Source organism: Salvia splendens, chromosome 1 (genome assembly GCF_004379255.2).
Source record: "Salvia splendens isolate huo1 chromosome 1, SspV2, whole genome shotgun sequence".
Lineage (NCBI taxonomy): Eukaryota > Viridiplantae > Streptophyta > Magnoliopsida > Lamiales > Lamiaceae > Salvia > Salvia splendens.
Window position 1 is genome coordinate 13,319,419 of NC_056032.1, and position 72,089 is coordinate 13,391,507.

Below are 72,089 nucleotides of genomic sequence, written 5' to 3' on the forward strand. Positions count from 1 at the left end.
AAACAAATATCAAAACCTGCTAAGATTTCATCGACAAAATCTGCAACTAAAGCATGGTAAACCAGAAAATAATTTCACGCCCAATAATAGGCAGAACCCTAACAAAAAAGGAAAACGAATTTATGATTTCAGCAAATCGAGACCAAGGTGAGTTTGAAAACATAGACTTTTTTGGGGATAAATTATTGAATAGACGAGAAGGTGGGGTGGTAGGCGGCGGATATTGCCGATTCACGGTGAGTATTACAGAAAAATTAACCTTTTTGAAACCCTACCTTTTCGTCGCCTTCAACAAGATGGTCGCGCACTACGGGAATAATGTTTGGACGGCAAACCTTCCGAAAATCGCGGTCTCTCTGTAGATTTCCGGTTGCTTCAGGCGGCGGCTAGGGTTTAGAGATTGGTGGGAATGTGGGGAGACAATTTGCAGTGATGAATTGAGGGAGTAGATGGAAGGTGATAGCAAAATCCCTCTTGAATTTTGCACATTCCGTTTTTGGGCGGTTTTGGTACTGTACATTTACTAATTTACCCATATAATGCACAAAAGGGCCCTAATAAAGCAAGGATGGGATCATTAGTAAGCTTCTCATCCGGATCCTCCATCCCTCAAATCTAACGGTTCCAATTAAGAAGGAACTTAAATCTAAGGGAGGAAAAGGAGATTAACAGCACCCTATATATATATATATATGGTGCTGTTAGGTTGAGATTATTTAGCTAAATTGAGAAATGAGATGCAATCTCAGGCACTAATCCACAAGATTAACGAAATGTCAACAACTATCACATTATGTCAACACGGGGGTATAAGTGTCATTTCATTAATCAAATGGTGGAAAAAAATAAAATTAGATTTGAAATCATTTTCTAAAACCCTCTCTAATAAATATCGCCACCATCAATCGTCTTCGCTGATCATCAATCAAGCCAGAGACGACGATGCCTCCAGACACGCCCTCTCTCTCTCGCGGTTTAACGTCGCCGCTGTTCATCACGCTTCGCTGCTCCTGCTGCACGAAGCTCCGAACAGCCTTCGCTTCTCACGTCGTCGCTTCGCCGGAATGTGAACTGATTTTGCTGCTATTGGAGGTATTAGGCTTTGTATTATCAATTGTGTTGGATGTGAACTGATTTTTAGTGAGAGAAATCACTACCTATGTTTTCGCTGTTGTTGTTCGCGTTTGTCACCGGAGCTCTGTGTAGAATCCAGAAAGTCGAGGAATCAGCTATTTTGAGGTTCAACTTCGCGTCGCTGGTTTTATCAAAATGCTTGAGCATTTGGGGAAAAATCTGAAAATACTGATTTCTGCTCATTTCAATGCTGAATTTTGCTTTTATCTCGCGATTTCAGCAGAGATCTCGCAGCTTTTTATTTAATTTGATTTCTGCTGATTTTTTTGTTGGTTAGCGATGGTAGAATCAGAAGAGATGGAAATGAACAATGCTGCTGGAAACGGAAGAGAACAAGCATCTTCTTCCAGTTAAGGATTTGTTTAAAATTTTAAGATTATTGACATTTCATACAATAGCTATTGACATAGTTATAATAATATACTTGTGTTTTCTATAAACGGCATATACTTGTCATTGAGATGATATTGTATACTGTTGACATAGTGTATGCTTGTTTGGATTGTTGTTGACATTATAAACTTTAACAATTGATATAATAGTAATAAGATAATTGTGTTTGCTTTAAACAAGATATACTCGTTATTGACATAGTGTATACTTATTAGAATCGTTGTTTACATAATCAAATTGACATTCAACCTCTGCTGATAGGGCTGGCGCCGTCTTCCGAGTACACATTTTTGGTGTATGCTTCTCGAGTTGGAAACTATTTCAAGGTTGTGTTTACGTTTTCAATTTTAATTCGATTGAATCAAGGGGATATTAAGGAGTTTGCGGATAAGGTTTAATTGTTGTGATTTGCGGGAAGAGACTGTGCCGATCAGCTTGTACGTTGAGGATGAGTTCCATCGCGCTGGCCGCGGTGGTTCTGGAGGTGTGAAGAGCGTCACGAATTATGCGCCGGTATGTAAGTGTTGCATCTTTCTGCCAACTGTTTGATGAAAGTTCTAAATGAAGTTAGCTACTGAAAGTTCGTCAAAGTGTTTTTATTTTTTTATTTTTATGATTTTGATATCAATTAATTTCGTCCTGCTTGTAAAAACATGTATCTTAGTATGAATTATCGGAATAATGTTTTTGATGCACGACTAAATTTAACAAATTTACAAAGTTCATTTGATATTTAATAGTTGTAAATAAATTATAGGTGATGTCATGAACTGCTAGTAATCATGGAGAGCAAGAACTACCAAGCAAGCCACTATGCCACCCAGGGCGATGAGCAGACGTTGCTCCAGCGCATGCATCAAGAGCTTTACAATCTCAAGTTTCTGATCGTAGATCGCGCACGCTTTGCCGGATAAGGAGAACGACAGTTGGATTCTTCTCACCACTAGGCTTCGGGAGGTCTTTGATAAAATTTCTGAAAAATCTAGTTTACTTCATTAGATGCAGCCGCTCAGGCTGGAGCACAGCTGGCAGTTGCTCTGTTATCTTACCTTCGGTGATATGCTGAAAAATGATAATGATGATGTTACATTGCCCTGCCCTCCTCACTTGAAGGAAATTAGAAGATCGATCGCCGAGAAATGTAAAGGTCTTCCTCTGTCACTGGTTGTGGTTGGTGGTCTTCTCATTCATGAGACAGAAAAGATATTGCTGATGCTGCTGCAATGGGGGAGGGTTCCTACTAGGAGATCTTGACTTCAAGGTTGTTTCCTTTACCTGGGTGCATTCCCGGAAGATTGTGAGATACATGCCTCTAAACTCATCGAACTTTGGGTTGGTGAAGGCTTCTTCCTAAAACCGGCACTACCCACACAAACCATGGACAACTATTGTGGTTTCTGACTTTTGAACTTAGCAGTATGTAATATATATGAAATATCAATCAGTTCAACAACTTGTATTGAAATGTCAACAACGCAAAAACAATTCTTATAATTAAAAAAGAACAACTATTTTCTCTTAATTTTTTTATTTGAAACAGGTTTTGGTACATGATCATGCAATACATGTCAATAGCTTTCCTATCAAATGTCAACAACTTATATGAAAATATCAACAGCTTGTATATCAAATGTCAACAGCTTGTCAACAACTTGTATATAGCGTCAACAACTCAAAAACAATTCTTGTAATTAAAAAATAACAACTATTTTATCTTAATTTTTTTATTTGACCCAATTTCTGGCATCATGATCATACAACACATGTCAATAGCCTGCATATCAAATGTCAATAACTTATAGCAAAATGTCAACAACTTGTCAACAACTTAAAAACAATTCTTGTAATTAAAAAATAACAACTATTTTTTATTAATTTTTTTATTTGACACAAGTTCTGGCATTATGATCATACAACATATGTCAATAGCCTCCACCTCCAACACCGCCGGCACACTGTGCCTCAGATCCTTGGACGATTTTGTCACCTCCACGAGCTCGCGAGATCTGAAGCAGAAGAGTTCCGAATCGGAACCATTGTCACTAAGCTCCATTGTCAAGTCGCTGATCTCCATCCCAGATAATCGAACGGTAGCCATGGTGTCCCGCAGCTCTTCCCTCGTGGCATCCATTAGCTTCTCCGGTGATTCTGCAGCTCTCTTGAAGGCCTTCAATGGAGAAAAACAGAGGATAGTATATCATGTCACCACATCCAATCAAAGAAACAAAATCATTGCATATCAATATCCAGAATACCAAATGTCAACAACTCGTATTAAAATGTCAATAACTAAAAAATAACACTTATAATTCACATATCAATATCGAGAATATCAATGTCAACAACTCGTATTAAAATGTCAACAATTAAAAAATAACACTTATAATTCGCATTTCAATATCGAGAATATCAAATGTCAAGAACTCGTATTTAAATGTCAACAACTAAAAAATAACACTTATAATTCACATATCAATACCGAGAATATCAAATGTCAACAACTCGTATTAAAATGTCAATAACTGAAAAATAACACTTATAATTCACATATCAATACCGAGAATATCAAATGTCAACAGCTCGTATTAAAATGTCAACAACTAAAAAATAACACTTATAATTCACATATCAATACCTAGAATATCAAATGTCAACAACTCGTATTAAAATGTCAACAACTAAAAAAACACTTATAATTCACATATCAATAGCGAGAATATGAAATGTCAACAGCTCGTATTAAAATGTGAACAACTAAAAAACAACACTTGTAATTCACATATGAATAGCGAGAATATCAAATGTCAACAACTCGTATTAAAATGTCAATAACTAAAAAATAACACATCAAACGCATCTATCAAATCCCCATCCCTTCCATCCGCTGCCGCGGTGTCTCCGTCACCGCCACCATCCACATCTGAAATCAATTTCGGTTGGAGATCGACGGAGTTCATGAATTAATCGGTAAAATCGGGGAATGCTAACCTGAAAATTGGAAGAGAAATATTGACGTCAGGCTCCGCGCTCACCACGAATCGCTCCATCTCGTCGCCGACATACACAGGCAGGTGCCCCTTCGGAACGCCGCCGGAGGAGGAGCGCTTCCGCAGCGACTCCGATCTGAGCAGCCACTACTGCGACGAGTCGCCTACTTTGGATAATCTTCTCATGAGCTTCCTCGGTAGACGGTGGCGGAAACGCCTTCCATTGGCTAATTGGTTGAAAATTTGGTGCAGGCGTTGCTTTAATGGATGAAATTTAGGAATGGAATTGGAGTGCTGGAAACCACGCGTGTTTCATTTGTTTCTAACTTAAATTACCATTATACCCTTTCATAATAAATTAATTTAAAAATATTTTTTGTGTGGCAAAATCTGGACCACTCATTTAATAAAAATGAGTGGCTGAGATTGCATCTCATTTCTCAATTAGCTTAAAAAATCTCAATTGATCATGGACCTCTATATATATATATATATATATATATAGGGATATGATCATATCCTTTTCCCATTTTTTTTCTATTGTCCTTCTCAATCTCGACCCTCTATTTTCAAGATCTGATGGCCAAAATTTAAGCTTGTTTTCATTATTTAAATTATTAAATTAATTCGAAAAGGGCATTGTTGGGAGAGTTTTTTTTGCAGCGGTTAATTCAATTCCATAATTCTCTCCATTAAGTTTGGTAAGTATATTTTCTAATTTATTTTCCATATTTAATTCTTCTCTCCTCCATTTTCACGGTTTACATTGTTGCAAATCACAAAACTCAAATTCCATTCGTCTGCCATAATTTTGAGAAGCTACTATTGATTTCCTTCATAAGTTTTGGTGTTTTCAATTAGGGAAGAAGGCATTTTAGTTTGTTTTTATTTCGTATTCCTTCGTAATTTCTTTTTCTTCTCTCACATACTTGACTCGATTTTCTACATTGAACACGTATGGTGGAGTAGTTTCTCGCCTAAACCTGAATTCTGGAAGTATTCCTCGATTAGTTTCATTTTTTTAACAATAAGAAAGTAATTTAGTTAATTCTTCATTGTATTACAGCAAATAATGTACCAAAAGTATCTAATAATGTGCACGGATCATTGAATAATGCACAGATTGAAGAGAATAATGTTGAAAGGAAATTGAATTCATGCCCTTTGGGTTTAGCAATATATGGGGCTAGGTTGTAGTACCCACTCATAAACGGAACCATCACAAAGGGAAGAGAGTTTGAATCATTCCCCTTGGGTTTAGCAACCCATAGGGCTAGGTTATAACACCACAACATGAATTAAATTTCATTTTTTAAAACTACTCATACTATCAGAACAAAAGCGTCTCATACACATATACATTATAGGACACAAATCGTCCATTACTGAGTAAATAAAATCCATTACACTGAAATATTTTCACATTAGGATTTGTTACAGCAAATAATGTACCAAAAGTATCTAATAATGTGCACGGAACATTGAATAATGCACAGATTGAAGAGAATAATGTTGAAATGAAATTGAATTCATGCCCTTTGGGTTTAGCAATCTATGGGGCTAGGTTGTAGTACCCACTCACAAACGGAACCATCACAAAGGGAAGAGAGTTTGAATCATTCCCCTTGGGTTTAGCAACCCATGTGGCTAGGTTATAGCACCACCACAAGAATTCAATTTTATTTTTAATGTGTTTAAGATTTGGTACAACAAATAATGTACCAATAGTATCTAATAATGTGCATGAATCAGTGAATAATGTACAGATTGGAGAGAATAATGTTGAAAGGAAATTGAATTCTTGCCCGTTGGGTTTAGCTATCCATGGGGCTAGGTTGTGGTACCCACTCACAAACGGAATCATCACAAAGGGCAGAGAGTTTGAATTATTCCCCTTAGGTTTAGCAACCCATGTGGCTAGGTTATAGCACCACAACATGAATTAAATTTCATTTTTTAAAACTACTCATACAATCAGAACAAAAGCGTCTCATACACATATACATTATAGGACACAAATCGTCCATTACTGAGTAATAAAATCCATTACACTGAAATATTTTCACATTAAGATTTGTTACAGCAAATAATGTACCAAAAGTATCTAATAATGTGTACGGATCATTGAATAATGCACAGATTGAAGAGAATAATGTTGAAAGGAAATTGAATTCATGCCCTTTGGGTTTAGCAATCTATGGGGCTAGGTTGTAGTACCCACTCACAAACGGAACCATCACAAAGGTAAGAGAGTTTGAATCATTCCCCTTGGGTATAGCAACCCATGGGGTTAGGTTATTGCACCACCACAAGAATTCAATTTTATTTTTTAATGCGTTTAAGATTTGGTACAACAAATAATGTACCAATAGTATCTAATAATGTGACAAATCAGTGAATAATGTACAAATTGAAAAGAATAATGTTGAAATGAAATTGAATTCATGCCCTTTGGGTTTAGCAATCTATGGGGCTAGGTTGCAGTACCCACTCATAAACGGAACCATCACAAAGGGAAGAGAGTTTGAATCATTCCCTTTGGGTTTAGCAACCCATGGGGCTAGGTTATAGCACCACTACAAGAATTTAATTTTATTTTTTAATGCGTTTAAGATTTGGTACAACAAATAATGTACCAATAGTATCTAATAATGCGCACGAATCAGTGAATAATGTACAGATTGGAGAGAATAATGTTGAAAGGAAATTGAATTCTTGCCCTTTGGGTTTAGCAATCCATGGGGCTATGTTGTGGTACCCACTCACAAACGGAACCATCACAAAGGGCAGAGAGTTTGAATAATTCCCCTTGGGTTTAGCAACCCATGGGGCTAGGTTATAGCACCACAACATGAATTAAATTTCATTTTTTAAAACTACTCATTCAATCAGAACAAAAGCGTCTCATACACATATACATTATAGGACACAAATCGTCCATTACTGAGTAAATAAAATCCATTACACTGAAATATTTTCACATTATGTTAATAAGTTAAAACTACTCATAAATTCAGTACAAAAACGTCTCTGAAACATATCCATTACAGGACACATATCGTCCATTACTGGGTCAATAAAATACATTACACGGAAATATTTTTACATAATGTTTATTAGTTAAAACTACTCCCTAACGTTGATGATATCTAAACCCTAGAGGTATGACTGGAACTCGTGGACTGTGCCGACGGTTGTGTTACTTACTCCATAGTACACCATAGCCCACGGGATTGCTAAACCCTTGGGGAGTAAGTTAAACTTGCTCCATACACCGCTTCGTCAATGTCCACCCTCGGCTGCTTCACTGCTGTCCAAAAATCAATAATGTATTGCATGTATATTATATAATGCACAATATTAACTGTATAATGTTTAAAAGGAAACAAATAATGCACCAATGAATATTACATTATCTCAACCATTGACGTTGTATAAAACCGATGCATATACAAAAAACATAATGTACACCACTCCCTACAATAATGTACATATGGCAGGAAATAATGCACAACTGAAAATTAAACAACAAAAATATTTGTACACAACTACCTATAATAATCTAGTAATGACATCAAATAATGCACAAATGAATAATGCACACTATTCCCTACAATAATGTACAATTTTAATCAAATAATGCACGAACTTGAATACAATGTTCAGTCATTTACAGTTTTTTTTCGAAACATGGTCATTTAACTTCCACCAAGAACCATAATGTACACCACTCCGTACAATAATGTATAAATAATCCAAAAAATATACAAGCAAACGCAAGTAATTGCTCACCTGCAGCCTGGGTTGGTTGGCTTTTGATAGGCATGCCTCTCTTCGTCATTGCAGATCTGTGAGACGAACCACAAATCAAAATCGGATACGATTTTCACTACCAAATCGCTCAATAGACAATAGTAAACCAGTCATTAACTACAAACTTTAATAATGTACATAACCCTAACAAAATAAAAAACGATTCTTAGATTTATGAAAATTCTCGAAAAAAATGAGTTTGAAAAATGTGATATTGTTTGGGAGAAAACATTGAATCGTCGATCCGGCGGTGAAAATCGTCGATTAACACTGTGTATTACGAAAAACTGAAGCATTGAAACCCTACCTTGTTGTCGATTTGAACTTGATGGTCGCGGGCGAAGGGAGTGTGGTTTCGTCTGTGATTCGCCGGCGGCTAGGGTTTGGAAAAGGGGGGAATTGAGGGATACGAAATTTTGATTCTGCGTTGAGGATTGTGACGGTTGGAGTGAGAGAAGGAGTGACTAGATGGAACGTCAATGAAAATCCCGCTGAAATCTCGCCCATTCCATTTTAATTCATTGTTGTTTTACAATTATACCCATATAATGCACAGAATGAGCCTAATAATGCAACACGGGATCATTAGTAAGCTTCTCATCCGGATCGTCCATCCCTCAAATCTAACGGTTCCAATTAAGAAGGAACTTAAATCTAAGGGAGGAAAAGGAGATTAACACTACCCAATAACAACAATTTGTTAGTAATGTCTACGTACTATACCCTAGCCCCTAAGCTTATTAAACCCTTAGGGGAAACAAGAAACGTGTGTCAAACATCATAACATGGTACATTTTATTCGTATGCATTGCAGTTCACATATTGTGCATTATATAGTTAATAACATCCATTACTCATGATAATTTGGTGAATTATTCGTATCGTTTTATAATTTGTTATTAATGTGTACGTACTATACCCTAGCCCCTAAGCTTATTAAAGCCTTAGGGGAAACAAGAAACGTGTGTCAAACATCATAACACAGCACATCTTGTTCGTATGCATTGCAGTTCACAAATTGTGCATTATATAGTCAATTATATCCATTACTCGTTACCATGTGAAGATTAAATACATGTCTACGTACTATACCTTAGCCCCTAAGCTTATTAAACCCTTAGGGGAAACAAGAAACGTGTGTCAAACATCATAACACAGCACATCTTGTTCGTATGCATTGCAGTTCACATATTGTGCATTATATAGGCAATTATATGCATTACTCGTGACCATGTGGTGCATTATTCGTAGCGGTTTCCAGCCATTATTAGATTACTATTGTACCCTCATAATGCACAAAATAGGACAAATAATGCAACACGGGATTAATTACCCAATGTTGATCTTGACCGTCCATTTCTCTAATCTAATGGCTGATATTAAGAAGGAAAAATGAGGAAATATAGGAAAAGGAAATGAATACATCCATATATATATATATATATATATATATATATATATATATATATAGGGGTGATAGGGGTGCATTAGGGTGCCACCATAGTTAAAGTGACACCCTACCACTAATTTGATCCGTCAGATCTGATATATGGGCACTTGAGATCAATTTATTGAAATAAAGTCCGAATTGTTGGATAATGCAGGGGATATTGTTGTCTAGGGGTAATTTGGTCAATTAATTAATTTGAAACCTAAGAGCATCCGCAATGGCGGACGTCAACTCGGAATTCCGAGGCGGACGTCTGCCATTGCGCATACCGGAATTCCGAGGAGGACGTCGCATGTCCGCAGAGTTTAGCGGAATTCAGTCCTGACGTCGGCCATTGCGTGGACTGTCACGGAATTCCCGTGTGTTGCATTAAATGTTTTTTTATATTTTCTATAAATACATCCCGTTGAACTTCATTTCATTCACACCACGTGTTTTAACGAGTATCTCTCTCTCTAAATACCTTTCTTTCGAATCATCAATGGAGCACCACGATAGCGATTCTTCTCCCGCCTCGAGCGATTCACCGGCGCCGCATTTTCCCATCGGCAGGAGTACGCAATTTTCCCAGTTAATGTCCCAAATTCCGAGGATGCTGCCCCAATCTCAAATGCCATCGGGCATGATGCCGGGGTACTACAACATGTACCCACAGTGGTATGGGATGATGCCCCTGATGCCGGGGGTGATGCCCCAGATGCCGGGGATGATGATGCCCGGGATGCCGGGGATGATGATGCCCGGGATGATGCAAGGATCGTCTGGCGCTTCGGGAGGGAGTAGGTCGGGGGTCCCCCAATCGCCGGTGGACAACGTCTATCGGCCCTTTATGGACTTACTGTCAACGGACAACCTAGTGAATTCTCCTCTCGAGACTCAGTTCACTAGCATCGACACGTTCTCGTTGGAGGAGTTGGGGCTTTCTCCGATCCGGGAGAATCCGCTGGCGACAGAGAGGAGAGGGAGGACAGGGCGAGGGAGGGGCAGGGGACGGGGCGTCCCGGTGTACGCTGCTGACGTGGGGGAGGGATCCAGCGGGTCCAAGAGGACCATCTGGAGCTCTGACGAGTGCGTCGCACTGGCGAAGGTGTAGATCAGTGTGGTTGAGGATCCATATGTCGGGGTGAACCAGCACATCGACCGGATGTGGTGGCGCATTAGCCAGAGCTACCTCCAGTTCAAACCGCCAACGGGGAAGCTCCACAACTCGGAGCAATGCCGGAAACAGTGGGATCGGTTGAAGAAGCCGCTCAGCCGATTTGCTGGCATTTACACAAACAACCTCTGCTCGGCAACCAGCGGCATGTCCGCCGAGGATGTGAAGCTGCTGTCTCACCAGTAGTTCCCTGACTCCGAAAAGGGCTTCGGGGAATTCAATTATTGGGAGGTGTATCTCGCGGTGCAGGATTCACCCAAGTTCACTGCGGGTGTGGAATCCGGCTGGCCGAAGCAGACGAGGATCAGCTCATCCGGAGAGTACAACAGCAGTGCTGGTTCCGCTGAACTCCCCCCCGCCGATGCAGAGTTCCCCACTCCCACATCTTGGAACCGCCGCCGTCGCCCGATTGGGCAAAGGTCCACGGCGCGTTTGTCGAGGGGAAGTCCCAGCGGATCCGCCGAGGCCCAATCGGCAGCACCCACCCAAAACGATCCGGATCCCGAGAACCCCTCCTATGCCCGCATCGCCGCACATGACGCATTGTTACGTGGGATGCAGGAATGGCGCCAAGCGACCGACCTCCACTACAAGCGGAAGATTAGACCCCTCCTCAACAGTATGCACCGCGACTTGGGGTTCTATGCGATGTCGGATAGCGACGGCGAGGGGGGCGGCGGGGACGGCGAGGGAACCGACTGCGGGGATTTCGAGAAGTGAGGAGCCGGTTTTTATTTCAAAAATAATGTACTTTTTTTTAATCAAGTATGTTTTTTTAAAATAAAGTGGTTGAATTTTCTCCGTATTCATGTCGAACTTTTTAATTCCGTACATTGTTTATTTTCGGAAAGTGTTTAATTTGTTAATTTGTGAATTTTGTTTGTTGTGGGAATTCCGTCGGGAATTCCACCACTGTGCATTGGGAATTCCGTATGACGTGGTAGAGCAGTGGGAAGTCCTTATGACGTGGCAGGAGGTGTTTTTAGGAATTCCGCGGGGAATTCTGCCGGGACATCCGCACCACTGCGGATGCCCTAACAAAATATGTTGTTAGAACCACGCTTGTGCTTGTGATTTATGACTAATGTTTAACATTCGTATATCATATGACTAATGTGTAATATTCGTATATCATATGACTAATGTGTAATATTCGTATATCATATGACTTATGAAATTTAATCCACAATATATGAATAATGGGAAAGAAAAGAGTCAACACTACATAGCTTTGTTACAGAAGGAGAATAATTACAATGCATAACAACAAGATTATGATTTTCATCTTTCGAAACAATTTGGTTTTTTTAGCAATTCTGCACGTCAAAGATTCACACTCGTCAGTTTTCACAGTCAATTGTAACTTCAACGCTTCACATTCCTCAGCTTTAGTCCGCAATCTTTCTTCAAGAAAACCTTCAATCGTTGTTTTGGCCCTAACCTGTGCTTCGAATTGGTCTCGTTCAAGCTTCACTCTTTGAAAGTAACTGTCTTGGCTTGGGGAAAGACCCGCATCAACCCAATGAAAAAACTTGCAATCATCTTCCTGTATAAGACATAAGACTATATCATTAAACTTCATACCAACAATTTCAAATGAAAATATAATACAATTTAACATACCTTCCATATTGGACAACGATAGTAACGTCGACCGGGGTTAGCAGCCGTCCTAGATATCACAAGCTCAGCCGCAAGATCATGATTACAATTCAAAATTTCAGGACGAGGCCAATCCCAATTGAAACTTGACCCATAAGAAGAAGAAGAAGAACCTGAATTCAAAATTTCAAAATTAAACCAGAATTGCAATTTGGACGGAACATAACTACCTTCAAAATTAAAACCTGTTTATAAACCAAGAAATCATATGCTAAATAAAATAATAAAATGACTATTTCTCTCTCAAATGAAATCCCCAAAATTTGCACAGCACAGGAACCCTAAAACACCTAAATCGAGTTGCCGAGATGAACCATAAACCCTGCCAATCGAGAAGCCAAAATCGAGAAATCCATACTTTACATGATAGAAAAATCAACAGAAGCACACTCACTCATAGATGGCGATGCGTGGGTTGACGAGACGACGGTGGAAACACTCTTAAAATGAGAGAAATGAAATGAATAGAGAGAGATAAAGATAAATTCACAAAACTCATCACTCAGCATCATTGGAAATATGACCCTTAATCCTATATGAATAGACAAGGGTGTGCAGGTAAATCATAGGTCTGTAAATGAGGGTTTAGGTAAAAGAGAATGAGAAAAAGGTTACCAAAAGTGGATATGGACTATTTGTATCGGACGAACGAAAAAGGAAATATTGTCTATTTCTATGGGACGGAGGGAGTAATAAATTGGGATAACGTTCCAAGAATGGATGCCCATAATTTTATGGGAAAGATGAAAATAAAAGTTTACATATTTCTATGGGACGGAGGGAGTAGTATAATATTGCATAGCATGGTAGTTGAGGATGTGCTAACCTTAGTTTTCCAATTGAAGTTGTTAGAAAAGTGTCACAACAAGAAGGCGAGATGACGACAAATGGAAATATTCGATATCAAGACTATTTAATTTGATGACAAAATATGAAATAAAAATGTTCATCATGAACTTCGAAATGCAGTAGCTGATTTCATGTGGGAACAATAGGGCTGACAATTTTTGGCACGACATGATTACCCGACACGAATCCGCACTAAATTAATGGGTTTTGGTCAAAGCATATTGGGTCTGTGCCTTATCGTGTCGATCCGTTAAGAAGACACAAATTTTGTGTCGTGTTCATGTTGGGTTCGGGTATGAGGGTAGCAAGTCGAGTTCGTGTTCGAATTTGGGGTTTTCTAACATGTCGTTATCATGTTTATCCTTATTTGGTCGTATCGTTAACAGGTTGATAACGACCCAACACACACGATTTGTCACTAGGGAACAATACAGATTTAGAGTTTTGAATATGAGGTATACGTTGTACATCACTAAATGTATTTTAAATATTATTTTACTATTTTAAATTTTTTAATCATATTTAATAGTAATTTATATAAACCCTTAATATATATTTATGTGTAGTACAAATAAGAATGGAGAGTGCGTTTTATTCATATAATGGTGCGTATTGAGCAGTGAGAACAGCATTTTGTGCTATGTTTTTTAGCACAGGAGATCCCACCCCTTAGCTCAAGCCTTAGCCTATTAGAGCGTCCACTATAAGGTGGACGCGGCGGTCGCCGCGAGCGGGTCGATGGCGGGGCGGAAGCGGGGCGGCTTATAGTGGGAAGGGTGTCCGCCGCGGGTGAGGGGAGGGACGGCGGACGCGGAATCGCCGCGTGCGGGGCGAGGACGCGGCGACCGGGCTATAGCCGCGCCTATAGGCGCGGCGCCTATAGTGGCACGAAGATAAAGCCGCGGCTATTGCATGCGAATTTTTTTTTTACATTTCAATTCACCTATAAATACACCCCACTCCATTCATTATTTTCACACCATTCAAACGTTGACATCTATACAAATTTCTCTCACTACAATTTGGGGTCGGAAATGAACAATTTGTGGAGAGACAACTGGAATGCTCTGATTCAACAGGTGCAACACCAGGCCGCCCAGGAGGTAGCGGCCCGTTTGGCGGAGCGTTACCGGTGCTTCACCCTCCGGCGTGATGCGTCAGGCCGGATCGGGCTGTCCACACAACAGAAGTGCACCGCTGCAATCCGACAGCTTGCCTACGCTGGACCAGCGGACATGTTCGATGAATACCTACAGATGGGTGAGACGACTAGCCTCACGGTGCTTAGGCAGTTCTGTAAGGGGATCTTGGAAATTTTCGGTGGGGAGTTTCTACGGAAGCCCAACCCGGATGAGTGACAGCGCCTACTTGATATGCACGGGTCGGTGCACGGCTTCCCCGGAATGTTAGGAAGCATCGATTGCATGCATTGTGAGTGGAGGAACTGCCCCGTGGCATGGAAAGGCCAGTTCACTACTGGATTCAAAAGCAAACATCCAACGATGATACTGGAAGCCGTGGCAGACTACCGTCTGAAGATCTGGCATGCGTATTTCGGCGTGGCAGGTTCGAACAACGACATCAATGTTCTTCAGTCGTCGCCTCTCTTCAACGAGGAGTGCCGGGGGGAGGGGCCAGAAATCAGCTTCGTAGCCAACGGTACGCAGTATAGTAGGGGCTACTATTTGGCAGATGGAATATATCCGCGGTGGCCCGTATTCGTGAAGACTGTCCGCCAACCGGTAGGACTGAAGAAACAATATTTTGCGCGCAAACAAGAGAGTGCTAGGAAGGACGTTGAGCGGGCTTTTGGTGTCCTCCAATCGCGGTGGGCTATTATACGGTGTCCGGCACGAGTTTGGCACGAAGATAATGTCGCGAATATTATGTTAGCCTGTATCATATTGCATAATATGATAATAGAAGATGAAGGATTTGCGGCAGAGCGATGGGCGCCGGAAGAGGGTGCAAGTACAAGTCACGGTGTCGCCTCCGCGCCGATCCAGATGGCCGTACCACGGAGCAATGAATATTTGATCCAACGCTTCGCTGATATGCGCAGGACCACATCACATAACACACTGCAGGCCGATTTGATTGAAGAAGTGTGGGCACGTAGGGGAGGTAGTGGCGTTGTGTAAACTTGGTAGTGATTTGTACCAGATTCAATGTAGTGTGTGATTTTAATTTTAATTTAGTGTGTAATTCTAATTCTAATTTTAATTTTAATTTGTATTTTATTTTTATTTTTATTTTTAATTCGTATAGTCGGCTTCTTCTAATCCACTAAGAGTCCGATAAATTTGTTCTTAATTACTTGAATATTATAAAATGAAAGTTGATTATAAAATTTGGGGCTATTGGAGGTGTCCACCATAGTGGCGGACACAAAATTTTGGGGCTATGGACAAAAAATTGGGGCTATGGACAAAAAACTGGGGCGGGGCTATTGGGCGTATCCACTGGACACCCTTATACTTACCTAAACACTCAACTCAAAGCTGGACACTTGTAAGCAAAAATTCAGTCCGAGCTGCATACTGCCGCCTTTCGAATCCAAGTTGACGGAAATGGGAAAACACGGGAAGAAGCAAACCGCCAATCACCGCCGAGGGAAAAAAATCATCCTACCTTCTCCAAGACAATGAAGAGGGAGAGATTAATGATTACCCGTTAAACCCTCCTTCCCCTCTCTCCGATTCCGACCCAGAATCGCAGGAAGAAGAAGAGGGTAATCAAGAAAACGATGAGGGTTCGGAGATAAGTACAGAAATCGACAGTGGGCTGCCCTCAAAATTCTCTCTTTATCAACAGTCCGTGCAGGTGAGCCATTTTGCAAGCCTTTTCCCTTTAAAGCAGAGCTTGCTTTCTTTAAATGCATTGTTTTAGTGAATCTTGCATTAGATGGAATTATATGTGTTGCTTGGATTGCAGTCGCCAAAAGGGGATATAAGCTATCTTCAGAAGTTCTTTTTGATGTATGTGGGTGGGAGGGCACCCCTCCATTTACAAGAAGACTTTTGTGGCACTGCTCTTTTGAGGTACTCCATATAAATCTTGCTTTTCCTGGTAATTGTTTTGTGTGTGGAAAGATTGTTTTGTTCAGTGTCCCCTGTGGTGTGATAAATACGGAGGGTGTTTGACCAGAAAATGGAATGAATTACTTGATTGTTGCCAAGTTTGTAATAGTACTATGCATTGCATTATATTCGATTTGGCATTGTTCGCGAGTAGATGATCTGATCTGATGTCAATCTAACCATCTGAGATGGTTTCATGTCTACTTGTACTTTCAGTCTCACGATTTCTTGAATTTAGAGGTGGTTAGAAGGTTTTGTTGTAAATTTGGTAATTTTGCTTCCGGTCATGCATATATGATGTTATCATGTTATTGTTGTAGCGACTATAAAAGAGAAGCATTGCTGTATCATATGTATGGAAGTGCTAACTCGTATTACTGCTGTTATTATCTAATAAGCCATTCACTTGTTGTTAATTCATGTGTTTTTTGCCTTCATATTGGCTTTCTATCAACCAGTGTACCAATCTGTCAATTTAGGAAGTTTTTCATGCTTCACATTTAGTAGTATTTAGTTTGGTAGCACTCGTTATTAATATTTTCTTGTAACGTGTGGCTGCAATAAGGATGTAATCCTTCCTATCTTATGCATTTACCAGCATAGAATGGCTTCATGGTGATGCTAGAAGAACTGCTGTAGGCTTAGATTTAGACGTTGAGGCACTGGACTGGTGTCTGGAGAACAATGTCAACAGAATTGGGCCTGATATTCGCTCCAGAATATCCCTGTTTCACGGAAATGTCTTGCAACCTCTCGAATCAAAATTGGTTAACTTTAGCCATGATGAGATTTTGCAGAAAATGACTTTCGAAGATAATGAAGGTGATTCAATGGACGGCACAACTAGTTCTTGTCTAGAGGAGAGCGCTAAGGCCCTCCAAGATGCCAAGTCCTTAAACGATGCTCAATTGCCTCCCAGGGACATAGTGTGTGCTTTTAACTACAGTTGCTGCTGCCTGCACAGTCGTAAAGAGCTGATTTTGTACTTCAAGCATGCACTCAATACCCTCAGCCGGAAAGGTGGTATATTTGTCATGGATTTATACGGAGGCACATCTTCAGAGGGTGTGCTACGGCTTCAGAGGAGATTTCCAAATTTTACTGTAAGTCATTCCTAATCCTAAAAACTCTACTATTATAAGGAGCATGCATTCTTTATATGTCAAGTTTAGCCTCGACATTCGTGGTTATGATTGCATTTTGCAAACCTGAAGTAGTACTTAAGCTACCTCACCATGTGTATTCACACCTTCAGCTCAAATCATGACATATTAGGAAATCCCAGTTAGTCATTTTGCTAGACGAATCACACTTGCGTTGCCTACCAAGTCAAGTTACATTTTCAAAAGCGGGCACTTTGCAGAGGTATATTGAGCTCTGCTTATAGAAAAGACTTAAACAGACTCACATAATTATGAGGCCACCATAAAGAACATAGGATGAAAAATGTTATGTTTGTGATCTGTTTATCATAGTCTCATCGGACTTATTTCACCAATTCAGGTATCCCCAACTCTTGAACTGGTTTATGCTAAAATAGGCCGAACATAAATTTTTTCACCAGAATCATTATTCTTATCACCCCTTATCATGTTATTTACAGTATGTCTGGGAGCAAGCGGAATTCGACATAATTCAAAGGAAAACGAGAATCAGTCTACATTACAACCTCCACAAGCAGAAAAGGAAGATTCGACATGCATTTAGCTACAGCTGGAGACTGTAATCTCGTTTCTATCCAGTTAATGAGGTTAAAAATAGCACATGCTGTCATTGCTGAACTCTATACTTTTTCTAGATGGTCGTTGCCAGAAGTGAAAGATTGCTTGCAAGAGGCCGGATTCCGCTCAGTTCACTTTTGGATGCGTAGTATGCCCGACAGCGGACAAATTAGGAGCACAGATGGGTTCTCAGCCAGACGAGATATAGAGTACGAAGAGGCTACGAGCTTTCAGCAACAGGATTCTTGGAACGCTTATGTCGTCGCTGTTGCATAGCCCATAAGCAAATAAGTACCTTCTTGTTTAAGTCGGGGTAAATACATTATTCATACAAAATGTATCACACTTGTTTCAAATTGATACAAAAAGTTTCAAGTTATCATAACTAATATAAAAAGTTCGGTTGACGTTCATTTTAATACAAATCATAACCACAATCTTAACTCCGCTAATTATATGCTTATGTGGCATTTGATTCATCAACTAAATAAAAAAATTAGAAATTATGGGAAATTTATTATGAACTCTCTGTTCCCTTTAGAGAAGTGACTCGAGCAAGATAAGCAATACCTCCATAAAACATCTCTATCTCTCTCGTTTTCTAATCTGTGCTAAATGAAATGGTGAATATGGTCGCTCGTTGCATTTGGTAGTACTTGGGAGGTACAGAGCCTGGATGTGCCTAGTTCTTGTTGGGAGTTAATATATGGTCTATATGTTTGGGGTTCGTGATAATAATGGTGTTTCGTCACCTCTTGGAATTTAAATAGAGTTTTTTTTCCATTATCATTATTTTCTCTGATTTATTGAACTGTGTAGCGTAGCAGTGTGAGGTTGTTTTTCTTTTTTTTTTTTGTGCAGGGGGTCAGTGGTGTGGATGGCCACAGTGATGGATTTGAAGGGTCGAGGGGGTCGGCCGACTCCCTCCCTTGCCACTAGTACCGCAGGAGTCGGGGTTCGGAGTTGCCTTCGACTCCACGACAGATCCAATTCGATCCCCCGGCACCACTGAGAACGTGGCATATGGAGTTGCACTGTTGCTGGCTGCGAACTGTGAAGAAATAAGTGTTAGTCTGCTATTGAAGAGGACGATGAATAATGAAGTTTCAGGTTGCTTACTGTTAAAGAAGGAGCGATGGTCTGTTAAAGATGACAAAGTCTAATATTTTGGGTTACTAGTTTTGCTCGTCGGTCACTGGATGGAGAGTTTTATCTTTTTGTTGATGGCACGCGAAGATTCTAATATGTACAGTAGATTATTTGAGATTGGAGTACATATTATTATCATCACATAGGAGCATTTGCAGCATTATAATGAAATCAACCGATGAGTATGATGAATTTCTAAACCTTATTGAACCTGTTATACATTGATTTTAAATTTCACTGCACGAACCTGTCATACATTGTTTACACCAAAATTGCTTAAATCTTGGTGTGGTTTGATTACTCAAATGCCACATAAGTACATAATTAACAGAGTTAAAATTGTGGTTATGATTTGTATTAAAATGAACGTCAACCGAACTTTTTGTATTAGTTATGGTAACTTGAAACTTTTTGTATCAATTTAAAACAAGTGTGATACATTTTGTATGAAAAGTGTATTTACCCCTGGGTCACTTGAAGATGGAGAAAGACATGGTCATGATTTTGGTTATTTAATTTCTTCATTTGCTTTTTTCATGCAACAGACTATTGTCGAAATACCATGAATGCAATTGGAAGTATTATAAAATCATGTCAACCCAAAGTCAACTAGTTGACTTTCTGTTGACATAAAATCTTGAAATTATCAGGGTCGGATTTTAGTTATTTGTCATCTCTTAATATCAAATTTTGAATGTTAATACAATATTAAATTTTGTTTACTTTAATAATAATAATCATGTAAAACGTCAAATAAAACATTTAATCGCATTCTAACTGAGATTTGTCATTACTTCTTATTATATATTTTTGAAATATATATTATTAAAATAAAGTGTTTTTAGTTGAATAATATTGTTTTTTTAAATCACTAAAATGCGCTCAAGTTTAGTTATTGTGTGGTAGTTAATTGCTAACTAATTATCATTTCCAAACTAAGACTAATTTTTAACCATTAGATTAAGAGATCTTAGTAGTTGAAATAATGTATTATATTATAAATTTAAAAAATTATTATTAAATAATCTTAAAATGTATTAATGTTAATTCTTATATATATTATAGTTAAAATTAACATTTTTTTCTCATCAAAATCATTTTTAAAACTTTAAATTTACGTAACTCTCTTGATTTAAATTATTTTTTCATAAAATATATATCATATTAAAGGTAATTTTATAAGGATTCTAACGAGATCTCAATCGCATATGTTCCTCGGCTTCTTCGGCATCTCCTTCGTCCAGTCCCTCATCTTCCCCCGCTCCCCCCATGACGAGATCTCCAACGAAGACGACGAGATCCTCATCGACGACCTCATGCTCAAGGAAGACTCCCTCACCGTCCCCTGTCCCGCCGCCGCACCAACTAAGATCGTCGCCGCTCCAATTGAACCCCTCCCCGAGGAGGATGAAGAGATCGTCAAATCCGTCGTCTTGATGGAAAAATCCCCTCCTACGCCCTAGAATCTAAATTAGGAGACTGCCGTCGCGCCGCCTCCATCCGCCACGAGGCGCTACAACGCACCACCGGAAAATCCCTAGTCGGTCTCCCCTTGGAAGGATTCTATTGATGTGATTAATTATTATTATTATTTGAATTAATTAAAATTGATTAATCGGGTCAAAATCGAGTAAACACCCGTGGACTGTTAATATTTAACGGTTCCGTCCATTTTGGACAGATTGTGGCCCGAGTTGAAATGTATAGGATGCAATAATTCAAAACGTAATGTCTAGGACCAAAATCGTAAAATGACCACATGTTTAGGACCACTTTTGACCTTTACTCTGTTTTTAATTAACTATGTTGATATCAGAAAAACCAAAAAAGTTATCATATTTATGACAGATTGACGATTTTACACTTTATTGATATTTTATCTACTATTTATTGAAATTCGTGAGTTCTAATCTCATTCACTCATTTTAACATCTAATGGTGTAGGATTGATCTTAGTTGTGTACCAGAGTACCACATGCATTTTAACATGACCTATCTTCATTGAATTTCTAGTGAAACTTTATTTTAGGTTTTAGGTACTCTTTTGCCTATTCAGTTTCTCATTACATACATTTCTATACAAATAATTTAATATTGCAATAATACAATTTATGAGGTTTATGATTTTGTATGTTGGTCATGCAATAATATAATAAATGAGATTTTATTAGTATTATTATTATATTTTCATTGTATTGCATTGTGATAGGTTATTGTTTTATAGTAGTAGTTAGTTTTCTGGAATATTACAAGGATAATTGCAATTAATAATATCAGACATATTAGCTATTATAGAAATTCCAAATCTAAACCAACAAGATAAATGATTCAACATGCCAAAAATTGCCATAGATAAATTGTTCAACATTACATAGCAAGAGGTTGTCTTTAATATTGGTTGGTCTTCTCAAAACAAAGATCCTCATGACAATAAATTATAGTTCATGTTAAAATTTTCAATCAAATATTTTAAACATATTGCTAAAAGATTAGAAAAGATCCTCATGACAATAAATTATAGTTCATGTTAAAATTTTCAATCAAATATTTTAAACATATTGCTAAAAGATTAGAAAGTGCATGCCGCATGCATATATTACTGAAAGATTAATGGACTAGATTAGATTAATAGGAAATAATTCTATTGGGCTTATTCCAATGTTACAATTATTTTATTATATATATGCTCTATTGTAGATAATAGAAGATACATGAAACCTAATTTTTTAAGAGAGAAAAGCGGCGCTACTCACAAGAGATTTCCTAGCTTTCTCTATAGAACGATTGTACCGAGGAATTGTTCCTGCATCGGATCAGAATACACGTGGATCTCGATAGTAGTGATTCAACTTGCAGGACACAATCGTAGAAGAAAACAACACAACAAGTAAGATTTAGTTCCGTTTTGTATTTCGTGCTCAACTTAGAATATAATTATGAATCTAGATCTGTTATTCTTGTCTGCAATTTCCGCTGCGCTCATTAAATGAATACAAGAATTCCTTACAGTGGTATCAGAGCTCGGGGCTCGATTCATAATTATTTTGTTCCGTTTGCTGATTACGTGTGGATTAATCATGTTATTGTAATTGGGATTAATTTATGAAAACAAACGGTTTTAAGAAACTGCTTTAGATTCAAAATTTCGAATCTTGAATCAGAACAAAATTTTCGAAAAATCTTTCACTGTTGACACAAACGCAAACAATGCGGAAGATTTATAATGGCACATTCATATTGCTCAAGCGAATACCATTAATAACCGAGTAAATTAAAAGAAAGCAGCAAAGCGGAATCCCTTCATCTGAGTGTAAAACAGAGATACTTACAAGAAACAAGGAAATGTACAGAGGTGCCATTGAATTATGGTTACAGACAGAGAAAAGATAAAAATTCATCGATGGTTTGCAATTGGATTTGCAAATTGTAAAGCAACCGGTCGGTGTCGCACCACGTGTTAATTATTTGTGGATTAGCTTTGATACTAAATCTATGTAATTGGGTTTCGCATAGAAATTGGATTTCAACATATCTGTAGAACTAAAATTAGATTTCACTTTTAATTATCAGAATCAGTTAGACGGTGAAGGTTTTGGGAACCAACAATGATTTTTTAAATTGGTATTCTAAATATCTTTGGAAGACTTGTTTTTTAAAACAAATTTCTGCAAAGTAAAATCCGATTTCATGTAAATTCTCAATTGGAAGAAGCGGCGTGGCAGATGATTTATTCTTTTGAGTTTGACTCAATTTTAAGATTGGGTCTTTCATTCCTGCAGTAAGATTACAAAATTTTATAAATTATTATTAGTTGTGAATTAGTAATAGAATATCAATTACTGATTTATTAGTTTGATTAGTAACTCATGGTTTCTATCACCACATTTGATATTGATTTGGAATTGATATTAAATATGTATAATTATATTATTTAGAATTAATACAATTAGTTAAATCCACATTTAATTATAGAATAAAATTTGATTTTATTTGTTGAGAGTTATTTGATATTCTATGTGATAAGAATGTTATTTGATTTATGCTTATTTATTTAACTATAGTAGTTAGACACCGTTTTATTGTCTGGGTTGGCAGTGCCCAGTATTTATAGTCCGTGTTATACTATGCCTGGGTAGGCGGCTCCCAGTAATTGTTTGAAATTTAATATCAGATATTATATTCACAGAACTAGTATCACACTTTTCCCCATAAAATATAAGTCTTGCTTTGAAACAAACGCATCGTCCATCATAATTGTTTGATGTTCCTAGCCTTTTCGACCACGACTTTTACGCCAAAGTGTTTACTCTAAATCTACAAGGCATAGGCTCATTCATAGATGCATGGTTGGCATCGTGTGATGGGGTTGACTTGCTTAAATTGTTTAGTGACGCCAAAGCGACCTAAATAGTTTATGGATGCATATTAATTGGATTAATAAACCAAGAATTGCAAAATAGTTGTTACAATTGGCTTGGAGCCTACCTTGTGATATTATTGTAGTGATCAGCCAAAGCAGGGGCTGCAATAATATAGACTTGGATCTTGGACCACTAAAATTTATATTTGATATAAATTCGTATTTTATGTTTGGGGACATAATATATGTTAAAATTAGTGGGAGCTAATCAATACAATAAACATTTGTTTGATTAGTGATACAAATGTGATCTTTATATGCTTTTCTAATTTGCTTTTCGTTTTATTTTCTGTTCAGATAATATGTCAAACTTATCTTATGAGTGTATGATGGAAACAGACAAATTGACTAGATCAAATTTCACGGAGTGGCAGAGAGACTGCCCAAAACTCAAGGCACAAGGTGCAATGAGTGGGAGCTCAGCTATGTCTGTCATTGAGATAAATATGTCTATGAATAACTCACAATCCTGGGTATTGGATACCGCTTGTGGTTTACACATTAGTAATAATGTCCAAGGTTTAATTGACAGCAGGAAAGTGAGGCCTGAGGAAGTAGACCTACGTGTTGGAAATGAAGCAAAAGTTGCTGCTGAACGCGTGGGAACTTATAGATTAGATCTTCCCTCAGGACATAGACTAGATTTACATAATTATTATTTTGTTCCAGTTATTTCAAAGAATATTATTTCCATTCCAATGTTGGACATGGAAGGTTTTTCCTTCCATTTTGCAAACAGCAGATGCTCGTTTTCTAATAATGGATTGTTTTATGGAAATGTCTCTTTAGAGAATGGATTATATATGCTTAAATGCAAACGAAATATTCTCAATGTGCAAAATAAAAGACTTAAGCTATGTAATACGGATAATGCTACTTATCTTTGGCATTGTAGACTTGGTCATATCAATGAGAAAAGGATAGCGAGATTGCAAAAGTTGGACTATCTAAATTCATTTGATTTTGAATCATATGGTGCTTGTGAATTCTGTCTCAAAGGAAAGATGACTAATAAGCCACTTTCTGAGAAAGGGGTGCGTGCTAATGATGTGCTAGAGTTGATCCACACAGATGTGTGCGGACCTTTTCCAACTCAAACAAAATGTGGTTATTCGTACTTCATTACTTTCGCTGATGATTTGACAAGGTATGGATATATGTATCTTATGAAACACAAATCTGAGGCCTTTGAGAAATTTATAGAGTTTAAGTGTGAAGTTGAGAAACAACTTAGGAAAAGTATCAAAACTCTTCGATCAGATCGATGGGGGGAATACTTGAGCCGAGAATTTCTTGATTACTTGAAATCGCATGGAATTCAGTCAGACTGGACACCTCCTGGTACACCACAAATGAATGGAGTATCTGAAAGGAGAAACCGAACATTATTAGATATGGTTCGATCCATGATGAGTTTAGCTAGTCTTCCTTTATTTCTCTGGGGTCATGCTTTACTAACGGCTATTTACATTCTAAATAGGGTTCATTCTAAATCAGTCGAGAAAACACCATATGAGTTATGGTGTGGCAAGAAAGCAAGTCTTAACCATATCCGGACCTGGGATTGTCCAGCTTTTGTTAAGAAAATGATGACTTATAAATTGGAAACTAAAAGTGAGAAATGTTATTTTGTGGGATATCCTAAAGAAACTAAAGGGTACGATTTCTACTGTCCTGAAAATCACAAGGTGATAACATCAAGGAATGTGACGTTCCTTGAAGACAGTTATGTCTGCAAGGAACACGGTCAAAATACAATAGATCTTGAAGAAATTCAAGAACCACAAGTTAACAATGAGGATGAGGTATTATCCACTGGATTGGACAATAACTCAGTAGGAGTTTTTGATGATCTATTGGGAGGGGAAATTACTCTTAGAGAGGACCTTAGAGAGACTCTCGAAGGACCACCTCAAGACAATGAGATGCATCAAAGACAAGATGATGCAATAGTTGCATCACCTCTACCTCAAGAAGATCATAGTAATATTCCCGAACCTTCTCACATACAGAATGAACAGCCTGAACCAGAGCAAAACCAACTCAATAGGCCTAGAAGGATTCGTCGTGCACCTGAGAGACTGAATCTAATGGTTGAGAACCAAGATGATGAAGTTGATTTAGATGATGATGAGCCTAAGACCTATACCGAGGCGGTGTCAGACACCGATCGAGAGAAGTGGCTTGAAGCCTTGATATCTGAAATGGACTCGATGTACTTCAACTTAGTCTGGGAACTAGTTGACTTTCCAGATGGGGTTTACCCCATAGGTTGCAAATGGATCTTCAAAAAGAAGAGAGATGCAGATGGCAAAGTACAAATCTACAAGGCTAGGTTAGTGGCAAAGGGTTATAGTTAGCGCGAAGGCATTGACTATGATGAAACCTTTTCGCCAGTTGTAAGATCAAGTCCATTAGCATATTACTTGCAATAGCTGCATACTACAACTTTGATATTTGGCAAATGGATGTCAAAACCGCATTTCTCAATGGAGAATTAGAAGGCGATGTCTATATGACACAGCCAGAAGGTTTTGTATCGAAAGAAAGGCCGAATGCAGTGTGCAAACTAAAGAAGTCCATCTATGGACTTAAGCAAGCTTCGAGGAGTTGGAATATTTGTTTTGACAGAACAATCAAATCGTTTGGTTTTGTCAGAAGCAAAGATGACCCATGTGTTTATAGTAAACGCGAGAATGGTAACGTTGTCTTCCTTATCATATATGTTGATGACATCTTGATTATGGGAAGCGATCGTTCCATGATGCAATCTGTGAAAGAGTGGTTGTCTAGTTCCTTTATGATGAAGGATCTAAGTGATGCTTCCTATATCCTTGGAATTAAGATCTATCGAGATAGACCAAACATGATGTTATGATTATCACAATCCACTTACATAGACAAGTTGCTAAGACGCTTCTCAATGGAGAATTCTAAGAAAGGTTTTCTTCCTATGGGACATAGCATTGTATTATCAAAGAAGGATTGTCCTTCTAATGGCAAAGAAAGAGACACCATGAAAAGGATCCCGTATGCTTCGACTATAGGATCTATTATGTATGCCATGATCTCTACTAGGCCAGATGTGGCCTATGCGCTTAGCATGACAGACAGATTTTAGCAAAATCCCGGTGAGGAACATTGGAAAATAGTTAAGACTATTCTCAAGTACCTTAGAAGGACGAAAGAATATTTCTTAGTCTATGGTGGACAACCAGAGTTATCAGTCACTGGGTACACTGATGCTTGTTTCCAAACAGACCATGACGACTATAAGTCTCAGTCTGGATATGTTTTTGTCCTCAATGGTGGAGCAGTGAGTTGGAATAGTTCCAAACAAAGTACAACTACCGATTCCACCACTGAAGCCGAGTATATTGCTGCATCTGAAGCTGCCAAAGAAGCTGTTGCTTTGTTAGAGTTCGTTAAAGAACTGGGTGGCATTACGAGTGCCAATAGTGCAATACATTTGTATTGTGACAACATTGGTGTTGTTGCGCAAACAAAAGAACCCAGAGCTACGAACAAGAACAAGCATGTTCCAAGAAGATATCATCTGATCAGAGAATTAATTGAAAGAGGCGACATAAAATTAGAAAGAGTACCCACTGATGATAATTTGGCTGATCCTTTCACCAAACCGTTATGCATAGCAAAACACAACAAGCACGTTGAGAGCTTAGGTGTTAGGCATGTTGGTAGATGGCTTTGAATCAGTGGGAGTTACAGTTTTATATGTCTTAGAAACATTTTGTGTTGAGACAATATTACTTGATCACATTATATGAAAATTTAATTTCCTATGGGTTTTGTGCACTTATTGGAATAATTGTTTAAAATGTTTGTATTTAGCCTAAATATTTGTTCCCTTGAATTATGACTGTCGTTAATGGTGTGAGACATTAATGATATAGTATAATTCTAAAATAGCCCTAACCAATGATCATCAAGAATGAGATATTGATGATATGTTATAGGTTAGCATGAGGTTTGCATCACATTCTTCGAGAATGTAGTTGTTCTCACAACTATGAGATATTAGATACTCGTGATGGACACATGGTATACTTTGGAGAGTATTGGTATACCATACTATTAAATTGTTTTGTTAAGTGTCTATAGTTTATCAGTACATGAAGTATGTAATAGTCCTTGGATCTGAGGTCATTACACATTTTGTTTGTTGAGTGGTGTGCTTTGATCTTGTCCAACGCTTTGCCTCCCAAAGGAGGATTGAGACACGGACTTGTGTTGGGTATATCATAAGATAAATGGAAATGGTAGTTGAGCCAAGAATGAGATTCATTCCTCGATTAGAATTTCGAGAGAACACTCAAATTCTCTATATTACTTGACCATTAAGTCATTGGCCAATGCAAATATATATTCAATTAAAGTAATTGAATATGATAGAATGAGTCATTTAATAAAGATGAGATAAAGTGATTGAGCTATTTGGATGACACATGACAAATCTTAGGCTCAATCGGGTGGTTCGTGAATGAAAGGATATTACTATAAACTTTGTGTAAAAGCTTTTTACCGAATTCACGTAAACGTCCTTCATATATCGAGCTACGCTGCCAACGCAGTCTAGGAGTTTTGTGCAGACTTCGATTAGATCGTCGTCGATAATGAGGGCCTAAAGAGTCACACTATATGTGTATTTTGATCTGCTCAAGGGTAAAATGTTAGAGCTGTGTATTATATCTAATGCTAGTCCAAGTGGGAGATTGAAAGATTAATGGGCCAGATTAGATTAATAGGAAATAATTCTATTGGGCTTGGTCCAATGTTACAATTATTATATTATATATATGCTCTATTGTAGAGAATAGAAGATACAGAAAACCTAATTTTCTAAGAGAGAAAAGCGGCGCTACGTTCACAAGAGATTTTCTAGCTTTCTCTATAGAACGATTGTACTGAGGAATTATTCCTGCATCGGATCAGAATACACGTGGACCTCGATAGTAGTGGATTCAACTTGCAGGACACAATCGTAGAAGAAAACAACACAACAAGTAAGATTTAGTTCCGTGTTGTGTTTCGTGCTCGACTTACAATATAATTATGAATCTAGATCTGTTATTCTTGTCTGCAATTTCCGCTGCGCTCATTAGATGAATACAAGAATTCCTTACAATTACAACGTCTATTCTATTATTAATTTACATCTGTATAATTTTATAGTGATAATATTGTAATTGTAAAAATCTTTAAAATATGAAATTATCAATAGTATAATGAGTTATTTATCTTGTACATATTAAATATTCGACACCATACATCGAAGCGGAATTCATTATTAATAATACTATTAGCAAGGTCAGTTTGAATGGCATATAAGAGCATCCGCAGTGGTGACACCGTCCGTCCGTACCAGAGCCGGGCGCACCGCTGTGCTCTTGCCGCTGGCGCGGTGCTGCTCGATGCATCGAGCACGTCCGTGCCTGCGAGCAGCACACGTGTCAACGCCTGATTGGCCAACGGAAATGCCGTTGAATTTCCTTTTTTTAAAAAAAATCGGATTTTAATTAAAAAATCTGATTAAAAATAAAAAAAATATTTTCCCACTTCCTAAAAAATTATATCCGTTTTCACCCCACTTTTAATTTATTTTTCATATTTTTTTCCCAAAAGATTCACATTTTCATCTATAAATACCCCCATTTCCACACAAAAAATTTCACACCACACTACACAATTCTCATCTAAATTCTCTCATTTCCATTCTTACAATTCTCAATATTTCTTTCACTCTTACAACAAAAAAATATCCGGCTCCGGCGATCACCCCTCCGACTGCCGGGGTTGGAACCACGAATGGTTCGGCTCACAACCATTTCCTAATCCGGACACGGAATTTTCGGCCCCTCCTCAAACCCAAAGTTCGCAAGCTCCGGGTGGCTATCGGCCTTACTCGGTGGACGACCAAGATGCCCCCGATGGGCAATACGGGTGGGCACCCGAACCACCCGTACCTAGAGCGGGAGGGAGCGGCAACTCTCAAACTCCTCATCTTCCTACTCATGGTGTCCGCACCCCGTACACTCCGGGGGAGATGGATCAATTATTCAAAGCGTTTTTGTCTATCTCCGAAGATCCGGAGATTGGTACGAACCAATCCGGGGACCATTTTTGGTGGCGCATCTGTCGTCGGTACAATCAAAACCGGCCGGTTGGAACAATCGAGCGCAACAAGAGTATGGTGCGCAATGCCATATATAGAGCCAACGAAGAAATCCAAAAGTTCCAAGGGTATTACCTCCAGGAAGAGCGGTCGGCGGGGAGCGGCAGAAGCGAGGTCGACATCATCAGTGCCGCGTTGGCAACCTACCAATCCCAACACTACAAACCGTTCAAGTACCTCAATGTTTGGCAGGAGGTGCGTGTGCATCCGAAGTATAAGGGAGGCGTATCATCCTCCTCTAGCTCCTCCAGCAAACGGTCGAGGTCGGTATCCCTATCCGATGCCAGCTCCGATGAGGTGTCCACCCAACTCGCCGGAGCTAACTTGGGTAGCCCCGACGTCGGCCCGAGTAGTTCCTAACGCCGGCCGCAAGGAAAGAAGAAGTCGACGGCCAACCGCCGTCGTGCCGCGACTCCATCCGCCCCCGATCCCGCTCCCTTTGTGCCACCTCAACCCCCCCCCCCACCAATTCGTTGTGGGGGGTTTTGGCCCAACTCAATTTGGCCGATAGGTCAACTATGACCCCAAAGCAACTTTGATCGCATGTGGCAATGATACGGGGTCTCCAAAGAACATTGGGGGTAGAGCCGGATGAATAGTCTTCCACATGGGTATTTTTAGCCTTTAATTATGTAATTTTTAATTTTTAGGAGTTTAATTATGTAATTTTTAATTTTTAGAATTTTAATTATGTACTTTTTATTATTTTTATAATTTGTAATAGTATTCCGGGTAATTTTAATGCATTTTAATATTGTGGAAATGTTTTATTTAAATTGAATAATAGAATGGTGTGACCCTTGAGTTTGTCCTTGCGGAAGAGCATAGATGTGGGTGTTGTGCTCTTGCCTAAGAGCAGGGAGTAAAAGTGGGTCCAGGCCCATAGCCGTGCTCGTTGGCAAGAACACGGATGGGAATGCTATAAGGTGTTAAGAGCATCCACTACGTTGTCCCCCCACCGTCTCTTAACCGTCCCTTAAACTACTATTTGAGGGCCCCACTGTACTTTATTCCTCCATCCCTTAACTAAGGGACGGAACCTGCACCGCTCTGTCCCTTAACCGTCCCTTATTCCGTCCCTTAAATTACTATTCATTCAATTTCATTTTTTATTTTTTTTCCAACCCAATTCAATTAAAACAAATACACTTTATTAAAAACCACACTTTATTAAAAAAACACACAACATAATTTAAAATACAAATCTGGAGGACTACTCCGCAGGCGAATCATCCTCCGGAGGCGGTCGAGGTGGAGGGGGAGTCGGAAGGCCAAGTCGTGCTGCCATATGCACAACTCCGTTCCACCAGGCCGCGTATTGGGAGGGCGAGTAGCGGGAAACGTCCGCCATTGTGGCAGTCATGTACACCGCCATAAGTGTGTCCGAGCCTCCCTGTGAGCCCGATCCCGAGGCCGCCTAGCTTGATTCGCCTCGCCCCTTCCTCGTTCTAGCCGCTTTCGCCGCCTTCGTCCCTTGCGGCCGACGGCGCCCACCTCCAGATCCTCCAGCATCGCCGACCGTACCCGCAAACTCCTGCGATTCAGCCTCATGTGGGCTGATGCTCTCAGCGGTGTCACCACCAGACGAGTATTGGCCACTCTCCGTATGCTTGGTGCGCTTCAAGTTTGAGCCCGAGCTGGAGCGGAAACCGCCGGCCCACCGTTCCTCGTCCTTCACGGCCTGCCAAACATCAACAAATATGAATTGTTGACGGGTGTCCTGGTAGTAGGCGCCCAAAGCGGACGTCAAAATGTCGGTTGCCGTGGAGCCACTTTGGTAGCGCGCCGCTTCGGCCGAGTAGATGCCGCATAATTTTTTGACCTGTCGGTCGACTCGGTCAAAGTGAGAGCGGAGCATTTTATATTTGCGCTTGCGGGAGCCTTTCGGCTTTATCTGGTGGTAGACCTCGCAGACCTTTTCCCAGAAACACTTCCGGGGTTGTTGATTCCATACGATGGGATCGTACGAGACGGTGATCCAGGTGTTGTACACCGCCAGCGTTTCGAGGTTGCTGTAAGGATGCCGGCCTAGATCCTCTTCCTCCTCCTCGTCCTCGCCCGCCTGGGGTTGTACACGGCCTCGGCCACCTCCACCGCCACGCCCACCTCTCGGCGTGGGATCAACGGGAAAATCCTCCCGGATCTGGGATAATCCCTGCGAATACCGCGGGGCGGAGGGACGGACATATGCATCAACGTCAAAATTGGGTAGTTGGTACCCACCCGGCGTCGCCGAACCCTGGGTCCCCGGCGTTGACGAACTGGAACCTCCAAGTGTGTTGATCATGGTCTCCCAATCGCCGAAGGCGTTGAGATCCCACCTGCCGGAGCCGGAACCGCCGTAGTTGCCGTCGCCGGACATCTTGAGCTGTTATATAAAAAATTGAGAGGAAATTGAGATGATAGAAAGAATAGATGTGTAGTTGTGTGTGAAATGATGATGAGTTTAGGAGTATTTATAGAGTAAAAATTAATTAAAAAATAAAAAAAAAAACAAAAAAACGGTATTATTACCGTTAGAATTTTTTTCCATTTATTTTTATTTTTATTTTTTAAAAAATTCGAATTTTGTAAAAAATGATATTTATTGCGTCAGCACGTAACGACGCCCACTCGCGGGCCGGCGAGTGGGCGTCACGCACGACGCCGGGTCGCGCCATGTCGCCTAGGCGCGTGGCGAGACCGCCCGTCGCTTGTCTCGGCGACACAGGAAGCGGGACGGGATGGGATGGGACGGGACGGGACGGCGAGCTGCAACGCGTCAAGCGACGGACCCGTCGCTCCGGGACGGGTCGCGGGACATAGTGGATGCTCAAGTAGGAGTAGTATAACTAAAAACTTTTTGAAGTAAAAAGATATTTAATGAAATGACCATACTAACCAGAATTCATGATTACGAGGCTGAGTATCAGTTCTATAAAGTTTGACGGCGGCGGTGCCGTGAGCCTGTGATGTCTTCAGAGATATGTTTAAGTTTCCCCTGTAGAATGGAAGGCACTCCCATAAGAGTGTCCACAATGGTGGCCCTTGAAGGCCACCAAATGTGGCCCGGCCACCATTCGTGGCTCTCTTGTGGCCTTTACAATGGTAAAGGCCACGAAATGTATAAAAACAATAGGGCCACGAAATGTGGCCCTCTCCAAAAAATAAAATTAATTTGTTTGCTTTTGTAATAATATTGTGCAATATGATACATGCAGTCATGATGTCTGCGACATCATTTTCGTGCCATTGTCGAGCCGGGCACCGTATAATTGCCCATCGCGCTTGGAGTACACCAAAAGCTCGCTCCACATCCTTCCTAGCACCCTCTTGTTTTTTCGCGAAGTAGGTTTGCTTCGGTCCAACGGGTTGTCGGATCGTCTTCACAAACACGGGCCAGCGAGGGTATATACCATCGGCCAAATAGTACCCCATGTTGTACTGAGTGCCATTGGCCATGAATCTAACCTGCGGACCCTCACCCCGGCTCTCGTCATTGAACAGGTGGGACGATCGTAGAACGTTTATGTCGTTGTTCGATCCAGCGACCCCAAAATACGCGTGCCAGATTCGCAAGCGGTAATCAGCAATTGCTTCAAGAATCATCGTGGGATGTCGCCCTTTGAAACCAGAAGTGAATTGCCCCTTCCAAGCCACCGGGCAGTTCCTCCACTCCCAGTGCATGCAATCGATGCTCCCCAACATCCCTGGAAAATGATGTACAGTCCCGTGCATGTCCATCAGACGTTGGCAATCATCAGCCGATGGCTTCCGTAGATACTCTCCCTTGAAGATATCCTTAATGCCCCTGCAAAACTGCCTCAACGTCTGTAGGGCAGTCGTTTCGCCCATCTGTAGGTATTCGTCGAACATGTCAGCGGTCCGGCATATGCAAGCTGTCTAATTGCCATCGTACACTTCTGGTATGTCGACAAGCCGGGTCGGCCGGAGGCATCATATCGCAAGTTGAAGCACCTGAACCGCTGCGCCAAACACGTCGCTATATGGACGAAGAGACGTTGCGACATTCTGAACCGCCGACGGAAAATTTCTGCCGGATAACGGGCGTTCTCGTTGAAGTAGTCTTCCATCAACCGGCAGTCAGCCCCGGTATGATCACGGTCGAAAAATCGCCGATGATAGAATGGCCGAGGGACTGCCACCGCCGCCGCCGCCTCAGCCGCCGCCTCCGCCGCATCTTCCGCCTCGTCGGCTTCACGTTGCACCGCTGCAACAAGGTTTTGGAACTCCAGATCTACCGCTTGTTGGAATTGTTCATCGTCGGAATCCATAGTTCCAAGGTTGTATTGAAATTGGAAGGAAAGATTGGAGGAAAATGGAAGTAAAATTGAGTTGGAAAAATGGAAATGGAGGAAAATGGAAGTAAAATGGAGTTGGAAAAATGGAAATGGGAGTGTATATTTATAAAATAATTTTCGAAACTTAAAAAAAAAAAAAAAATTATTCCGCGGCCCAGCCGCGAAACGTGGCTCGCTGCAGTGGAGGGCCGCGGCTCCCACGGCTCAGCCGCGTGAAGGCCGCTGCCGCGGCTCACCCTCGGCTCCCGGCCCTGCGCCCCGGCTCTCGGCTCTCTGCAATGGGGGGCCGCGCGAAGGCCGCCGGCCGCGGCTCCCCCATTGTGGACACTCTAAAGCCATTCTTTTTTTTATTTTTCCCACGTTATCAATTTTTAAAATTTATCTTGCCACCATGAAAGGATCCTCCCACATAGCCCTCCCATTTCTATTTAATTTCTATATTATCATTTATTTTGTTTTAAATTTCTAGGACTTGTATTTTTAATATGTTATCAAATTAAATAAATTTAAATGCAAAAAAATATTGATACGCAAATCGTCGTTGTATTGCAAGATTGAAAAACAGAATACAACGAGATACAAATTTAAAAAAACCTACATTTAAAAAAAAACAGAAAATAACAAATCAACAAAAACACAAATAAGACTCAAGCGTCATCATCGTCAAAATGCAGACCCAGCTGTTTCTTTATCTTGTTGATAGCTTTCTAGATGTCCGCTTTGACACGATCATCCGGTTCATCTCGATACCGCTTGTACAACTTATACCGCTTGTAGAACTTATACATCCTCCACAATGCAGGGCCTATCAAAAGCCCTTACTCATCGGCCAATTTGGAGAGAGAAGCAATGGCCTATCATAGGCAATGGTTGGCTGATGGTGACAGATCAGGAGGGCCTCTCCATCTACCAACCATTGCTAATGCTCTAATGTTGGAGTATCTCCATCTGCCGACCATTGCTAATGCCAACCATTGCTAATGCTCTAATGTTGGAGTATCTCCATCTGCCAACCATTGCTAATGGTCTAATGTTGGAGTATCTCCATCGGCCGACCATTGCTAGCTAATGGTGTAAGAGCATCCACAATAGTTCGTGGACAAGCAATAGTCCAGCCATAGCACAGCCACAAACTCCTCTGCCACATCAGCAGCACTAAATTCCTCCTGCCACATCAGCAGGACAAGCAACTGGACAAGTAATAGCCCAGCCACATCATCAGCACTAAAAACAAATAATTAAACAATCACACAAAATACGGAATTAAATTTACGACACATATACGGGATAATTCAATAATAATATTAAAAATTTAAAAAGTACATTAATTAAAAAAAAGTCAAATAAAAAAAAATTACATTACTTAAAAAAAACTCCTAATCCACGCACGAGCCCCCCGCCTCCGCCGCCGCCTCACTCCTCGCCGTCGTCGCCGCTATCCGGGACCCCCAAATCTGCGTTATCTGAGCCCGCGTCAGAGCCCCGCGTCAGAGCCCATGTGTGCGAAGCAGCAGTAGCAAAATCAAGACTGAGGCGATAGACGTTGTCTTCCCCGGCGTCTCCCGCCATCCCCGGCGTCCCCGCCATCCCCGGCGTCCCCTGCATCCCCGCCATCCCCGGCGTCCCCTGCATCCCCGCTGCCCACCCCGGCATCATCGGTCCCCCCTGACCCCCCGGCATCCCCTGCCATCCCGGCATACCACCACCAGATGCCATCCCGGGCATCATCTGCTGCCAAGGGTACATGTTGTTGTAGTACCCGGGCATCTGATTCCATCCACCTCCCACGGGGACTGCGGGAGTTTGAGATCCGCTCGACCCTGAAGTTGGCTCGTTGTTGAGATCCATTTCGCGTTGTTGATCTTGTACAGAAATTAAGATAGAGAGAGTACTCGTTAAAACAAGTGGTGCGAATGAAAATGTCGTGCAAATCGCGTATATATTGTGTTTCGAAAATTTAATAAAAAAAAATTTGCTTGCCGGTTCCTCGCCGATCGGGAGGCTGCAATAGCGGCAAGCCGATTGGCGAGCGTCCGAGAATCGGCGTACCCTCGCCGAAATTCTCGCCGATTTGGCGTTCGGCGAGCGCCAAAAATCGGCGAGCGAGCGGCTCGCCGACCACTGGAGATGCTCTAATGTTGGAGTACTATAGCATTGCTGCTTGATTGAGAAGTATAGCTTTTTTGTAATTTTATGATAAAATTTGCACACCGCTCAGGAATACTCTTCTCAACAAACAAATCAAGCCTTAAATTTATGATTAACCGAACACGCCATTTAATAATATATGTGGACAGATGCAGTTTACTCTGGACCACCATCCCAATTCGAGCCTTAAATCCATGTTTTTGTATAATCAGCAGCTTTTCATTTTCCAATACTGTACTTGTTTCTTCTTTTCCACGATTATTCAGGTATTCAAATTAGAATCTTGTTGCATAGACAGACACAGAAAGAATCTCAACTGTAAAGTGAAATTAAAGAGTTCAAAGAGTTTTTGCACATTTACAGCGGGTTCTTGCATATAACACAGAGCATTGATTATTGATTGATTGTTATGTCAGCTTCTTTATAAAGAGAGAAGAAACTTCTGAACAATTATAAATGACCTGAACAAACAGCCATCCTTTTTCAGGTGATGCCATCTATAAACAAGCAAAGACATTTCATCACCTCAACCTTAAACACTATGCACCCAAAATTTACCCACTTCTCTCCATCTAACAAGGAGACAACAGAAACAAAAAAGCATGTACTTATTTTTAGCCAAGGATAGTAGAGCCCTACTTCGAGTTCCGGAGCTCAGGGCGAAGCAGCATCATACTGGACTTCCTGCTCCTCGAACTTCACTGCCACCAAGAACCTTATACTCACCTGAACAACAAACAACACCACATGCAAATACATTAGAATATACTCTCAGTTCACTATCAGCCCAAGGTCCAACTGCTGGGGCATCACCTGTTGTGGGTTGTAGACAGCATACTCGTTGTACTCGAGGGGGCTGTCCTTGTGCTCCGATCGGACTAGCTTACCACAGGGCACCTTCACATCATTCCACGCACAATGCTCCGACTCATCTGTCTTCTTCCTCCCTCGCCCAATCACCCCGTGTTTCTTCTCTTCTAGTTCTGCCGCATCCTTTGCGGCCACATTTCATTTGACAATACCATGAGAAAAATGACTCAAAATTAAGCAGATGAGAAATACTAACAGTAATACCTCCGGAGCACCTTCTAGCTCAGTAATTTGATTGCCTAAAGATGCAACTGCCAACACAAGAAATCCCTCTGGCCTATCGACTGCCGTGAAACCATACCTGGCCGCTTCTGCTGCGGCATCTGAGCAGACTATCGCCCTCCCAAACTAACCATAGATACAAGTATCAGGGTCAACAACTTACAACCATGAACATGCTTTCACTACTTCTAGCAACCTTACCATGTAACCAGCAACAGGCAGAAAGCACACCGAAGGTAAGAAACTCTTCTCCAAATGCCGCAACAGATTGGAACTTCGGGTACCTAACAAGAAATAAGCTTAGGACTCGAGGATCCTACACCGCAGCACTGTGCAATCAAACAATGTGTATACTTCTCTAGTACTCACCACACCATAGCAAGATATTATTCGGTAGCTTCTTGATTTCATCGAAGGAGGGGCCAGCGCTCACTTCAACTGCAAAGACATCCTCGATTGATACTCCATAACTCTGGAAAAGATGCAACTTGTGATCACATGATTCATGTACTGCTGATACTAGCTCTTAAGAGGGTCATGAACTTACAATTTCCCCAACTTCAATAGGCTCGTAGGTTTTCTCCAAATAATTAGCTACCATCTTGTAGTCATCACTGTCCTTTTCAACTGGAGAAATAGAGCATCCCAACTTTTTATAACGTTCAAACAGAGGATCATCGAGAGTAGAACCAGACATATCGCCTATGAGTCGTGAAGCCACATTTATATCTCTGATTGTTTCCACTGCAGCTGCTCCCTGCAATGTTCTTTTTCAATGAGAATCAGAAAGTCAGAGATAATATAGTTGTAGTTTGACCACTGTTGAAAGTGCTAACATGGTCAGCTATGTCGGTGAAATCCCGGAAAACATAGGGTCTGGTGCTAGGCAGAAGAGTGAACATTCGCTGGCTAAAATCAGACCATAAGGAATCCCTTTTCGGCCCCGTCTCTGTGTTCGTCCTTAAAGTCTCTGCAAATTCTTGTAGAGTATCCTCACCTGGGCATCATTACACAGTAAAAAATGTGACCAATAATCAAGAGATTAAAGCAAGAGTTTGAGAAGCTCTTACATCTTTTCAAGTGCATCTCAGTAACCATACCCAGAGGCAACTCCGGAAAATCCAACCCCATTTCCATCATAGCATACCTGCATCAAGAATTACACCTTAGCACCCTCATTCTAAGATTGTGACAAGTTGATATCCATGTTGGCTAATCATGAAACATACCTGTATATCTCTTGACTACACAGGACCTTCATGAACTTTGCAACCTTTGGCTCAAGTTTGCAGTGCAGTGCCGCCGTGCCAAGTTGTCTCAATCCCAGACCCCCATGTCTCACCTCAACTCCATCGTCCTAAACCACATTACCTTACATTATATTCTTAAAATACAATCAATTTTACAGTATCTTGGTATAAGCACGCACCATGTCAATGGGGAATAACTTCCTAAGTCTCTTCTGTATCTTCTTCTCTCTCTCCCATGGTTCGAACTTGTTACCAGTCACCCCTTCAAATAGTTTGGCAAACTCTTGGATTGCACCATCAACGTTATCCCGTTCCTCCAACTTCTCATCCACTCCATCTAGATTACCTATCATGCCCTTCTTGTAGTACATGTAAAGCTGGCCCTCAGGTATCGTAATCAGTTGCATAATGCAATACCTATGTCAGGTCAGTTCATCAGCACACAATAGAGTAGAAATCGACAATGGTAAGTCAGACATAAGATCCATACTCATTTAAGCCTGCCCCTTTATCCGAAAGGGTCAAGGCGCAATTGTACAAGATTCCATCCTTCTCTAAAATTTGCCCGACATCTTGCAACTTTGTGTCCTTATGCACGCCTCTCTTTCCATATACCTTAAGCTGAAGTTCCAAACAATTTACGAGCCAAGCTATGCTGTCGAAACCATATAAGCAAGAACAGGCCAACAAATACCTCAGATGTAATGGTTTCAAGAGCCTCCTCAGAAGGATCTTGCTGATACAAGGGTATGCCTTTTCCACCTACAGAAATATCGCTAGCGATGTCATAGGCTCCAAGAGGTTGTGGCTCCTCCTTTTCGATACTGTCTCTTAACCAAGCTTCGCGTACTACTGGTATTCCCTTTTCCCTGGAATCATATGTATAAATACTTGAATTCAAAGTAAAATCACAAGCATCAAATCCTTTGAACTCCCAATACCTATCAACAGACAAATATATGAAATGCTCAAGAACTCTTACATTGCTTCAGTCAACTTGGAAGAGCCACCACATTCCCGCTCAGCTGGAGACACGACCAGGCAAGACACCCCTGCAAAGTAGCACACACCCTACTTAGTATCCAAATACAGCGCCACAGTATCATAAACTAGCAAGCTCTCTATATAAGTACCCATCACTGAGTTGGCAACTTTCCCTCCAGCCTTCTCAATCTTTGACTTCCAATATTGCTGTAACGGACAAAGAGAATATACATACAAAACATCAGTAGACAAGCGGCAAGACACCAACAGTTGGGTCAGAGAATTAAAGCACATACATGTGTACGTGTCAAACGGCCTGCCAGACAAATCATCCTTCCCTTCAAAGGTTTTTCAGACTGTAAAACTGCGCGAGGGCGAGATTTAGGATCTTGATGTTTTTTCAGCAACTACAAAAAAAAACAATTTAGAGATTTAGGATCTTGGTGCTTTTTCAGCAAGTACATCAAAAAGAATCAATTTTCACAGACAGTCCACTATAAATCAGATTCAAACAAGGCAATGAAGAAGAAATTTACTTCAGCAACATGGGAATCCTTGACAGAATCCGGCAGTTTAGTCGGCTCATTCCTTCTGGGAAGATCTTTAGTGGTAAAAGTGCAGGTAGACCACTCAGTATATACACCTGAGCATCTAAAGTTCCTGTCGGAGATCTTCAAAGTGCCACCACAAACAGGACAGTCGTCTACTAACGGCCCGTAAAATAGGACATCTTGACTGCATTTGAATATAAAGCACCATATTTGTAAAATAACTAGAATTCCATGAAAGAAAGATCTCGTCCATATTTTTCACCCAAGAAAAGAGAGGAAAAAAAACTACAATCACTTACCATTTAGGAACTACAGCATCATCCGATTCCCCCGCATCTTGGCCATTTGCCTCAAGAATCTCCCGCATCTGCTTGATTGATAGATGCTCGCTCGTTTCCTTACAGAACTTCTCAAACTCTGCTATGATCTCCTCAGTCGACCTCTCACTCCCATTTTCCTCGCCCTTGTCGGTCTTGGTTTTTTCCTTCTTCACTTCCTTGGCGCTTCCCTCATTCCCATTTTTTTCCTTCTTCACGTCCTTGGTTCTCTCCTCGGTGTCTGTTTTTGCCTTCTTTGGTGAATGCTCAGATTCTCCTTCACTTGCTTTGGCCTCGGCCTTTTGCTTCCTTGTGGCCACCTTTTCCTCATTTCCAGAGGAATAAGCGTGTGATCTAGTCTCATGAACCTTAAATTCGCAATAACACACTCTTGAGCAAATTAAGACAATTAACCTACTACGTAACATCAATTTACTTGCAATCATCATCTGCTGCAAGGCATAATCACATATTTATCCTCCAAATCTAGCTACACTCAACTAATTGCTTATAATGCATGCTCCTTCCCGAGAGTTCAATTGACAAATCCAGACTAATGGATACCAAGAAAAATCATCAGCTACTAAAATTAAATGGTGAGCATATAAAAGCACTCATTTGCATAATATAAATTTCCAAGAAAAATAATTTGTCTAAACCAACTACTCCTATTAACCAAATAATATTGCTCCAAATGAAATCATACTAAATCCCAACGGTCGAATTAATCATACATACACATAAACCCTAAAAATATTTCACATTTCTTCATCAGATGACAATCATGATTATAGATAACACAACATGCAGCAGAAACAGAACAAAACCTTCATTTTCCAACAACTTCAGTTAGTCTCTCCTCCTAACCACAAATTTTAAACCCAAACAGCAGAAAAAAAAAAGGAACAAATTGAAATTGTGGTATCAAAATACAAATTCCGAGTTATGCCAATTTCTTTATAGACAGGGATGTCGGTGGCGGGAGCTGACCTGGGAAAGCCGAGCGACTGCGTGTCTTTATCACAATACAACAGGTGTACAGCGGTTTGCCACGACTACAAGATGCTCAGCTGCAGTAGACATGCTTCGTGACAAGTGCTGCGTGTTGTTCCCCGCGCTTTGAGGAGTTGTACCTTAGCAATCTGCAGCATAATGTAGTAGGTATTGCACAATTGCACTTAAACATCAGGAACAAAATTTCCTATTTTGGGGGATGAATGAGATCACTGGTTCAATTTTCTGCGGTTGGGCGGCACGTGTGGATTATTCTTCGATTTATTGGAACTCCAAAATTGTTGCGTGAGTGAAAGTGACCTTTAGCTATTGAATATAGACATCATTTGATAACTTGCACTAGCTATAGTCCACCACTCCGAAGATGACTACGTGATAATTACAATTTTATTCTGTGGGTTAAAATGCAAAGAATTAAATAGAGATTTTATTCTGTGGGTTAAAATGCAAAGAATTAAATAGTGAGAAAAATTGATGTGGTAATTGGTAAAGAAATTAAAAAGAGATCAAATCATAACAGAATAATTTAAGGAGATATGAAATTGATGTGGTAATTTAACAGAATAATTTAAGGAGATATGAAATTGATGTGGTAATTGGTAATTAGAATTAGGGTAAATCTTTACCTTATTTTGTATAGTCCACACCCTATATAAAGGGATGTATACAATGAAATAAATTAAGTTGAATAAGAATTAAACCTTTCAACATGGAATAAGAGCATGGCTCAGAAAAAAAATCATCATAGCCCAAACATATACCTTTCGACCTAAGGCCATAATCAAGACATGGCAGAAGAAGAAACCGAAACCAAACTCAAAGTCTCAGACAACCATAAACTGAAAGTAAGCAAGAATGTTACCATCGCCGTAAAGCTCAACTAAACAAATTATTCGTTATGGGCACGGCTGATGAAGATTCAGATTGGAAATAGAAGGGTACTCCGACACATCAACGGCAATCCACCACCACCAGAACCAGGGCGACCGATTACACGGAGTGGGAGGAGACAGACTTAATCGTCTTCTCATGGATTCTGGACAATATCGAGACTGATATTGTTATCGATTTTGTCCACCATCAAACGGCACAAGCACTATGGAAGAGCTTAGCCGTAACGTTCGAGAGCACGTCCGACCCCTTCCTGCTCTTTGATCTGGAAGAAAAAGCAAAGAACGTTAAACAAGGGGAACAAAGCCTTGAGGCATATTGGCGTCACTTACATGGAACATGGATTGATGTAGATCGAAGCCAAGAACAACCAGTCACATGTTGTGACAAAGGAGTAGGACAATTCAGGCGATACATTGAAATACGGCGATTGTTCAAATTTCTGACCGGTCTCAACCCAAGATACGACTAGATTAAGCGAGAAGTCCTCAAAGATCGACCATGGCCCTCAGCGGAGGTCACGTACGGCTGGATAAAGAGGGAAGCCGCACGGCTGAAAATCATGCCGGCAACCACCGTCGAACCAGCCGGCGCAACCAACGAAACAGTATCATCATCGGGCAGTATCAGGCTCGGATTTGCAGCCCGAAATCAACAGCGGAGTGGACCGCCACCTCATCGGATCGGAACACCAACCGTCCCAAATCGCCGGCCATTCAAGCAAGATAAATCAAAACTTTGGTGCTCTCATTGTGGAAAACACAAACACACCAAGGAATCGTGTTTCCTTCTCGTCGGATTCCTGGAATGGTGGGACGAAAATCAAAAAGCCAAGGCGAAATTGGTGATTGGTATGACCGAAGGTGGAGGAGGCTTATTTCCGGCGACCGGAGCGGCAACCAGGAGGTCGCCCGCTCACGGACGGCAGGAGAACAGGGGCGGAGCGATTGGGGAGACGGCAGTCGCCGAATTCAGGAGAGGCGGCGGGACTTTTGGAGGTAAAGGGTTAGGGTTTTTTAATCCTAACCCTACTTTGTTTTTGCAAATAAGTCCTCCAAGTCTGTGAATTCCCGAATTTTACCCCATGACATGCCTACAAGTTTTGGTTTATCACACAATGCACCCCATGATGAAACTAATATGCAATTGAGGTCTTTAAAAGTTAAAATTGTGAAAAATGACCCCACAATTTCAGAAAAATCCTTTGTTAGCCCTAATTACTTTGCACCCCTTGAAAACACCCATATTGTGCGCATGGCCCAAAAATTACAGGGTAATACTGAAAGTGGGTGGATCTTTGATTGTGGGGCCAAAGATACCATGACTTATGGTAGGGGAGATTTCTCTACTTTTAATGAAGTAACTAAGAGCCAAATTCAAACTGTTGATGGGGAATTGACGTCTGTAAATGGACGTGGAACTATTGAAATATCTCCGAATCTGAAACTCATGAATTGTCTTTATGTGCTCAAATTGTCTCACAAACTAATGTCTATTAGTCACGTGACTAAGGAGTTGAATTGTACTTTGCTGATGCATCCGAACTTCTGTGTTTTACAGGATATCAGGACGAGGAGGATAATTGGACGTGGCACTGAGCGTCAAGACCTCTATTATTGGGCGAGATAGCTCACCAAGGTGGCGCCTCGATGCTTGCTCACGGATCTTCTGATAAAGAAGCTTGGTTGTGGCACCGAAGAATAGGTCATCCTTCTGCGGGTTATTTTAAATTGCTTTTTCCAAAATTTTCCCATCTTAAAGACATTTCTTGTGAGTCATGTGTTTTGGCTAAGAATCATAGATAGTCTTTTAAATCCAGTAATACACGTGTTAAAAATGTTTTTTCCTTCGTTCATGCTAATGTGTGGGGCCCTGCGCCTATTACTGGTGATCATGGTTTTAAATATTTTCTCCTCTTTGTTGATGATTGCACTAGAATGACTTGGGTATATTTTTTGCGAAATAAATCTGAAGTTCTTGAAAAATTTGTCTTTTTTTAAAAATGATTCAGACACAATTTCACAAAACTATCTCAGTTCTTAGGTCGGATAATGGTAGGGAATTTGTCAATAAGGACATGGAAGACTTTTAAGACACAAGGGTTAATTTACCAAACCACATGCCCTTATACATCAAAGCATAATGGGGTAGCTGAGAGAAAAAATAGAATTCTTCTTGAAATAACTCGAGCTTTGTTTTTTGACTCAAACGTCCCAAAATTTCTTTGGCCCGAAGCTGTTGCTACCTCAGTATATCTTGTTAATCGTCTTCCTACAAAAATACTTGACATGAGAACACCCCTTCAAGTTCTTTCAAAATTGACAAAAAATCCTGAACCTCTCACTCTTCCGCTTAAAATTTTTGGATGCTCTGTCTATGTGCATATTCCGAAACACGAGCGAACAAAATTTTCTGCATGTGCCGTAAAATGTGTCTTTCTTGGATATGGAATTAATCAGAAGGGGTATCGATGCTATGATCCGTCATCTAGGAAAATAATCACCACTATGAAATGTAACTTTCTTGAATGTGAATATTTCTATCAAACCCAACTTAGAGGTCAGGGGGAGAGTAGGAATAGCCTAAGGGATATGAGTATTGTTGGACCTCCAAGTTGGTTGGTGCCTCAACCAAGCAACTAAGAGGCGGAACTAACAGAACAAGCTAGCACCATCGCCGAACAAGTCACATCTACTATAGACCCTCCTCAGCCAACCACGCCTCAGTCCAATTCTCCTCCAATGATATCTGAGGTAAATCCTGAACCTGATCCTGAAAGTACAGTTATTACTTCTGACAATTCTGGTATAGATGAAGTCACCGCAATCGATGGGGATACCGGTCGATACATTCTTCCCCAACGTAGCACTCGAGGGATTCCACCCAAGAGGTACAGTCCGGAGAAGATAGGAGCTAAAAGCAGATACCCAGTGGCTAATCTTGCTAAAGCCAATCTCACAGAAATGGCTAGAGTATTCACAACCTCTCTGTATGAAGAAGAAGAAGAAGAAGAGATCCCTCAAACTGCTGAAGAGGCTATGAAAGTGGCTCATTGGAAAAAGGCAATGATGGTAGAAATGAATGCACTAATGAAAAGCTAGACATGGGAAGTATGTGTGAAACCAGAAGGTGTGCGAGCCGTGGGTTGCAGGTGTAATGTGAATCTTAAGGATTCAATAAACATATGTTGCCCGGATTTGTTCTTGCAATAATATCCAATAACCCAAACAAGAAATATGACAATAAAAAGATGGAAAAGAAGAAGAAGATGATAAGTGTTATGATTTAGATTCAAGCTCAAGAAAGAAAAACCCAATGGCTACTTTCACAAACAAAAACCTAATGGCTCCACCAACTAGCAACACAAGAACTAGCAAGCATACCTTAACAAATAATCTAAGCCCGGTAATAGATTAAATGCAACCACAAGGGATTTTGGATAAATCTTCAATGATGAAGATGGGTGCTCCAATGGAGTCTTTGTTCTTCAATAATATTCAAAAGTCTCCCCACAAAACCCTAGACATTGGTATTTATACAAGGGACTAAAAGTGCTAAATAAAAGAGACAAAAAGAGTCCAAAAACGAAAGTCGCGCAACACGCCCGGTCGGGCGTTTTGGCTCTTGCAAAACGCCCGGTCGAGCGAACTTTCTGGAATTCGCGACCAAAAACTGACAGAACGCCCGGTCGGGTGTTTTCCCCTTGAAAATCGCCCGGTCGGGCGATTTCTATGGAATCCTCCAAAAGCACTATCTTCGTCTTTGAAAGGGCTTCGCGTGAGTATCTTAAACGCCCCAAACGGAGTCCGGATGAGAGAGTTATGACCATTATACGAAAGTCGCGCAGTGAGGGGCAAATGACTCCATAAGAAATGTTTGGACGGGCGTCGCTTCCGTTCCCTCCCCCCACGAGGCCTTGAGCACCTTGACATGTCTCCACCCTCTTTTCGGACCCCAATCAACCCACGGCCCTCGACATCGTTGTATTTTATGATTGTGAATACCCGGATTCACATCATCCTCTCCTTCTTTGTGAAAGGATTTGTCCTCAAATCCGGTTCTTCGATTTTTCTTTGGGACACTAGGGTTCACATCATCCTCTCCTTCTTTTGAAGGATTTGTCCTCAAATCCCGATCAAGTACACCTACAAAATCGAGCGAGTCCAAATCAAATATCATAGTACAATGGGACAAATCAACAAACAATTTGTGTGCACAATTTCACCCAACAACAATAGACCCAACAATTGATTCAATTTTGGTATACAACTTTGGAATAATCAATTTGGCATACCCAACAATATGTATACCGATTTATAGCTAAAGCCCGTGGATATATTTTGAAGTATCACTTTTTTTTTCTTTCTTTCTTTCTTTTTTGATAAATTTCTAACAATTACAAGAACAAGAACCAATGGCTCTGATACCAAATAATGTGAATCTTAAGGATTCAATAAACATATGTTGCCCGGATTTGTTTTTGCAATAATATCCAATAACCCAAACAAGAAATATGACAATAAAAAGATGGAAAAGAAGAAGAAGATGATAAGTGTTATGATTTAGATTCAAGCTCAAGAAAGAAAAATCCAATGGCTACTTTCACAAACAAAAACCTAATGGCTCCACCAACTAGCAACACAAGAACTAGCAAGCATACCTTAACAAATAATCTAAGCCCGGCAATAGATTAAATGCAACCACAAGGGATTTTGGATAAATCTTCAATGATGAAGATGGGTGCTCCAATGGAGTCTTTGTTCTTCAATAATGTTCAAAAGTCTCCCCACAAAACCCTAGACATTGGTATTTATACAAGGGACTAAAAGTGCTAAATAAAAGAGACAAAAAGAGTCCAAAAACGCAAGTCGCGCAACACGCCTGGTCGGGCGTTTTGGCTCATGCAAAACGCCCGGTCGAGCGAACTTTCTGGAATTCGCGACCAAAAACTGACAGAACGCCCGGTCGGGCGTTTTCCCCTTGAAAATCGCCCGGTCGGGCGATTTCTCTGGAATCCTTCAAAAGCACTATCTTCTTCTTCGAAAGGGCTTCGCGTGAGTATCTTAAATGCCCCAAACGGAGTCCGGATGAGAGAGTTATGACCATTATACGAAAGTCGCGCAGTGAGGGGCAAATGACTCCATAAGAAATGTTTGGACGGGCGTCGCTTCCGTTCCCTCCCCCCACGAGGCCTTGAGCACCTTGACATGTCTCCACCCTCTTTTCGGACCCCAATCAACCCACGGCCCTCGACATCGTTGTATTTTATGATTGTGAATACCCGGATTCACATCAAGGTGGGGCTTCACCATAAAAAAGGAGACCAGATGGGTCGATTGAGCGATATAAGGCAAGGTTGGTAGCAAAGGGATACACTCAGACATATGAAGTCGATTATGGCGAGACTTTCTCACCAGTTGCCAAGATGAACACAATCAGGGTTCTCTTCTCTATTGCGGCCAACAAAGAGTGGTCTTTACACCAATTTGATGTTACTAATGTCTTCCTACATGGTGAACTTTCAGAACCAATCTATATGGAGGTTTCACCAGGTTTCTCTAAAGACTTTGAAGGTGGGAAAGTATGCAAGCTCAAGAAGACATTGTATGGGTTGAAGCAGTCGCCTCGAGCTTGGTTTGGGAGATTTACCGAGGTAATGAAGAAGTATGGGTATCGACAGAGTAATTATGACCACACTCTGTTTCTGAAGAAAAGGGAAGCAAAGATCATATGTCTTATCATCTATGTAGATGACATGATTCTTACTGACGACGACGAAGAAGAAATCAAACTGTTAAGACAGAATCTATTTTTAGAGTTTGAGATGAAGGACCTTGGACTACTAAAGTATTTTCTGGGGATAGAAGTATTGAGGTCCCAAAAGGGAATTTTCATTAATTAGAGGAAATACGTTCTTGACTTGTTGGCAGAGACTGGAATGTTGGACTGCAAGCCAGCAGATACTCCTGTGGCTCAAAACCATGGCTTGCAGATAGTAGAAGGAGCAGAACCCACTCATCGTGCAAGATACCAACGTTTAGTTGGGAAGTTGATCTACTTGTCCCATACTAGACCTGACATAGCCTATGCAGTTGGAGTTGTAAGTAAGTTTATGCACAAGCCCCAAGGAGCCCATTGGGAAGCAACACTACGGATCGTTCGATATCTGAAGGGAACACCCGGACATGGAGTAATGTTCAAAAAGCATGGACATATGAACATATACGGATACACAGATGCTGATTGGGCGGGAAATCCGAATGATCGAAAATCAACTGCAGGGTACTTTACATTTGTTGGCGGCAATCTAGTCACCTGGCGAAGTAAAAAACAAAAGGTGGTAGCTTTGTCAAGTGCTGAGGCAGAATTTCGAGGGATCAAAAGTGGATTAACTGAGATCCTGTGGCTAAAAAGGCTAATGACCGAGTTGGAGTTTATGTCCCCCGGACCCTGCAAACTGTTCTGCGACAATAAGGCAGCCATCAGTATATTTGAGAACCCAGTGCAGCATGATCGGACAAAACATGTTGAAGTAGATCGACACTTCATCAAAGATAACATAGAGGCGAAGGTCGTGGAACTACCATTTGTCAGATCCGAAAACCAACTAGCTGATATTCTCACCAAGGCTGTGGACTCAAGAAGTTTCCATAAAGTATTGGGCAAGTTAAGTATGGACGACCCCCTTACTTAACTTGAGGGGGAGTGTTGGAAAGAAATCAAAAAGAGATCAAATCACAAGGGAATAATTCAAGGAGATATGAAATTGATATGATAATTGGTAATTACCGTGTAATAGGCAATTAGAATTATGGTAAATCATTACCTTATTTTGTATAGTCCACACCCTATATAAAGGGATGTATACAATGAAATAAATTAAGTTGAAAAAGAATTAAACCTTTCAACACAGAAAAATAAATTTAATTCGATCTTCTGAAATTTGAGATTAAATTCAATGATCTTTTTATGAAATCGTGACATGCAATTTATTTCTCTATTTTCTTTCTTTTTTCTTACTTACGTACTATATTATTTCTCTCATAACATGTACGAATTGACTAAACTAACCCTAATATTTTTCCACCCTAAGTTTTCACCCAATTCTGCTTATTTTCAACTAAATTCCTTTCTAAACCGGTAATTTTCGATAATCTATGGGATGTAATATTGCATGTTTCCATCACTTCTATTGGCAAACTTATTTCCTCTCTGTGTTCTCTGTTTCGCCACAAATATACAGTCCTCTATGCTAGTAGTATCAATTTTTATGATCTGCTTAGTATGAGTTTTTATTAGATTTGTTCATATTCTGTTCCTGTTCTTTTTATTTGCTAGATTTGCATAAGTATATGATCTGTTATAATAGTCCAACGTGATTGTGCACCCACATTTGGGATTTTTTATAATATATTTATAATATCTTTTATTTTAGAATTGGGATATTATATTCATAATATCTTCAAAAGTATACGTGATTCTTTTGTGAATTTGGATATAAATTTGTGATGGGTAATTGTCCATAGATAAATGTTGGAAGAAAAATAGTAAGAAAAAACATAGTAAAAAGATTTTTTAAAAAAAAGCAAAATCCCTTATATCGAAAGATATACGTGCCATGATCCTATATTCCGAAAAGTCATCGAATTTAATCTCAAATTTCGAAAGGTCTGTGAATTTAGTTCCTTTATTCGAAATCTCTCAATAAAGTAAGAGATGAAAAAATAAAATAAAAATTATAATATTTTTATTTTTAATAATAAGTCACCTTAATTGCAATAAAAAAATCATCTTTGAATAACTACGAGCTATGACAAAGCATCCTTTATATATGTAGTCACTTGTATTTAACGAAAATTCGTAATAACGTATAAAATTAAAATCACTGACTATGAATTCTTTCGATAAAACATTTCTCACCTAAATTGCAGAACATATTTTCACCTACCATTGCATTGAGCCTTAGGTTTATATCATGTGTGTGCTATGCGATTCTTTCAAAAAGTATTCTCTACGTCTCCTTTTAATATTTTATTTTGACGTCTCATATCAATAGATCATTATCTATCATTATCATAATCGTCATCATCATTATATAAAAACGAGGTGAACTGAATTTAAATATTTATAAATTTGAAAAATAAAGTATGAGAGAAAGATAGAGTTTTTTTTTGTTAGAAAAGGAAATGATTCAATTATTCAGGAATAATTCAAAAAAATTACGACTCAACTATTTTGGGACGAAATGAGTATTAATTAGTAGTATGTGGCAAGTACCAAGTCGGATGTCAATTTCATGAGGAATGGTAGTATCCGTCCGTCCCATAAAAATATATGCATTTGAAATGACACATAAATTAATGCATAGCTAGTAAAGTAAAAGAGAGATGGAGAAAGGTAATTAATAAATGAACTTTCGGGAATGGAATAAATAAACTTTCAGGAATAAATTAAAAGTAGTACTACAACTTTATAAAATTCTATTTCTCATATTTTTTAAAGTAAATTTTTTCAATTTTTTAGGATTTTTACATATTTAAGTATTTAATAAAATATAATCTTACACAAATTTATTATTATTATTTATTTATTATTATGATTATTATGAATTGCACTCTCTTTGTCCTAAGGTAGTTGAATCATTCATATTTTGCACGTGACTTTTCTACTCTATTCTCTCTTATTTTAATCTCTCTACATTTTAACTATTATTTTCCTAAAACATATTAAAAAAGAAATGACTCAACTACCTTCAGACGGAGCGAGTATTTAGTTTTAATATAAATAATTTATAATAATAATTATGATTATAATATTAACAATTTACTAATTAATTATATTTAGTTTAGTATTTAAATCAAATATAAATTTTAAAATTTTGATGGTATTGAATATAGAAAAATAAAATTGTTAAAACTTAAAGTATCTTTTTTCTACTAATTTCTCATTGGCATTCTCATTCTACAAATAAAGTGTGCTTTCCCATCAAACAAATAAAGTGTCCTAAGAGCATTGAAAGTTGCACTTTTCACTCTCTGTTCGTCTCATTCTTTTTGTATATCATTGTGGCTTGTTCAAGTTAAATCATTAAACTGATTCAGTCAGCCTATGCGTGCCTTCTATCTGCAAAATGCGGGTGAGTGGATCCAGTGGAAACTCAGGCTGATCAACTCGATTTAGATTCAACTTGAGTGAGATGAATAGAAGAGCTAAAAGTGTGTTTTCAAAACCTTAACCCACAATACTATTAACTAGTATAGAGAAGTAAGGATCGATCCCACATAGATGATGTGTTTGACATTTGTTTGCTAGACAGGATTTGAGAATGGCTGCGGCCACGCTTTCTAGGGGGTGGGTTAAGTTAATTACTTGACTCGAGAAAAATAAACTAACTAAACTGATCAACTTGCTAAGCTTAACTAAATCTACTTGATCAACTCAACTAAACTTTCTATAAATTGACAAACAGCATAAACGGGGGACTGTCAGTCCCCTGCGAAGTGTACGATAAAGTAAAAAATTTTAACAACTTCATCTTCTTCACCGAATCAACATGAAAAACAGTGTAAAAGCAGATCTGAAAAGCTAGGAAAGATGAAACATCTTAACAACTTGTAAACTTGGATCTACTCCTAAGATCTAAGCTACAGCTACGTGCGCAAGAAACTAACCCATAATCATGCAGAAATAAAACATAAACTACTAGATTTAAACATCCTAGACAGATTACTCATGATTTCCTCCACAACAAGACAGAAAACTTAAACAGAAAACCCAGATTCAAACAAATCGAAACATAACAAGACATTTTGAGCTAAGACATGCGACATAAAACGAAAATCAACACAGATCAAAAGTATCATGCATGAAAACAGAACACATCAGCTGGAAATGAAACCATAACTCCAAATCTACTAAATCAAAAACATCAAAAGTCGATAACATCAAAAGTAAACTGAAAACATACAACGAAAACATGAAATTGTTTCATCGCTTCTTCTCGAAGCGGAATAGCAAGAACATAACGATTTATAGGCTAAAAACCAACACCAAACACAAACTAAACTAAACTAAAACAAGACCAAGTGTGCGATTGCTATTATGTTGAATCGTGCGCGACATGAGTCTCATTTGATAATGTCCTCAAGAGGAGCTCGAACAAGGTTTTATTATTCGGAAAACTGGTCAATTGGAATTTAATTATTCCATGAATAATAAATAAGTGTTTCTTGTTAAGTCCACTCTTGGAATTAATAAGATGTTAATTAATTAAGTCCATAGCAGACTTTAATTAATTAATGGACATTTATATCTTAAGCGCGGGAAATAAATAATAAACATATCGGAAACCCGGATTACTTATAATTTCGGATTTGGATGGGGAGGTTAATATTACTTCTGTATTGGCTGCTCGTAATATTCCAATATAAGCTTGTGTTAAATTGTGGGTTCAATTTAATTAGTAAAAATCTAATTGGGGTGATCCCATATCCAAAACCTTCCATAGATCCCTGATTGGACTCAATATGAACTTAATATAAATAGGAGCATAAATGAGACAGAAAATACTTGATTTTTGATGAAAAATTTCGTCCACTCCTAAAAAAGAGTAGGGGATGATTTTTTTATTGTTTTTCTCCTCCGTGAGTTTTTCGGCTCTCTTCCGTGAGAAAGTTTTGTCTTCTTTATTCGAGTCCTAATATTTTGATAAGATCAGTCCACCCTGATATCGAGATACAGTTCGAAAACCAGTCAGAAGATCTGTGGTCTAGTATTGAAGATCATCACGTAGAGAAGGCGCGAGCAATCGTCGATTCTTTGGAGAATCAAATCGGTAACTCTAAACCGTAGTATTCATATTTTAGGATTTATATTTTCTGAGCATGAATTATTTGCATTCTAGCATGCAGTTATCTGTTTAACATGTGAATTGATTAATCGCACAATCGGTCAAATAGATCCTTGTCTGATTTATTTATTTTGTACAAGTCTTCCGCTGTGCAAGGGGCACCAAACCCCATCAATTGGTATCAGAGTCAATTTTTTGCTCTGATTATGTGGATTAATTTCATGTTATGTGAATTGCTTGAACGCATGTTTTTGTTTGTTGCGTAGTTGTTAATTTTCAAATAAATCAACATATAGTAAGTAGGAAGAAGTTGAATGTTGCGTGAACTTGTGACATGCCAAAATTCAATGAATTCGGAGACTTAATTCTCCAGAATCAATTCATAGCATCCATGTTGTGTTTAGATATACAAATCTAATATATTGTCGTGAATTTGGTCGCGTGGAGTAGCACCGCTATGGTGCTGGGTTTTTGTGTTCCGGCAGACCAGGTGCGGCAAAGGGCTGAAAACTCCAGAGCTCCGACACCTTTGTGCGACGGAAACGACAGCCAAATCGAGTGGGAGCGACGTAAGGAGTTACGCACAGCAGCAACGGCGTAAGGAGTTACGCACAGCAGCAATGGCCTAATTCGGTGTCGCGCAGTGGTATCATGTGGTCTAGAACGGTGTTTGCTCGTGGGAAACACCGGTGGCTGCGGAGACGGCGTGAGGAGCCGAGGAACATCAGCCGAGATGGCTGCATCGTGCAGGCAGCAGTTGCCATGGATTCAGTGGGAGTCCAGCCGCTCCTTGCAAGGAGCGATCAAGATTATTTCCAAATTTAGTTTATGGTTTCCTAGCCCTTGGAATTATTTTTAGAAAGTATTCAAGATTAATTTGGAAATAAGATTTGAATATATCTTTTGTGTGGATTTTGTATATTATATGAGATTTAATTTTTGAATTAAATCATGAATTAATTAGATTTTATCCTTATCTTATGGACTTAAATGGATTTAATTCCTAGATAAATCCTAGTTAGATTTGGGTAATGATAATCTAATATTTTTATTCTTATCATATGAATTTATATGGATTTATTCATATATGAATTCTAGATGGATTTGAATGATGAATATTATCTAATTCTATGGATTTATATGGATTTACTCCAAGAATAAATCCTAGATGGATTGGGATTAATATTAATATTAATTTATTTTTATCTTATGGATTTGAATAGATTTAATTCTATTAAGACAAATCCTAGATGGATTAGAATAAACATTAATCCAAGTTATCCTTATCTTTTGGATTTGTATCATAGATAGATTAGGATAAAGATGATATATAAGAAAATCCTTATTTAATTGGATTTAGATAAATTTATTTATCTAAGAAATCCTAAGTAATGTTTGATATATTCTGGATGTCTATTCTGAATAGAATTAAGATTTGTATAAATCTTGGTTGATAGGATTTTATTTTTATCTTATGGATTATGATGGATTTGCTTCTATCTAGTAATATCCTGGTATGATTTAAATAATGATAATCCTAGATCAACGTTATCTTGAATTATAGGATTTGATTTTATTGAAATAAAATCTAGAATAATCCTAAATGGGTTTGGTATGTTAACTCTATCTTGATAATTCCTAAATGAATTTGGATAATTATTATCCAAGATAAAACTTAATTGTTTAATTGTTTCTCATTTGACTAGATTAAATAATTATCTTTAATTATCCTGTGTGTTTAAATGTCATACATTAAATGGATTTATCTATTTATTTGGTGTTTATCTATTTTAAGTGGATTATCTGTTTTATCTGCTTATGTGATAATTATTAAAAAATCATATAAAATATCTAAGTGATAATTACAACAAGTGCGTTGTATACGGTCTCCATCGGTTGGTTTGCAAATTGTATGAAGCCAGTTTCTAATATTATCGTCACCCGTTATGTGGGGACAACAATCCTACGAAATAGCAAGTTCATATGGGCAGACTTCTCAAATATAAATAGTGTGAACTAGAAAGTAGTTTCTAATATTATCGCCGCCCATTATGTGGGGACAATAATCCTAAGAAATTACAAGTTTCAGAAGTTCAAACAGAATGTATGAGATAGCTTGATTTTGTTATCAGCACATGAGCATTGTTATGGGAGTGTATTGTAGAAACAAAATTCTGTAATGCGAAATCTGATGGTCGTGCTTAGGCAACATTAGACGGCCATGCCATTATGTGGTCTCTGGACTATTCGTCGGTGTTGTGACCAGTAAAAATGTTAAAGTTGTGAATGAGTATTGACCTCTTATGGAGGGTACCTGTTTTCAATTTTACAGTTGCAAGATACATAATTGTTTTGTGGTTATTTCTGATTATGTATTGAGCATAAGTATGTGATAATAAGTTTATTTGTCAAATCTTCATGATGTCATTCAATATTTTGTCTGTGATCCTTAAAGAAAATAAACTCGAAGGCCAAAATTATGTAGACTGGAAACATAAATGGATAAGATTCTCATCGCTGAAAACTTAGAGTTTATACTCACCGATTCATGTCTTCCATTTCCTCGACATAATTCCACGAAAAATGTTCGAGAATGCATTATGCATGTACTTGACAAGCTCTTTGAGGAATAAGGTCAAGCTATTTCCCTTTAAGTAGCATGACAAGTCTTGGTTAGTGACGATGAAAGATGGATATCAATAAAATATGTCAAGATGATTCGATTGGAATATCCTAGAGGGACAGAATGTTTTGAGGAATCTTTTGATGACTCAAATAGTTTTCTGACTTAAGTCATCGCCTAAAGTAATATTTATGACTACAAGAAGGTTTAACTGAAAAGTAGAAAACCTTCTGAATATTGGTCGTTACATTACTGTTAGAGGAAAGTAACATGATAGATGACAAATTCATAAAGGCTGCATTTTTCCTAAGTCCTAGTTCATTTGAACAAAAGACTAGATATGGAAATGGGAGAGCCTGAATTGTCATCAAAGTTTTTAAAAGCGAGTAAAGATGCTTTGTAAGTTGGATTGACCTCTTTTAAAGAAGGACAATGACTTACATGACAATGCAACTTCTAAGTAAGAGATCTTGACCCAGTTAGACTTTTGTTGCAGTGGGAGCTAATTTTGCTAAATTATTGTTTTATAGTTGATGTTTAAGGCATCATAGTATTGAAACAATATAAATGCAACAAGATTGAGTATTAAACAACACATCAACTTCTTAAACAATGAATGATAAAGTATTTATTGCTCTTTGTCTTAAGGCCAAGAAAATACTTAGCTATTGTTCAAACTGATCTAGACTATCAAGATTTTAACAATTTGTTTGTTAAATAGCTTGAAAGTCGAGAATGTATGTTTGATGCACTATGAGTTAGAATCATTTGATTCAATACTTATAGAAGTGCGACATAGAAAGACTAGCAAGTCTAAATGGTTTACACCATAAGAAGACGAGCAAAGTGTTATGATCAATAGTGGGAGTCTAATCTTCATTGACGAATCCAAGCATTTTTCTTAAGAATGGGATATGTATGTAAGAAGGAATCGAAGTCTTTCTAAGACAAGTTTGATTAAGTGATGAGTTGTACTCATTAAAATCTTATCATTGATGAGATAATCGTTAAATACAACGAGTTACACCTTAAAGAAACTAGCAACATCAGTACCTTCTACAAAACACGAGTTGTGGACTAGAGCGACTCTAGTCTTGCACGTCTCAAGGTGTAATGTTGTTCCAACACGTGTTGGAAAGGTGTCCAAGGAATTGGAGTTGAGTACTGAGGCATGTTTTAAGTTCAGTAATCTTCAAAGATAAAATTCTTGTATGAAGATCAAGAGAGGAACTACAAGCCTAACAACGTGATAACTCTCAAAATAAAGAGAGAGAGATCGGATTTTTCACATTACCAAGAAGTCATACCATTAGAAACTTTTGCACTAATAAAATCAACTTCAGTACCTAAGATTGTAAGAACCATGTCGTAGTGGGAGCGTTCCAGAGGAACACAACAAGTTCATGGATCTAAGAGTGTCGTAAGATTCAGTCTTAGATTAACTTGAACATAATCCCTTTAACTACAATGTAGCATTGGTTAATTTGGATAATCATCTTTGAAAAGGTGATAGATTCCATATTACAATCTAAGATACACAACATGTTTTACAAGACTTGCAATACTACCTACAGTTGTGTCAGTCAGTGGGAGCAAGTATCTTTGCAAGTGTAAATGTGGATCTCAAATGGCTAGACAATGACAATGGGTTATGCCCAAAGAGAATTATTTTCTCGCTATCGTTGTGCCAGGATTTATTCGATCCCGTTGTCTATTAGAACTTACATAAATTAGAATGTATGTATTATGATTGTCAAGAAAGCCTTCTATAAATAGAAGTCTTGAGGAAATCATCTACTAGAACATCCTAATGGGTATGTAATTAACGGCAAGAAACGCATGATTGGAAGCTTATAAAGACCTTCGTGGTCTTAGGCGAGCATCTAAATCAGAGTATATATGTTTTATCAAAATTGTCAAATGTTTGTAATTTGACTTGTGTCCTTAACATTGTTGTAAGCACAAAGGAGTTGAAAGTGCATTAAATATGGTATTATTGGTACTTTACGATGATGAAATCTACAAAGTTGAAAACAACTAAGATTGGCATCTAGCGTAGGAAACTGGTTGTCTACATAGTTTAAGATAAATGATTTAAGAGAAACTAATTACATTCTGAGCATCTGAGTCTTTAAGATTGCTAGAAAGAATGTTGAGATTTTCTTAGGAATCTTATATCTATACATTACTTGGAACATTTTAGCATTAGAAATTCTATGAAAAGGTTTTTACCTTTCAAGATGGAATTATCTTGTCTCTAGTTAAGTGTCCTTTGACGCTTAGTGAGATCAAGAGTTATGAGACTAGTTTTGGAGATAGATGTCTCATGTATGCTATGATGTGTACTAAGTTTGGTATTAGTTGTACTCTTGCATAACAAGTATATATCATATTAACCATGACAAATGACTTTGATTGAGGTAAAGAATATACATAGTGCTTGAGAAAGACTAATCGATGTATTCAAGTTTACCAGTCATTCATGTAATGTCCTTGGGGTTATACTGACTTAGTCTTATGACTAATCAGTGATCGAGTAAGTCATCTTCTAAGCATGTGTTTAGGAGTATCTTCCTAATAGTTTTAATCGTAAGTCTGAGTATGCCTATGAGTATTATATTTTTTTATGATTACTCTAGTGAAGGCTAACTCAAGGGACACACGAGCTAATAAAGCTAAGCAATCACATAGAGAGATTAAATTAATTATAGATCAAGTATGTAGCAAGACATTATGGTGGAATAGATATGATCAGAGAACAACCAAGCAGATTTTTTCACAGAAAATGTCTTCGTGGCAACATTCTTCAAACATGATGTGAAATGAATGGTAGTTCGATATATCTGCAACCGAGACCTGCTTTGAGTATAAGTGGGAGAGTTTTTTTGCAGTGGGTATACTCGAAAGAATGTTTTGAGTAAAAGTGGGAGATTGTTAGGGTTGGTATACTGAAAAGCATGTTTCGAACAAGTTCACGAGAATAGAATCTTGCTTTTGTATGCAAAAACTCTACAATCCACTTTTTACACGATTCAGTATTATTCGAGTAGTTTCGCACGAATAGAATCAGTATTATTATTACATTGTGTTTGCTAGTGCATTTATAAGATGTTTTATAAACATTTAAATGCATAAGAAGTAAACAAAGCCTAAGTCCTTTGCTTAGTAGACCGGTTGTGAGCGACGTCTACTTTAAGGTAGCACGGTCAGTTATATGCAATGTTTTGCAAAAGAGAAAGAAGAATTTCACAACCTAGATAGGCTTTGGCCACCTATCGTGAAAGGTTGTAATGTCAGTCCGCATATTTCTAAGCCTTACTGAAATAAGATGACGTTGGTATGGTATAGCACTGAACGGATCTAACAGCAAGACATGTCTTTATGCTATCTACTGAAAGACTAGGTCTTGATAAATAACTATATCTTAATCTACATACGTTAGCATTGAGCATACGGTATTAGTTATGCACTACTTTGACTTATCAGATGGTGCGGGTTTTTCGCAACCCAATAATCATGATATATTGGGTAGTGGTGATTAATATCTAATGGTGTCAGGATTGCTATTATGTTGAATCGTGCGCGAGGTGAGTCTCGTTTGATAATGTCCTCAAGAGGAGCTCGAACAAGGTTTTATTATTCGAAAACTGGCCAGTTGGAATTTAATTATTCCATGAATAATAAATAAGTGTTTCGTGCTAAGTCCACTCTTGGAATTAATAAGATGTTAATTAATTAAGTCCATAGCAGACTTTAATTAATTAATGGACATTTATATCTTAAGCTCGGGAAATAAATAATAAACATAACGTAAACCCGGATTACTTATAATTTCGGATTTGGAGGGGGAGGTCAATATTACTTCTGTATTGGCTGCTCGTAATATTCCAATATAAGCTTGTATTAAATTGTGGGTTCAATTTAATTAGTAAAAATCTGATTGGGGTGATCCCATATCCAAAACCTTCCATAGATCCCTGACTGGACCCAATATGAACTTAATATAAATAGGGGAATAAATGAGACAGAAAATACTTGATTTTTGATGAAAATTTTCGTCCACTCCTAAAAAAGAGTAGGGGATGATTTTTTTATTGTTTTTTCCTCCGTGAGTTTTTCAGCTCTCTTCCGTGAGAAAGTTTTGTCTTCTTTATTCGAGTCCTAGTATTTTGATAAGATCAGCCCACCCTGATATCGAGATACAGTTCGGGAACCAGTCAGAAGAACCGTGGTCTAGTATTGAAGATCATCACGTGGAGAAGGCACGAGCAATCGCCGATTATTTGGAGAATCAAATCGGTAACTCTAAACCGTAGTATTCATGTTTTATGATTTATATTTTCTGAGCATGAATTATTTGCGTTCTAGCAAGCAATTATCTGTTTAACATGTGAATTGATTAATCGCATAATCGGTTAAATAGACCCTTGTCTGATTTATTTATTTTGTACAAGTCTTCCGTTGTGCGAGGGGCACCAAACCCCATCAATTTTCCCCTAAGCATCAATGGCAGCCTCTCTATTTTTTATTTTAGTAGAAAGTGTTCTACTTTGTCTTTTAACTCACATTTAGAGGGCTTCACAGAGGGATAAGATTAAAGCTATTTTCATCTTCATTACATCCTCCAAGTAGATTTTGGTTTATTAAAGAAGAGAATCTCACAAATCAGCATGTATCCTTTCTTCAATCACTTTTACTAAGGGAATCTTGCATTTATTTACTTAAACCATTTCTTATCTAGAAAGACAAAAGCAAAAACACCTAACAGAAGATTCCTAGCTAAACAAAACACAACTTTAACACTAACTACACCAACTGTTTCCCCCCTCCCACTTCATTACAGCTTGTCCTCAAGTGACTTGATGAAGTGGAAAACAAGGTGGTTGGTGTCAAAAGTAGAGAAACAAACTTCTCACACTTAGACCAAGAAGTGGGCTAAGTGTAAGAACAGATGGAAAACCCAAACTACACAAACAAATCTTGAACAAAAACTTCTCACACTTAGACCATGCAATGGGCTAAGTGTGGGAAAAACACAGAACATGCACAAATATATTAACAAAGAGAACAGATAAACTTCTCACACTTAGACCAGACTCTGGGCTAAGTGGAAGAAGAACACTAATACTCAAGCAGCAAACAAATAAACATGTGGGTAGAAGCATAGTCAGCATATATATATATAGGCAAAAAGGATCATGCTCAAGCTGAAGAGAAGTAAATATTAACCAGAAATAAAAACAAGAGACAATTAAAAACCTTGTTCCACGTTGTAGACAAATTCTCAGAATTTACTTGATCAAGTATCTTGCTCACACATGTGCATTGAGCTGAGTACTTAAATTTTCAAGAATTGTCTAGTAACTATTTATTCACTTGATCAGGCTGAATATGCGTAGTGGGGATTCTCCTCCCGCATATGCTGTCGATTTATTTACCATTTTATCTTTTGAGTGGAAGAATAAGAAAAGGTTATAGAGCAGGATACTCCCTTCAAACTTTGCGACTCCCAGAATGTGGTGGATCAATTTAGTTGCAAGTTTGCACTTGCTCTTCTGAATCTGGTTTGCTTCGACTTCCACCGAAACTTGAGAAGTAGTACTTTCTGCCCATTTGATCATCGTTGTACCTCCGTACTTATGGGTTAGCAGCTTCTTTTTCACCTCATAATCATCCTTCCTCTGGTTTCCGTTGCCACCTTTGCAAATGACTGGGTCAAGTGTTTTTTATGTCGTTTTCAACTTGATCAACTCAGAAGTAGGGAAACCATATTGGGAATGATCTTCGGCTAGAGCTCCTGAATTAATTCTTCTTCCTTCTATTCACTGATTTTTCTGAGGACATATCACCATCATGGCTGCCCGCTTTTTTTTGTGATTCTTGTACGTCCCCTGAATCTTCTTATTCTCATTGGGACGTAATCCTGGGTCAGGAGGCTTTTCTATCTTGAGTGGTTCAGGCCATGGCTGTATCTGCGCTCAGTAGATGAATCTTGCAGCTCTTCTTTTGAGTTTCCCCTCCTTCAGCTCTGGTTCACTTTCCCCATAGCAATACCCATCAGACTTGTCAATAATTGGAGGTGGTTTCTCTGCCGGTGCATTCTTCCCTTCCACTCCAGTTGTAGAGTTTTTCACTTCCTCACCAAAGACATGCACTTTCCTTGTCTGGAGGGAGAACAACGCAGTGTCCAGTCCCTTATAACGCTTGACGATTTCCCCTTCCGTCTCTTGAGGTTCATCCTTTGGTTTCTCTAGAATGCCCTATGACACTTCGTCCTCAAGAAGTACGGCGGCAGACTCTTTTTCAGTTTGGGACTCCTCTCTTGCTGGTTCTACTCCAACAATATCTATTCCTCTCGTTTCTCAGGTAGTGCCTCTGACTTTTTCTCAGCGTCTGATGGTTCTTTTTTCTCGAGCTCACTTACACCTTCTTCATCCGTCTTGTTCTCACTTTCCCCAGACCTTGCTCTGTCCTCTTGTATCCCATTCATCATCTCAGTCAATAGAGTGGCCTTGTTTTATCATTTCATACATGTTGGATTTCTCCTCATCATGAGTGCGCTGCATTTCCAGAGTCAGCTCATGATTTGATTTCAAAGAGTGCTGCATGTTTTGCTGGGATACGATCAATCCCTCAATCTCCCCTTCTGTAGAGTTTGCATAATGATTTTCGTTTAAGAGTGGTTCGAAACTCTGTTGAGGTTGAGGTTGAGGTTGAGGTTAAGGTTGAGGTGGGGGTGGATATCGATGTTGATCAGGACAAGTTTGGTCTTGGTAGTAATGAGCCTCTTGAGTTTGCCAGTCCGCATTTGACCATGTCGGAAAGTGATCCCCTGCCTCGGGAGGGTAGGTTTGATGAGGATGACTTGGGAATGAAGGGTAATGACTGGAATAGTCAGATTGGTGTGTCGGTGGGCTGCACTCATGGCTTTGAAATTCAGGGTGAGGTTGGTAGTCTGGATATCCCATTTTCCAAGTGGGCATTTGGGTGGAAGTCGGATAGGGCTCTGTATGGTATGGGAAAGGTGGTATTCTCCTGCCCAGCTCCATTGAGTTGAAGCTCATCTGCTCTCCCATTCTCCACCATGTAGGCATTCATATTGACGTTCTTCTCCTTGTCTTCTAGAACTCTAGTTCCTATTCGAACTCCAGATCTCACTCGTATTCTGGCGGTGACTTTCCTGATCAATCTGGATGTGGGTTTGGATTGGAATGAACTGCGGTTGGCTAGACTCAATAACGGACTGGAGTGTTTCTTCTAGCTTGTCAATACGGCTCTTCAGCAGATCGTCATTGTCTTTTGTGGGAGTACTCATCACATTCCCTTGTGATAAGGTGATCGATATATCATCGTACTCTCTTTTCGCGATTAGAAGCATTTCCAAGACAATCTTAGCCTTACTCAGCCTTAGTTTGTAGAAACTTCCTCCGCTCGATGATTTCATGATGCACTTTTTATTAGCACTATAAATACCTGTAAGTATACAGAGTAGGAATAGTATAGCTAAAGGTCAGTACCAGATATCGATCACGGGGAAAACAATCACAAATTGGCTACCTCCTACTAAAACTCAATTACTATTTGAAAAACCGAAAGATTTTAAGAATTTTGAAAACAAAGAACAATTTGAAAGCAATAAACAACTAGATGCAAATAAATCATGGAGATAAAAGTATAGGGATAAGGGAATTCCAGGTATGTGCGTTCACAATTATGATTATTTAAGTTCCAACTACAATACCCTAGCACGGTTCTTACTTTGATAGGACGAGTCACCTAGTTTATGCTCATGCGATACAAACGTTGATTACTAACGTTAGGGTTGTTAATCCTAAATATGTAACTCCAAAAAGCTCCTAAGACCCTTGAAAAGTCTCCACTCTCAATTTACAGTGTCGTTTTAAAGGAAGCTAATTGTAGTGTCTACTAAGTGTATCTAACTCGCCAACCTCCTCTCACGATTATGTAGCAAATTATAGTAAATCATCCAAGATAGTGTCACTCAATCATTAAGCATCATTATTCACTTAGAGAAGAAACAAAGTAAAAACAAAAGGGATATTAAATAGAAAAGGAATTGTATAACCAAAGTCATTACTAACACATCCCTAGAATCCTATGAATTTAGTTACACATGATGTAATAATCTAAAGACATATATTAAAGGGAAAACAATTGGAACATAAAACTAAAGAAAATAAAACCCAAAGGTTGAATCCTTGTAGCTTTGATGCTCTTGAATCCTTCTTCAACTCCTTACACAATGAAACACTCAACTTTTAATCTATAGAAAATATGTTGCAAAAAGAGGATACTAATAATGAAGCTTGAGGGGGTATTTATAGGGGAAAAATCGCCCCTCTCAAATAAGGAAAAGGGTTGCAAAATATGGTAAATCTTGGAGAGAAAATTAGGGTAAATCCGCTCACCGCTCTTTTGTGGCGAACCACCGCACCTTGGCCGGCGGTCGCCGCGCATTAATCCAAAGCTTCTGACTCTTTGGGGGCGGTCGCCACACACTTCCCGGTGGTCGTCGGGCGTGTCTTCATTCCATGCACAGATTTCCCAAAACGGGCCACTACAGAAGTGGCGGCCGCTGAGCGCCGGCGGTCGCTAGACGTTACCTGAAACTCTAGATTTCCTACTTCGCGTTTTGACTCCCTTTTTATGCTCAAATATGCACATTTCTCACAAAACATGTCAAAATACCAAAATAGATAAAATATGCAAATAATGGACATGTAATGCAACTTTGACATTAAAAACGGACCAAATAATGGTCTTAAAACCATGCAAAATCCGAGCGTATCAGTTCACAAGGTCCTTGCTCTTTGCATCCATTCCATCGTAGAACTTTGAGTAGACCTCCACTTCCATCAGATTGTGATTGGGCAAGCATCAAGCAGACCTCTGTATCTGTGCCAATATCTGCTCAATCTCTCACCATACTCTTGGGTTGCCTCTCTGATTTCCCTTCGCAATGCATTTGTTTTTGCTGCTGGAATGAATTGGTTTAGGAACTCCATTTTGAAATCTGACCACGTCTTGATGTTGTTGGGTTTCAATCCTCTAAACTAAGCATCTGCTTCGCCCTTCAGAGAGAGGGAAACGACCCTCAGCTTGAAATCCTCCTCACTTGACCCCTTTGGCCATTTTTGCAATCTACAAATTTTGTCGAACTCATGAAGGAATTCAATCGGGCTCTCAGCACTAGTTCCCAAGAAGATAGGTAAGATGGCAAGCACTTCTGGTTTTACATACACAGCTTCCTGCCCCTGAGTGATAGAGATGGCAGATGTTGGTTCATTTACCGAGTGGGCAAAGAGTGAACCTATCTCCAGATCTTCTGCCTGATCACAGACCATGGTGGGTTCCTCCTGGATTTCCTTCTTATTTGGGGTTGCTATTGATTCAAGTAAACTCACAAAGGTGATGTCCTCACTTTCTTCACAGTTGGCATCAGAATCAATTTATGGAGTGGGAGGTGATTCGTCTTGAATAATGTTTTGCTCCACTCCTTCTTCTTTTGGTTGCTTCCTAAACTCGGTGCCTTCGAACTGTGGAAAACAGAAAACAACAAAAAGTTTATTTACAAAATTTAAACTAAAATTCTTAAATAAAACCTGAGATGCTCTGTCCATCTATGTGTTCTCTTGCTCCAGTAGCTCCCTTGGTTCGCACCAGCAGAGAAAACGCTTGATCCACATAGATAGGTACATTGGTTCTTCACTGTTGTTGCCCTGAGCTGTCTCTAAGCTGCAATCAAAGTGTCTCACAACAAATGTAGGATAAACGCCATCATCCCCGGCAACGGCGCCATTTGAAAGTTGCACTTTTCACTCTCTGTTCTTCTCATTCTTTAGTTATATCGTTGTGGCTTGCTCAAGTTAAATCATCAAACTGATCCAGCCAGCCTATGCGTGTCTTCTACTTGCAAAATGCCGATGAGTGGATCCAGTGGAAACTCGGGCTAATCAACTCGATTTAGATTCAATTTGAGTGAGATGAATAGAAGAGCTAAAAGTGTGTTTTTAAAACCTTAACACACAATACTATTAACTAGTATAGGGAAGTAAAGATCAATCCCACAGAGATGATGTGTTTGACATTTGTTTGCTAGACACGATTTGGGAATGGCTGCGGCCACGCTTTCTACTGGGTGGGTTAAGTTAATTACTTGAATTGAGAAAAATAAACTAACTAAACTGATCAACTAGCTAAGCTTAACTAAATCTACTTGATCAACTCAACTAGACTTTCAATAAATGGACAAACAACATAAATAGGGGACTGTCAGTCCCATGCGAAGTGTACGATAAAGTAAAAACTTTTTAACAACTTCATCTTCTTCACCGAATCAACATGAAAACAGAGTAAAAAGCATATTTGAAAAGCAATGAAAGACAAAACATCTTAACAACTTGTAAACTTGGATCTACTCCTAAGATCTAAGCTACGGCTACGTGCGCAAGAAACTAACCCATAATCATGCAAAAATAAAACATAAACTACTAGATTTAAACATCCTAGACAGATTACTCATGATTCCTCCACAATAAGACAGCAAATTTAAACAGAAAACTCAGATTCAAACAAATCGAAACATAACAAGACATTTTGAGCTAACATGCGACATAAAACGAAGATCAAAACAGATCAAAAGTATCATGCATGAAAACAGAACACATCAGCTGGAAATGAAACCATAACTCCAAATCTACTTAATCAAAAACATCAAAAGTCGATAACATCAAAAGTAAACTGAAAACATACAATGAAAACATGAAATTGTTTCATCGCTTCTTCTCGAAGAGGAATAGCAAGAACAGAACGATTTATAGGCTAAAAACCAACACCAAACACAAACTAAACTAAACTAAAACAAGACCAAGTGTGTGTGATGCACTTTTTATTAGCACTAAAAATACCTGCAAGTATACATGGTAGATCTAGTATAGCTAAAGGTCAGTACCAAGATATCGAACACGGGGAATATAATTGCATCTGACTATCATGTACTAAGCATCATATACTATCTAGAGAAACAAGAGTTTTTGGATTGAAACTAAACAAAAATAAATAAAGTAAAAGCATAAAACAACTAAGATAGAATCAGGCATACAGAGGAATTTCAAGGATAATGATTTCACTAACTCTTTTGTTATTCTAATTAGTTCTACGTTCATCCGACTCAAGCTTTACCATGATTTCTCCCTATCATGCATCAATACTCATGTCACAATTATTGTATGAACATATAAGATAAACCAATCAAAGCTATCACCGATCAAAGATTGACAATAATCAAGGTAACGGCCAATTAGTCGAACAAAAGTTCAAGAAAAATCAAGTGGAACGAGTTTTGAACATTAAACATAAAAAGAACTACATAAAAATTAATTTCTATCAAACCTCAAAATTCTATTGTTTAGCAATCCATAGACAGATGAACTAAAACAATAATTAAAGTACGAGACATGAAATAAACAAACAAAACCCAAGGTTAAATCTTGAAGTCTTCATGCTCCTCTTGCCTTGCTTCAATCTCCAAGAATGAGAGAAAAACTAGGTTAAGGAGTGGAGAGGGAGGAGCCTTGGAGGCTCCCCTTTTGAGGGCTAAGGAATGGTGCATATTATGAACTAGGTTATGGGGTATTTATAGGCCTGAAAAGGATTTAAACTTGGTAAAAAAGTTTCCTCCTAGTAATAGTAAATATGGAATTTTCGTGCACCATAGGTTAAGGAAAAGATTTGGCTTCACAAGGTAAAGTCTTCTTTCCTTCTTTGGATTTCCGCCTAAAATCTGCACTTGACAGCTTTGCGCGACTTGGTAGAATAGCAATAACTTTCCCCACAAAACTTCGATTAGGATGATCAAGGTACCAATGTGAAGATATTTCAAAGACGAAGAGAGTGGTATATAGCACGCCCTGATTGGACTTCAGAATAGCCAGGAAAATGAGTTTGAATAGAGGCTGTCGTGCGTGACCAGGCCCAGCGGCCGCTGGACAGCTCCAGAACTCTATGGACTCGTTGCAGCGACCGCTGGCATGGGTCCAGCGGGCCGCTGGGTTGCACTCCAGTTCTAGCTTCCAGATTTGACGTTTTTATGACATTTTTCAGCTCTATTTTGCACATTTCTCACAAAACACGTCAAAATACCAAAATGGATAAAATATGCAAATAATGGACATGTAATGCAACTTTGACAATCAAAACGGACCAAAAAATGGCCTTAAAATAGTGCAAAATCCGAGTGTATCAGTGTGCGACGGAAATCTGGAAAATGAAGTGAAATGAACTCCGATTTCAGCCCTAGAAGAGAACTGAATTCCTAAGGATATTCTAAAAATGCCTTTGAGACCCCCTGTCGTGAGAGCTCCCCCTTTTTCTTGTGTCGGGTTTCCTTTATATAGAGAGGCATAGGGTTCTGATCCCTAGGGTACCATCCTCTCCGAAATATCATTCCTGTCCTTCACTTTTGTGGTGGGGTCTTCAGCTATATCTCCCATGCATAGGACTTCTGCTATCTCCATTTGATTCTTGACTTGATCAACTCAATGCTGCAGTTTCTTGGCTTCTTTCCTTGATCCGTTCATCTGCCAACTGATCTGTTCGTTCACTGGATATTTGCGGATTTTCACACACACCTGGCTCAAAATTGGACGTTAGTTACAAAATTTGATGTAGTTTTACCGTAGAACACATGCATGAAACGAGCCTCATCAAGCATCCACATCCATGCTCTTGCCAAAGAGCATGGATGTGGTATCAGACCCACTTTTATTCATTTTTTACTCTCTACTATTTGGCAAGAGCGCAACACCCTCATCCATGTCCTTCCGCAAGGACATGCTCAAGGGTCCCACCATTTCATTATTCAGTTTAAATAAAAACACTTCCACAATATTAAAATGCATTAAAAATACCCAAAATACTATTACAAATTACTAAAATTGAAAAATTACATAATTAAAATCCTAAAAATTAAAAATTTCATAATTAAAGTCCTAAAAATTAAAAATTACATAATTTAAATCTTAAAAATTAAAAATTACATAATTAAATTCATAAAAATAAAAAAACTCACTACTCGTGGTCGAATTTCGCCCAAATGTGTTTGATTATGTCTTCTTGTAGCTCAATGTGGGTTTTGGTATCGCGCATTGTGTGTCTTGTTTCAATCCTCTCGCGCACCGTCATATACACACCTCGGCGTGGGGGAGACCTTGCGGTTGAGCTTCCGGCTTCATCCTCGTCGTAAAAGTTAGCCGCCCTCGGTCCTTCGTTAGCTATAATCATGTTGTGCAAGATAATACACGTGTACATGATGTCGGCAATATTATTTGTGTACCACAGCCGAGCCGGGGTCTTCACAATGTTGAATCGGGCTTGAAGGACCCTGAAAGCTCTTTCGACATCGTTCCGAGCAGACTCTTGACGCTGCAAATAAATAACCCTTTTCGGGTCTTGCGGATTGCAGAGCGTCTTCACGAAAGTCGACCACCTTGGATAGATACCATTGGCGAGATAGTAACTCATGTGGTATGGATTTCCGTTGATGGTGAAGTCGATCATCGGTGCTACACCATTCAAAACATCATTGAAGAGTGGTGATGAATAGAGCACGTTCAAGTCGTTGTAGATGTAGCGGCGATTTGATCTTGTTGGTTGAGGAGGAGGGGCAGGGGTAGGGGCGGCGACATAGGCTTCATAGGCGGCACGATATTGTTCATAGTATTCTTGTTTTTCGCGCTCCACTTCCGCCATGATATTGTTATTTCCATTTTTGAATTTAGAGAGGGTTTGAGTGAGAGAAGAAAATGTAGATGAGTTGTATGAAAAATATGAATGAGAGATAATTTGATGTGAAAATGGATGATGAATGTGTGTATTTATAGATGATTTTGAGATTAAATTTTTTTAAAAAAAATCAAAAAATTTAAAAAACGGTAATAAAACGGTTATATTTTTTGGAATCCGATTTTTTTTGTATTATTTTCGATTTAAAAAAAATAGAAAATGCCAACGGCATTGCCTTTGGCCAATAAAAACGCGTCATGCCGCCCTGCTCAGCAGCACGAACGTGCTCGATGCATCGAGGAGGGTCGTGCCGTCGGCAAGAGCACAACGGCGGACAGCACAATGCCGCGTCGACGGTACGGACGTCGTCCTTGCGGACGAGCACCGATGTGCATGCTCTAAATATTTGGGCGACGAGATGATGAAATCAGACTCTGGACTTTCAGAGAGCCCACTATGAGGTCGTCACTACAAAAAAAAAAGCTGGACAGTGACGGAGGCTTCTAGCTAAACAACTAGTGACGGAAAAAGCGTCAGTCACTACTAGTGACATATTATTCCGTAACTAAAGCGAAGCAATCGTATATGTTTATTGTCATTTGGTGGGATTAATAGATTTAGTGACGGATTAGTCTGTCACTAACCCTACAAAAAAAGCGCCAATTACTGGCAGAATTAGTGACGGAGAACTATCCCTCTTAATTATTGGCAGATTTAGTGACAGTATGCGTTTCTGAATATATAAAATTTTATTTTAATGATAGCGGCGGAAGATGCCATCAATAAAGTATTTTATTTTATTTTAACATTTAATTTTTAATTTTTAATTTTTAATTTGTGGCTGACTATTTCGTCATCAATTATATCTGATTTTTTTTAATTTCACCTTAGTGACGGATATTAGTCCGACACTAAAGTTTACTTTATTTTCAATTTTTTTTTTGTATTTTTTTAATTAGTGGCATGTTATTTCGTCATTAAACATATTTGAAAATTCTTAAATCAATTTAGTGACGAATATATAACTCTGACACTAAATTTTTTTTATTTTTAATTTTAATTTGATATATTCCATCCGCATATAGTATTTGATAATTTTTTTAATTTCATTTCAGTTGCGGACATATGTCGGTCAGTAATATTTTCAGATTTTATATTATTTTATTTATTATATTCTTCATCCCTAGTGAGAAATTATATTTACCGTCATTTAGAGCATCTCCAATGGCGGCGTCGGCACCGGTACGCCGATTTTTCGCGGACGCCGGTGCTAACGCCTAACCATTGCAGCCGGCGTAGGCGAAATCGGCGTGCCCACGCCGATTCTTGGGATGATGCCGATTCTCACGCCGATCCTCACGGAGCCATTGTAGGCCCCGGATCGGCGTCAGACCGGCATCAGATATTTTTTTTTTTTTTCGAAACACTATATATACGTGCTTTGGACTACTACTTGGCGGATGAGATATACCCTAGGTGGTCCATCTTTGTGAAGACGATCCGATGCGCATCAGATGCGAAGAAGGCCTACTTTGCGACGTGGCAGGAGTCGGCGCGAAAGGACGTAGAGCGCACATTTGGTGTGCTTCAGGCTCGATGGGCTGCAGTTAAGGGACCAACGCGTTTGTGGAATGTCGACTGCATTGCTGATATAATGTATGCCTGTATTATCATGCACAACATGATTGTCGAAGATGAAGGTGTACAACTGACTAATTGGGCCAACGACGATAATGAAGCAGGTCCAAGCCATGGCGTCGCCGCCGCCAACGTACGAGGTGGGGTACCTCACGATGAAGAAGCCCTCATCCAAGCACATGCCGACATGTGTCAAACAGATGCTTATATTCGACTCCAAAAGGATTTAATTGAAGAGTTGTGGGCGTGGAGGATTGCAAGACGTTAGTTTTTATTTAAAATTATGTAATTTTTTAAATGTACTTTTTAATTTAAATGAAAATAATATATTTTCGTGTATATGTGTCGTATATTTAATTCTGTATTTTGTGTGATTGTTAATTGTTTGTTTTTCATAATTGAGTGATGTGGCTGGGCTATTGCATGTCCAGTTGCATGTCTAGATGATGTGACAGGAGGATTTTAGTGCTGATGATGTGGCAGTGGGCAAGGCTATATGAGGGCTATTGTAGGTCCAGAACCAGTGGGGATGCTCTTAATCCATTTACACTATTTCCTCTTTTCATCTTCACTTAACCCTAGTTTTCACTTTTAACTAATTCCCAACCCCACCGTCTCCGC

General features: G+C 39.2%; 2 protein-coding genes and 1 long non-coding RNA gene across 6 annotated transcripts in view; 2 read left to right on the plus strand and 1 right to left on the minus strand.

The window, feature by feature from the left end:
• Positions 1-16,009: 16,009 nt before the first annotated feature.
• On the plus strand, positions 16,010-18,658 carry LOC121798963 (the record flags this gene model as incomplete). The annotated part of the gene is made up of 5 exons (XM_042198289.1): positions 16,010-16,267; positions 16,379-16,485; positions 17,123-17,627; positions 18,128-18,246; positions 18,323-18,658. Coding segments are annotated over 5 exons (1,188 nt in total), but the record flags the coding sequence as incomplete, so codon positions are not given.
• Positions 18,659-36,845: 18,187 nt separating this feature from the next.
• On the minus strand, positions 36,846-41,566 carry LOC121743185 (protein ADP-ribosyltransferase PARP3-like). The gene is made up of 18 exons (XM_042136419.1): positions 41,478-41,566; positions 40,633-41,018; positions 40,319-40,517; positions 40,079-40,189; positions 39,932-39,989; positions 39,781-39,850; positions 39,493-39,667; positions 39,289-39,419; positions 38,978-39,215; positions 38,778-38,905; positions 38,619-38,695; positions 38,385-38,545; positions 38,096-38,305; positions 37,918-38,020; positions 37,750-37,832; positions 37,531-37,674; positions 37,270-37,449; positions 36,846-37,182 (listed from the first exon to the last, which is right to left on the minus strand). Exons 1-18 carry the CDS (start codon positions 41,481-41,483, stop codon positions 37,111-37,113), a joined length of 2,532 nt encoding a protein of 843 aa, XP_041992353.1. The 5' UTR covers positions 41,484-41,566; the 3' UTR covers positions 36,846-37,110.
• Positions 41,567-72,022: 30,456 nt separating this feature from the next.
• The window catches only part of LOC121743194, a 3,518-nt gene continuing 3,451 nt past the window's right edge, over positions 72,023-72,089 (plus strand). For 2 of the 4 annotated variants that reach the window (XR_006038228.1, XR_006038229.1), the window contains exon 1: positions 72,023-72,089. This exon is cut by the window's right edge and continues 369 nt beyond it. This is a non-coding gene — a long non-coding RNA (uncharacterized LOC121743194). The other 2 variants (XR_006038227.1, XR_006038231.1) reach the window with 1 other exon arrangement.

Coding starts and splice junctions, on each gene's coding strand:
- LOC121743185 (XM_042136419.1), bottom strand. Junction 38,306..38,384: donor TCACCGACATAGCTGACCAT/GTTAGCACTTTC, acceptor AGAACATTGCAG/GGAGCAGCTGCAGTGGAAAC. Junction 38,021..38,095: donor CTATTGAAGTTGGGGAAATT/GTAAGTTCATGA, acceptor CATCTTTTCCAG/AGTTATGGAGTATCAATCGA.